Raw genomic sequence first — 72,089 nt, 5'->3', positions numbered from 1 at the left:
ACAGCCTTTATTATACTGAGGAATGTTCCATGGCTTCCTCCTGAAGCGTTCTCTCATATTTCCTAGATTTGGTTTGACTCATTTTCTGTTCTTTCTCTATAAACTTAATTACCTCAACCCCAGAAATTCTCTTCTGCATTGTCCTTACCTGCTATCAAAGCTTTCTATTTCATTCTTGATCTTCCTTGCTTCTAATTGCTCATTTTTGATGCCTTGCATCTCTTGTTTTAGATCATGTATGGATTTCTTTAACTCCTTGATTTCCATTTGAGTGGTTAGCTCAGCAGCTTTATTCTCTTTGGACATTTGTTGGAGTTCAGTCACCTTTTTGTTTGTGGATTCTATGAATTCATCCATTTTTCTTTGAAAAACCTTTATTATGGCCTCCTTTATGGCTTCCCATTTTTCACATATCACTTTGTTTATGGTTTCCTCCTGTTTAGCTATGGCTTCCTCCCTTATCTCTTTCTTTATGTTTTCACACTTTTCATTAATGATGTTTATCAACTGCATTTGTATAGCACTTGGAAGACACTCCTCTAGATTTACCACTGACATCTCCATTGCCTGTTTATCTTGGGTGGGAGATGCTATTCCTTGATTTTCCATTTTTCTTGAGTTTCTTGTTCGCACTTTTAGATTGGTAATATCACTCTCTCTTTTTGTGCACTTACATACAAATCTAATACAACCACAGATTACTGATTTATGACCAAAACAATAAGCCTCTCAATCCAATCTCTATTGTATTTAAGCCCCTCTGGACCTAAGTATAATTGAACACCTAGATAAACAGCAGTGCTCAACAACCATCAAATATAGATCCATGCATTATAAGAGTTGAAGGATGAACAGAGGTCCAAGATAGAAAAATAATATGAAAGACAATAAGGGAGGTAGGAAAAGAATAATGCAGAAGTGTAAGATTATAGTAATGAAGAAAAGGTATCATGTAAGGATAACTGACCTAAGGTGATAGACAGGTAGAATATTTGAGTAGAAAGTTTAGATGAACTATGAAAATAAGAAGTGTAACAAGAAGAATATACAGAGAAAAGAGGGACGTAGATATAGGAGATTTCAATGATACAAATTTTACAAAGAAAAAAGAAACAAAACAACAACAAAATAAAGGAAACAATACACACACACACACACACACACACACACACGCAAAGAAAAGGTTGGGGGAGATTTTTCACTATTGTGAGTTCTTACCCAAGAGATACTAGGGTTGAGAACCAGGAATTTAAAAAGCAGGTGACTGTATCAATATAGATATCATTGTTATTCAGACTGTACCCAGAGCTGTCACTGTGTTTCTAGGAACAACCACAGTGACAGAAGGAATGCGGGAAAAGAGATAGGAAAAAAAAAGGAATGACTCATAACGTTAGAAAAAAAGGTGTAGGTAAAATGGCAAAGAGAAAATAAGAACACCTAAAAATGCAAATGAAAAAGGGGTAGAAGAACAAAAAAAAGGGTATTCCTCAGTTTTTTTTTGAGGGGGGGGCAGGATAGGAAACTTGTATCTCTACTAAATTGGGGATCCAAACACTTCACAAAGTCTTTTTGTCTTGTGATTTGGCTTTGCAGTTTTTCAGATCAGATTGCTTGATTGGTAAAACAAAGCTGAAAGATCCGCGGGTGGCTTTGTTTACCAGGTCTGTGGCGGGCACAGGGGATGGACTTCATTAGAGCTGGGGCCAGATTTCCGGCTAAGGGATCTCTGGGAAATCCTTTGCCAGTTAGAAAGATGGCGTTTTCAGCATCACCTCTCAGGCTCCAATTGCTTTGGCCGGGTCTTTGCCAGCAGTCAAGATGGCGCTGCTCTCAGCTTGTGGGGTAGGGGGCTCCCTCCCAATGCCGTGCAGCGTGCAGAAGTGGAAACTTCTCCTCGGAGGTACTCACAAATTACTGGATTCTTGGGTTCCGTGAAGCTGGCAGGTCCTGTGCATGGCCGGGTGTCGACTCTGGGCTTGTGCATGCTCTGTGTGGCTTTGTCTGCAGCTGGCAGGTCTGTGCTGCCATTAAGTGCTGTCTGCTCTGTGGCTGGTGGTGCTCCAAGCTGTCTTCTTGTGGTGGTATTCTGCCTTTTTCCTCTCTGATTGAGATCTCTGTGGCACTAAAGCTTACTTAGGATCAATTTTTGGTAAAGAACTGTCCCCTACGCTGCCTGTCTGGCGTTTTTTTATGTAAATAATGCAAATTACATTTTAATACCTGAAAAATACTTCAGAGCAAAGACGATGATGTAATTATCCTTAGAAGGAAAATAAATGTAATAGTTTTGAAAAAATACTAAAAATATTACATTAGTTTATTATATGATAACTGTCCTTCCTTGTATGATCTCTTGTCTTCTTTTCATTTTTTTTGCTCTAATGCGATAGTTGTCATGACTCTTTGAACTTCCTAATAATGTAATTTACTGCAAGTCAGACAGAAATTCAGAGTATACAAGGTAGAATAAGCAAAGATTTTATTTGTTCATAAATGCATTTTGCTCATGTAATATAGAAATGCTTGCTAAATACAGATGAATCTTGGAGAGAGAAAGTTGACAGAGTGATAAAAACAAGTTTTTTTCCCAGCCAGCAAGGTGCTTTTCAGTGCCACAGAAGCATTCACCCACAGGCTGTGGGCTTCAGTGCCCACAAAAGCTAGTGCTTCTCTGCCCAGGGTTGGCTCAGAGACTTCAAATCCAGGCCTCAGCTTACATTTCTCATTTGGCAGTGTAGTCTTATGATTCATTGCCTGTAGACTGCCCCTGGAGGGGTGGTTAATGAGGTTTGAAGTTTCATTTAAAGTTTCTTTTCAAAATCCTTTCCATTCCATGAAGATGAAAGTCAAGAGTTTCCAGATAAGCTTAGCAGGAATTCATTCCATTTCTCTGAAGTCTAAGAATGGTAGAGGAAATGTGGGTGGAAGTATAGAGACTGTGTCTGATTTAACTGGGTGGGATTGCCCAAGTCATCCCTGCTGTGATGTTTCTTGGGCAGGTACCAATTTGCCTCAGGCATTTAGAGGGCTGATTTCTTCAGGTGGGTTAATCCATTATCTCCTCAGGGCACAAGTCTACTTTCCATTAGAGCTAAATGTGAAGGGCTGATTCACTGAATCCTGAGCACTGGGAAAATCAAGACTGGGGCTGTCGACAGCCACATGCTAGATAGGAATGTGCTCTCTTGCAATGGCGGAAGACAGTCTTGCAAGAGAGTATGCATTTTTTAGAATTTTTGTTGTTTTTAGCAGTTTTGAGATTTCTTTTTTGGGGAGTATAGAATGCCATGTTCAGAAAAGTAAGATTTCACCTGACCTCGAGCTAGCAGCAGGTTTAAGATAGAGGTTTTCAAACTAGCAGAAAAGCCAGAAGCAGTAAGCAAGAACAGGGAAGGAGTTATACAGCTGGCTTCTGCCAAGCCAAGGAGTGAGAAGGAAGGATAGGAGGCAGTGGGAGTGGAGGATGGATGCCTGCTGTGGGAAGCGTCTGACCTTCTGGGTATAGCAGTAACTGCTCACCAGCCCTGCAGAGCTTGGGAATTCCAAGTTAGTTGCTAAGTAATCATTTGTCCCAGTTGGAAGCACTGAGTGTACAGTTTTGATAGATGCTGTTCTTTTAAAAGTTAGAAAATTTGAAATGGGAAAAAGTAGGGAGCATCTGAAGCAAAAATGTTATGTTTCAACAAGGGCTTCATTCTGGCTTAGCTAATAGCTGTACTTCCCAGGGATTCCTGCTCAACTTTATTTCCCAGTATTCACCCAACATTGAGTGAGTTTGTTGATTTCTCCATAGTTGAAACACAGAATCTTAAGACTATGAGAATAATGACGTCCTAAATAGTCTAATTATATGAGCCTTAAATAGTAGGTGAAAGTTTTGAGAGCATCACCTGCCTTAGAATCAGATGTGTGTTTTTTTTTTTTTGCCAAAATGCAGTTCCTAGGTTTTCTCTCCACAACTACTATATTAGGATTGATCACACACACACACACACACACACACACACACTCACACACACACACACACACATTCAGAGGACCCTTATAAATCATAATGTTGTTCAACTTTCCACTCTGGCTGGACAATGTTTGTTCACCTTCATTAAGGTGAACTGACACACAGGGTCACAATGACTGAGGGCTCAGAAGAGAGTAGAACTGGAAATTATATACTTGCCCAGAAATTCAAGCAAAAAATGGTACATTCTTTCACTTTTTATAATGATGCTAATGCCGTGTCCTTCCAGAAGTACACTGCTCCAACATATATAATCACCTTAAACAATTGTTTATCTATCTTATCAGTATACATGTGCTGTCATGCATAGTTTCACTTGCCACTATGAGTGTGAACATGGGAGAGATATTCTTCAAATAATAATGCTATTCACTACTCTTCAAGTAATAATGCTGAAAGTTGTGATACCACAGTAAACTAGAAGTATATTCAGATGGAGGGAAGGGGGATCCTTTTAGAAATAAAAAAAATGTAAGGATTACATTACATATTTTAGTATTGCAATCCTTGGCCCTAATATTAATGAAAAGAGTAGAATCATCAGAAGTGGATGGGCCACTGCTGGACAGATGTTCTTGCAGAAAATACTTCTTGTATAAACTTGAGCTGGCTTCTGTGAAAGCTTGTAGCTCTGGTTGGATCTTCTGTGACAGTTACTATCGCACAAACACATAAGAACTCTTTCTTTCTAACCTCCCAGCTTTATTTACTTTTGTTGTTGTATGGTTGACAGAAGCAACTCTTATTTTTATTCTAACAACTTTCATATGTCTTTTTAAAAATATGGCCATATTCTTCCATTTTGATTGACTTACAAATGTAAATGGCCCCTCTGTCTTTCTTGGACCTATATTGCAGAAATGTGTGAAGCACACTGAAGTGTCTGATCATACTCTGATGATCAGAAAATGAGTCTAGGCTTCTCTTCTTTCATCTTTTTTTCCCATTAAATGGCTCCAGAAATGCATTTAAATTTAATGATAACCACCATTTGTTGTTTCATTTTATTTAAAAAATGCTGTACTGGGACTTAAACCCAGTCTTACACATGATAGGCAAGCTATACCCTCAGCCCACTTTGGATGCAATTAAGGTACCATTTCATTGTCAATCAAAAGCATTTGCTTTGTTTGATTTGGTATTTCAAGGATATTTGAGGAAGCCTGATTCCCTCTGAGTTCCTGCTCTCATCATGCCCTAGAGAAAGAAGATGGGTGGAAAGTCCCTATAAAGAAAGTGTACAGGCTCCATTTTTCGCCTCCCTTAGGAAACATGCTGAATGTATGCTTTGTTTTTTATGAGAAAATGAGTGAATTTATATTCTATCATCAGTGTAAAGCAATTTTGAATAAAATTTTTAACCCAACCTAAGGACATTTTCATTTATCTCTTTTGCTGACATCATTACTACCCTGGATTAAATGTTTCTGCATTTGAATCAATTGCTCAGAATCAAATTGAGCAGTTCTGATAACAAAGGTTGGAAGAGAGCATTATCCATTACACTTCACCTTCATGTATACAATTATATTGAATCACACTGGAGCCCCTCAAGAAGTACAGAGGGGCCATTTCTTTTTCTGTGCTAAGACAATCCATGCTTAGTTTAGCGATGGTATTACATTTCACTCTCTTACTGCTGTTATGCAAACCCTCTTGAAAGTTACCATTCACTTTTAGAGGTAAATTTGATGTGTTCCTGAAGTCTGATCTTAATGTAGAATAGAAATCATTGGCAGAAAGCTTTCTAAATTATCTAGATCTACATGACAAGAAATTTTAACCCTCTTCATTAAATCATCTTAATTTTCTGGAGCAGAGAGAGTTGCCCAGATCACAGAACTTTAAACACACCTATCATCACACATCATCTTGCCTTTGTCTAATTTGCCATTTCTAATTTATGTACTTGAAAATCCTATTGAACAGACTTGACAGGGACAACAATAGCAAATTGCCTTTTGTGTTGATTACAAATGTGGCTTCAAGTTAGTAGGAGTACCAGAAGCATCTTTTCTTTAGTTTGAGCTGTACTGGGATTTTAAGGATTTTTGTTTTAAGTCAGTCTATTTTCTAGTACTTTGTTTCTAAAGCCAAAAAAGAAGAAAAATGAAAAAAAGAAAAACAAAAAAGAAAAATATAAACAACCCAGGGAAATTGAGAATCAAAATCTTTATACCCTATTTAAATGAGAAGTTAGAGTACATGGTTGACATAGCTTTTAAAATTAATGCAAAATTCACATTAAGATGCTCCAGATCATAGAGTCGATTCTGATTGTGATGTCAGTTTTGTGGATCTAGATTTTTACCAGAAGTCACATGCTTGTACAATAAAATAAAATATCTTTTTTTTTTGAGATGAGTATGGGGGTAGAAAAAATGGATGCTGAAATTATGCCTAAATGGGAATGATTTCCAAAACATGGTGACTTCTAAGAGCTACTGCTCTCAGAATTCAGCAAGGAAGTGGCAGAAATGTGAACCGGCAATACCTTCTGGAGAACTAACTGTATTGGTCACTTCCAATTGGTGCTGCTATGAGAGCAATGCTTGAGTGGTATCAGTTTCAATGGCAGGATTCTTGGACGAGAGGAGGAGGGATTGAAAACAGGGCAGGCATGTCAATTGGAAGAGGAAGGAAGGAAAAGTAAAAGGAGGATGCAAATATGACTCAAGTAGAAATATGAAAATAATGATTATTCAGAAGTTACTTGAGTAAATATTAATGAATGTGCGCATCTATAATAGGCACTTCCCATTAATAAATTTGATTATTACTCCTTTTAATCACAATACTTCTGCTCCCAAGGCAATCACAGGAGAATTTCCTTAGGATAATTCTGGGTCTTCAAATAATCATATTCAAAAATCTTGGTTTCAGCCTGATCCAGTTTGCATTTCCTTCTCTCTACCTTCTTGGCTTCAACTCCATGGCATTTATTTGTTTACCAGATCTGAACCCCTCCAGCAACTACATCATTGAAGTTCAGTATTGTTTCACTGCTTGGTCTAGTGTGTGGCACACTGAGATGAGTTGTTAAAGTTCTTTCATTGTTTTAAATGAGTTTGATTCAAATACTGTCCATTCTTCTGCATACAGTGAGGATGTCTTGACCTCTCTCTTCAGTGAAGATTCTTGCTTTTACTATCTCCTATAGGGGGCATGGATACATGCTTCTGTCATGTGACTGTCTCCTCTATTGTTTACAACTTAGGACTGGTCCAAATTGTTAAATGAATGAAAGATAAAATAAATGGTGGAAGCAACATAAAGAACTCTTGAGCCATTCATTTGTGTAGTCTCAGTGCCTTCTCTTTGTGTTTTGTGCTTCTTTGCAAGAGGCCTGCCAGCCATCTTCCCAAGCCTCCAGTGTTTAATCCACATGGCTGTTCTCTAGAGTTACCCGTGTTGGGCCAGTTACACAGAATCCTGAGAAAAGAGATCACCTGGTAAAAATCAACCTTGTTACAAAAGAGAGCTTGGAGTTGAGTCCAGAGCATGTTGCCTCATTGCAGAACAAACTTTACCTAAAAAAGGGGAAATGTTGTACTGGGGGTAAAATAGCTTCTTAAGTCTTTTTACCTCTGGTGTGAAAGATGCGATTTTCCCGAATGACATGTCAACACCATTCCCTTCCTGAGATGTTAATGTCTTTATCATAGTGGAAATAAGACTGAGGATTAAAAAAATGCAACACAAATCACTGGAGCATGTTTTGAACCCTATAAAGTGTGTCTTCAGAATGTCTAGGAACAAGAGGTACCTGGCAGCAGATGGAGAGCTGTGGGGAGTCAGAAGAGCAGCAGGGGAGCCTAGGAAATGATACGACCATAGCTTGGTAGTTATGATACTGTGTTCTGCTACCAAGCTCAGGTTATTAGTTGTAAAAAAATCAATTTTCTTTGATAGTGTCTCTGTCCCCTGCCTCTTCTCTGAAATTTAGGTGATGATAAAAGAAACTTCAGACAGTATATTGTGTGGCATATTATGCGATTCTCGCATTTAGCTGCTTTGGACATTACAAAATCAATAGAATACAATGTTGAAACCAAATTTCAAAATGGATACTGTATTTTTGTCCTATATTCCTTGTAATTTTAATCAGATAAGGGTTTTCTTTTTTGCTGTTGTTGTTGTTTTGTTTTGTTTCTTGTCGAAAGCTGTTCAGTTTCTTGAAAGAGGAAAAATGTGATGTGGATATTCTTAAATCTAACCACCACATATTTAGTTTGCAAATGTCCAAAGTATATACAAGTCTCAGTCTCTGTGAAAGTAACAGTTTGTATTATATCAGCTCCTGTATCTTATCTTTGCAAGTGACTCTTGGGAGTTTGTGATGTTCTCGCTACTTTTTCAGTTTGTGAGATTCTTTCTTTTCTTTCTTTCTTTCTTTCTTTCTTTCTTTCTTTCTTTCTTTCTTTCTTTCTTTCTCTCTCTCTCTCTCCTTCCTTCCTTCCTTCCTTCCTTCCTTCCTTCCTTCCTTCCTTCCTTCCTTCCTTCCTTCCCCCCCTCTTTCTCTTTCTCTCCCTCTGTCTTTTTCTTTCTTTTTGATAAAATTACCAACAAATTGGAGACAAGAGAAAACATTGTTAATATCTTTTGGGGGGAGGTGGGGGGGTCATAGGGCTTGAACTCAGCCTGGGCACTGTCCCTAAACTCTTCAGCTCAAGGCTACCACTCTCCCTTGAGCCAAGCCCAACTTCCCATTTTCTAGAGGTTAATTGGAGATAAGAGTCTCAGGTCCTTTTGTGCCCAGGCTGGCTTTGAACCTTGATCCTCAGATCTCAGCCTCCAGAGTAGCTAAGATTCCAGGTGTGAGCCACTGCACCGGCTGAGGTTACTATCTGAATTACTAGAATGTTGCTATGTTCCCTTCTAGTCTTCTTTTTCTTTCCTTTTCTTTGTTTTTTTTTTTTTCTGGGTAGGTGGCTTTCCCTGTCTGATTATATTGTACGTGCATAGGCTTTATTTAGGTTTTATTTAATTATAACCATTGCTTATAATGTAATCTTCAGCATCTTAGTTGTGGGGAGTTATAACTCTTTGAGAAACAGATGAGAAGTAGTGGTGTAGGCTCTTGATTTTCTAGGTTTGTCAGCAGAAGACAAACTAGTGAAGAAAGCATGGGTTTTGTTAATAATTGTGTTAGAATGTAATCTCAACTTCTTTGCTCTTTCTTCTCTTGCAGTTTATCTTTTCATAGCTATTTAGTCTGTCAGGTATTTATTGAATATGTGATCTGGAATTGGTAGTTATTGTCATTTAGTATCTCTGTATTTTTATAATAAATTATATACTATAGAATATCTTTAACATCTCTGGGTTTTCTGTTATCTTCTTTGGCTGAATCTCCAATACTGAACTTCTGGATTGACCCAACTAAGAGATTTTGACTTGCTTTACAGTGTCACTTTTCGAAAAACTTTATTTTTTACTAAATTAAATCACTTTAATAAGATATGAGAGAGCCAAGTTCTCTTGTTTTACTCAGGTGAAATTTATAGTCATCTTTTTAAGTTCCTGAAAGTGAAATTCAAATTTTGATTATAATATTCAACCTTGGTCAATCAGGAACATCACGTTCATTTAGTTATTAAACTACTTTCTATGTTCAATAATGTTTTATATTTTTCATACAGTTCCTCTTCCTCATCTTGACTTAAGAAGTATTATATGTCTAGTTTTGCTATTGGGAAAATGTACATTTGCTAATAACTATGGACTGTATAATTGTAGAAAGTTGTATGATAATATGTAATGCACACACACATATTTCTGTGTCATTCTTCTTTTACCGGCCAGGAGTTTTAAACCAATATAAGTAGTTGTAGAGATAAGAGCATCTTATTTTATCTGAATATAAAAATAAAAAGAAGCCTTCGAGGCCAAGATTTCTCAAACTGTGTTCTAAGGGGACTAAGTCTTTGAACAACACCAACAAAAAGAGTTGCATTCTGTTGAGATTTGCAATTCACACTATCATATTAATGCCTCCAAGAAGTCCCGCTGTTAAAAATATGTTTAACTTTATTCAACTCAGCATTTCCTGTGCTTATGTAGATAAGGAATCCTCATATCATGTTCCCTGTCTCCACTTTTCTTTTCTGTACTTATTAACATTTTAGAGGACAGTATTCTGAGGAACTCTCATTTGGGAAAAACTAATATGTTCCCCTGAAATATAATGTTGGCATTCATTTGGAAAATATTCTATTAATAATGTCAAGAGAACAGCCATTTATTCCTCTTTTAAAAATGTTATTAGCAGAAATGACTATTAAGTGTCTTTTAATTATACAGCGAATAATTTAGTTTTGGTTATTTAGCCCTCTAATATGATATAATAAAAAGTCCCTCAATTTTAAACCCTTTAGAAAAAAAGTCTTTGGATAAAACCTACTTGGAATGAGTGGACTACTTTTTAGGGATGAGTGGATTAATTTTTAATGCACTATACATTGTCTTTGCAAATATTATACAGTACTTAGAATTCTGGCATTGGTATTCATAAGTGAAATTAGTATATGGTTTTCACTTTCACATTAACTCTGCTCGATTTTGGTGTCAACCATATGCTTTTCTCATCAAATTATGTGAGTACTTTCCTATTTTTTCTCAATATAGTAACTTTATATTCAACATGGGAATTCTTTGCTCTATGAATGTTTGAAATAATTCACTGGTTAATGGGCTGCAGCTTTTTATAGGGGGTAGCTTTAATAACCCTATCCATAATTTCTCAGCATTATTTGTTTCCCTTTTGTTGTGTCAATTTTGGTAATGAGCAGTTATTTTTTATTCAAAAATTGTCCATTTAGCTGAGATTACCTAATTTATTTTCCTATAGTTATCCATGATATACTTACTGATTTTTAAAATACTTTCTGCAACAGTCTTTTAGAGTGTCCTTTTTGATCTAATTAGCTGTTTCTGCCTATTTATTTTGTAAGAGCCTCTGCTTGACTCTATTGATAGAAGTATTTTTCCCTTCTTAATTTTGGCTTTTCTTTTTATGTCCTCTCAATTCTGAAAAGACAATGAGTTGCCTTGATTTCTTAAAATTTGAATCTGATTGTTCTTTCTTTTTGATTACTTCTAAATCATAAGAACATCTTGTCATAAAATTGCCTAGAATTAGATCCATGGATTCTTCAAAATTTTTAATTGTTTTATTTAATTTGTTTTGTTACCATTTATGGTATATCCAAGTAAGGTTTTCTTGCATTTGTAGCTAGCATATTGATGATCTCAGGGGAAAAAATCTTAATCTCTATGGTTTTGTCATGAATTGCCTTTGTTTCCCCTTCAGACTTCTAGGTTTAAAGTCTAATATAATTGGGTAGAGGAAAAATAGGGTAAATTCAGTGAGCCTCCTGAAAAAGCAAGCTTTTTATCTGCTTATAGAGTATCATTTAAAGCCACTATATGTGTATTCCATAAACAGTAATAAGAAATGACAGTTCCAAGCATCTTTTTGAGACTATTGCATATATTAATTCAAACCATATAATAGGCTTGTGTGGCAGCATTATTGTCCTTTTTCCAGGAAGGGAAACTGAGGCACTCAGAAGCATTGTGCCCTGTGGTTGTAGCTGAAGAGCCTGCCATTTGTGTCATCACACTATGCTGCTTGCTTGTTCTTGTAACATAGATATTTTATTTAAAAAGTGGGAATGTAATTTCTCACTTTGTAGCTAAATTAGAAACTTAAAGAAGATTGCAATGTGCATTGTAGTACCTGACCAAGGAAAGTAACAAAGGGATCCATACACACCTGTCTTACTCTACTTGGTTCTTTTCTTCTTTTTAAAACTTCCCCATACACTTTTTTGAATTGTGCAAATTTTCTCAATAATGTCCTTTATAGCATGAGAAAAATCCCAGATGATGCATTGTCTACTTTCTTCTTGAGTCACTTTTAATTATTTCACTATGAGTGCTGTTGTTAGGAAAAACTTATTTATGTCCATCGTTCATTGCCAAAGCAATCTCCATAATGTTAGAGTCCAGAATGCGCAGTTCACTGCCACACCTTTGACAAAGAGCTATAAGCAAGATGACTTTATCTTAGATACAGAACATTTTGGGGGAAAATGCTTATACAATCTGTTTCCTGGTGTTCTGTAACTTGTATTGCAAACTGATCACAAGAATCAAAGTGTGGTTGGCTCAGGGGAACAGATGTCCTCAAAAATGGACATCTGAGTTCCAAAAATACCTAAGTGGCTCGAGTGAGACATTGAAGTCACTGTTTCTTTGTAGTCCTGAAATACTTCAAATATGGCGACCCGGGGAGCAGTTACTCCCCTTGAGCCAACACTTGCCATTCAGAAAGTCTGCAGCCAAGCATGGTGATACCCATCTGCAATTTCTGCTACACAGGAGACAGAAGCAGGAGGATTATAAATTCCGGGGAAAAGAGAGCCAGATTTTATGTCAAAAATGAAATATGATAAAATTGCTGAGAAGTCTAAGGGATGTGGCTGGAGTGGTTCAACATGCTCAAAGCACTAGATTCAATCTTCTCTGTTAAAAAAATCAACAGGCGGCTAGGAGTTTGGCCTACTGGTAGAGTGTCTGCGTAGCATGCACAAAGACCTGGGTTCGATTCCCCCCCGGGGGCCCATACGTAGAAAAAGCTGGATATGGTGCTTTGGCTCAAGTGGTAAAGCTCTAGCCTGGAGAAAGCCCAAGGACAGTGATCAGGCCTTGAGATCTAGCCTCAACCCTGGCAAAAAAAAAAAAAAAAATCAACAGGCTTTTAAAAAAAATTGTTATTTGTTTTCTCTAATGGGAGAAACAAAGTCCTTAAACAACACCTCCCATAACTATGTTTACACTAGTCTTTAGTTTCAAATGCTCTGGAGGAGCTAATTTATTACAGTAAGTTGTTCCTTAACAACTTCCTAAAACAAATCTTATATACAGGGTGAACATTCCTAATCCAAAATATAAGCTATGAAATGATCCAAACTTTCTGAGCATCAATAAGACATCATAAATGCAAAATTCCACACCGAAGCTCAGATCATTATGGAAACACTGAACACTGCATTAAGTTACCTTGAGGCTACCTAGATGAAAGGCAAGCAAGCTTTAGGTTTAGACTTAGGCCCCACCCATAAGATATTTCCATATATTTTAAAATATGTTTCTAGTTCAGACATTTTGGATAAAAAATATTAAAACTTGTACCTCCTTAATGTGCTTTTAGCTTCAAAACATCAAAATAGATTTTATAATAAAATTATTTTTTTCTGTAAAGATTAATGTCCTCATTAACCTAGTTGTTCCAGTAAATGGGTTTTATCTTGCACTTATGATTGTTGTTAGTTTTGTTGTGTTCAAAGTTATGTTCTTTTGTTCTTTGTGGCTACATTATTTTTTGTCAATTGTGGGACTTGAACTCTGGGCCTGGGTGTTGTTCCTGAGCTCTCAGCTCAAGGCTACCATCCTACTCCTTGAGTCACAGTGCCAGTTCGGTTTTCTGGTGATTAATTGGAGATAAGAGTCTCATGGACTTTTTAGTGCCCAGTCTAGTTTTGAATTGTGATCTTCTGATTTCAGCCTCCTGAGTAGCCTGGTTACATTTTTATATACATATCTCTTCCTGTTTAGTGTTAGTATTAGACTTATGAGCTTCTCATATCTTTTGATTATGAATGGGACATTGGTGGCAACAAGTAACAGAAATGGAATTTGAGCTATATAAAATAGCTGATAAATTTGCATCAATTGCTAAGTTGATATGAGCATAGAGCTACGAATTGAAAGTTTGGTCTTTCTTCAAATCAGGATCCATTTTAGTAGGTCATATGTTAAGTTTCATCTATCATCTATGATACCTACTTTCATATCAGCTGTAGTATATTAGAAGCTCACATTTCATATATAAGCCTTGTAGTCATATGTGTACTAACTATAAGTTGTATAACAGTTCTTGATGAGTATTTTGTGTCTTCTTAATTATCTTCCTTCAGAGAGCCATTCAGTCACTTTGCTCATTTCACTTGTATCCTTATCCTTAAGGATACCCAAGTTCTGAATTAGGGGCATTTTATTGGACTATAATAGATCGACAGCATTTCCCTGTAAGAGAGGTTTTTTAATCAGTAGCAAGCATTAGAATTACTTGTTACTGTCTACATTCAGAATTTCTGAATCTGTGGGTCAGGACAGGACCTAGAAATTTGCATTTTCACCAAGTTTCCGTGTTTCTACTACTGCAAGTCCCAGAACATCCTTTGGGTATGACAGCTCTAAAATCTTATAAGAAACCAGCAGAATCTTTGCTCCCATAGAAAGTGAGGGGTCATTGTTAAGCTTGACAAATCTCAACTGGTTTCTTTCAATCCATTGATCTTAAGTATATGTCTAAACTATTTTTTATTCTCTAATAACAAGTGCCATTCAGAATCCATCCTTCTGGCTTCCTGGCTGGCTTAGTCTTCATGTGGAGAAGGTTATCATTCTAAGAGATTTGGGAGTATGATCAAGTATAGCTTGTGCTTTGGGATATTATATTCCTTGTGGCAGGCAACATTTAAAATACATAGCACCTCAAAAGAACTTTTCTATACTTTGATCTGGCCTCTTGCTTTAAAAGTGTGACAGACAGGAGGAATTCAGAAATGTCAAGCAAAGGTGAATGTTTCTAGAAGCCACGGAGAACAAGGAAACACAATTAGGATGGTCCTGGCTTTTGTAGAGTTCCCTTGAATCTCTATTTTTTTATTTTTCTGGCTGGGCACTTTTTGAAGCACGGTTTATATGATTTTATTTTGTTTTGTTTTGCTGTTCTAGAAAAAAATACTCTCTTGGAATTGTAAGAGAATTTTTGAATTTCAGGGAAAAATTCCCTTTTGGGATCAATTATGTGTTAGCAATAAATAAGTATGATGGGGAAATTTCAGGTTAATCAACTAACAACTTATTTGAGCATATTTTAAAGCAAATCTTCTAATGAACCTGTGTCAGTGTCCATTTATCTGTATGTTAGTGAATTTCATTATTTTGTATAACTCCTTACAATTTAAGTTTTTTATTTTTCTTGTGCCATTTGTGTAAAAAGACAGAAACTAATTTAGGTGTCTTTTTGTGGCAATACAAGTAGCAATTACATCGTAGAATTTAAGGGGAAACAATTTGAGTTTTTTAAAAAACGATGTCTAATTTCTCATCTTATTAATGTATTTTTTCTTTTTTGTCTTTGTGATCTCTTTAAATACTTGCAAGCTTTAAAGATTGTTTCTTAATAACATGTTTGACTGCTTACTTGCTATATGCCCATCAGTGTTCTAAGCGCTTTCCATGTCATTATATGCTTTACCAAATTAGCAGATACACATTACCAAAACCTCTCAGGTTCCCCCTAAAATTAATCATTTTGCATAAGGATTCAGACATTTCTCTGAAGCGAACAGAAATAATTTTTCCTGGTCATTATTTCTTGTTTTCCTATCTTGTAAAGGTTCTCTGGAAATTGATTTTTGATTTGCACCAGTTGTTTTAATATTCTAGTGTTTTCCAATTCTGTCAGTATTAGTAGCTTCAGTGAATACTGCAATTTACCCTGACATTCAGGGGAGCTCAGTATGCTAATTAAAAGATCCTGATCAGGAGATGGTAAATTTCATTTAGGATCCTAGTTAAATAGTAACATAAAGATTTTTGACAGAAAAGAAATAGATGATCACAAACATAGAAGCACATTGCAGAAATGATTTCAAAGATCACTAGATATCATTTGCAAAGATAATACAACATAATGCTCTCCTAAACAGAAAAATGTTCACCTTTTATAGTTATCAGAAAAACCTGTGCCAAATACAGAAGTTTGTTCATTCATTACGCTATTCATACAATAGACTCCACTGTGCCTGCAGTCCTGAACTGAGCCTGGGAAGCAGTGATGAAGATGTGTCTCTTCTTAGCTTCCGTGGATGATTTCCTAAAGGGCAGACAGATGTAGACAATGCTCACCTTACCCCTGCATTATATAAATTATGATAAAAATGTAAAGGTTGGACACTTAAAACACTAGTGAAGGGGGCCGGGAGTGTGGCCTAGTGGTAGAATGCTTGCCTAGCATGCATAAAGCCCTGAGTTCGATTCCTCAGTACCACACACAGAGAAAAAGCTGGAAGTGCTGCTGTGGCTCAAGTGGTAGACCACTAGTCTTGAGAAATCCCAAGGACAGTGCCCAAGCCCTGAGTTCAACCACCAGGACTGGCAAACTCCCCAACCCCCCCCCCAAAAAACCCCAAACAACAGACAAACAAACCCAAAACTAGTGAAGGGCACCTCTATTTAGGATGCTGTAAGTGAGGAAACAGAAAGCAGGAGAGCTATTGTCATGAATCGCAGTGATTGAGGAGAAGAGTGAAGGATCTCGGGACTCAGGACACTCTCACAATCTGCCAGGGCTGTAAGAGACTAAGAAAAGCCCCTCTTCCAGTCTGGAGTTGGAGCAGACCTGAGAGCCAGAAGATAACCCAATCCCAGGGAAGGAACAGAAACCAGGTCAGCGAGCCACAGAATGTCTGATGTCTGAAGTAGATAAAGCAGTTGCTCACCTGAGGCTGAGGCTGCAGTGATCAACTCGGGTACAAACAAGGTGAAGATTCTTTGCTACTTTCATTTAGTACAACTTCCTTCGACAATCTTGATTTGTTTGGTGGAGCTATACTAAAGAGGAGAATTTCTATGATTGAGCGACAAAATAAAGCATTTTAGTTGTTCTGTTCCAGGCAATTTTGGCAAGAAGAATTATGAAAACACTCAGGAGTGATACTGTCAAACTTGGAGAAGAAATTCTCATAAATGAAACTTCATTGCTCTATCTCACATGACATGACATGGGACAATGTAACCTAACATCTTTGTTAAAGTCTTAACAATAAATGACGGGAACATGATTAAGAGAAACTAGTGTCTACTTTCTAGGATGCCTCAGAGTATAAGTGTGTAATTTAGTCTCAGACATAATACTTTTGGGACTCTTCTTATCCTTTAGTCTGCATTTTCTTTTGTGATTATATTTGATCAGATGCCATTTATAATATTAGCACTTTGTATGTGCTTCTGATGTGTAGGAGATCGTTATGCTACTGCTAATACTCACAAACACTTTGCCAAGGTAGAAATTCTTTCTTTTACATGCTCACAGTTGAGATCTCATCTAAGGAGATCCCCCCCGCCCCACACCCGCTCCGGGGATAAAGTGAAGATTCAAATCAAGCCTATAAGTACCAGAGTTTGGGCCTTCTCTCTAGAGCCCAGTGTCTAGCTAAGTGTTTTCTATATGCTTTTTCAGCTGATCAAGGTCATTATATGCTGTCTTTGACAACAGGAGTTTCAGTTATAGAAACAAAGGAATTTTATCAGCAAAGATAGCTTAGGGAAGAAATGATAACATTAAAAAAAAACCCTGATTATGTTTTCCAAGTATTGTGACTTAAATATACCCATTATTCCAATCGGGTCATATTTAAGATAGCACTAGAAGGATCTGAAATGCTAGGAATTAGATCTGACATAAACTTTGGAATCAGAGTATTCATAGTTTCAGTTTTCTCACCCAAACACATGAGAATGATAAGAATTCATATCCTGTCTAAGGACAGCTGATCTGCTATTACTATAATTTGTCTGGAGTGGTGTCAGGTTCCTAGATCTGTGGGCTCTGAAGTTCCTTGTGTCTCAAACTTCCAAACGCTCTTCAGCTTTCAGCTGTTTGATTCCAACTGCCCTGGGATGAGGATAATGTGAACATGGTAGCATGTGCCCATGTCTTTACAAGCCTGTCTTTTTCCATTATGTCTTTCTTTGGACCAGCCCCTGTGCCCTGGCACATGAGATTAGTACTTTTATGGAAAAAAAAATTCTAGAAGTCAAATAATTTCCTTTCAGCTGCACAAATGATTTTGGTGGAATAACCTTTGAAGTAGTATTTCTGTGTATGTGTGTGTGTGTGTGTGTGTGTGAAAGAGAGAGAGAGAGAGAGAGAGAGAGAGAGAGAGAGAGAGAGAGAGAGAGAGAGAGAGAGAGAGGTCAGAAGCTGCTTTGTCTTGTAATATATGTGTTTCACACAAGGTGGCAGAATAAGCATGAGAGGGCCCTGTGAGTGTGAGACTGGAAGAGGCCGCATTGTTAGCAACGCAGGAGTTTTTCCTGGTTCTTACCTTTGGGGCTGCAGCTGCTACTGCTCTCTGTGTGTGCTCGCACATTTGTGTTTGAGTGAAATATGCCACATAGTTAATAGCTACCAGCACCCCATTCCTTTGCTTTCGTACAAATCCATGTGAAATGAATGGTTTCATGAAAATAGGCACAGGCTTCTGGCTCCAGTTTATTTGCCTTTTTTTCTGATTGAAAACATGAGATTTTTTTTCTCTATTAGTATTCTTGCTCAAGTCAAGTAAAAACTCAGCCCCACATAGTTTTATAACATATCACAACAAGTATCAACGTTTTTCTTTTCCAGATAGAATGGGGATATAAAGTTAAATATTTATTAAATTTGTCAAGCTTATTAACACTGTTTTTCTACATGAAGAGATCAAAAACCTATGGAGTTATTTTTAAATTTAACTGAATGGCTAATACTTAATTTTAATCATTATAAATTCAATTTTAATGTAGTTATTTTTATAGCCAAATTAGATTTCTTACCAGAATTCTAGTTGTGAAAAAGTCTGTTGGCAATGGACTACATAGGATTGTCACACCATACATCAGATATAATTCAGTATAAATTTATTTGTACTATTAACCTATTCAGTTCAAAGAAGTGGGACATCATTCAAAGTCATACGGAAAACATATGGACTCTGAAATTAAAAAATGGAAGCTATGCATATGCCTCATTTCTCATATAAAATTCACATGTCTGAGCTTCAAAAGGTTTAACTGATACAATTTATTTTTCAAGAGCTATATAGAATATGAGGATTAACTCTGCAAGGGTAAAATGCTCATCCTCCATAAAAAGTAGGTCAGGTAATTTACAAAGCCAGACAACCAAGTTGATGGCTGCTTATGGAACATCATTTTTGGTCATTTCTGTCCTTTTCTCTTCCCCTATAATTGTGTTTTTCCAAGGGCTTTCAATACTTCTGAACAAAGTTCCGTTGCTTTCTGCATCTCGTGCTTCTCCACTCACTTAGCTTAAATTATAATTCTTACTTCCAGGTTCTTTGCACTTCACTGCATCTCATCATTCCCTCCTCCACCTAACACCTGCCAGCACTGTGCTGGAACCAACTCATACCGGCTTAGGAAATCCAATTTTTCACATCTATTCCTAAGCCTTGACCTGAGATTGATAGCTTGCAATTGACAGTGGTTGGAGTATTTACACCCCAGGAAAGAGCCAATGCTACAAAATGATGAGGGATCTCTCCTTCCAAAGTCCAGGCCCGTATATCTGAGCACCACTGAGTAGTAACATGGATTCTAACCAATAGCCCCAGTCCAGTGGATTTTGTCATCTCACCTTTCCAAACGTATAGTCATTGGCACATGATAGGAAGGCATTTTTTCAACATGTTTACTCCATAATAGCTGGGAAAATATTTTTATTTCTGGGTTTGGCAGTAATCCTCTCCAGGTTTAGGAATAACAGGTGACTGTGTTACACAGCTGGTGTGTCACTTAAGCCATGATAGTACCCAGAGAAGCTGGGCAGAACTGTACATGGAAAGAGTTTCCACCTATAGACCATGCCAAAAATAAAACTCCAAGCTGTCTAAAGTCACACTGGGTTTAGAGGACTGTGTGATCCGGTAGTTTCCATTTACTGGCTGCTCTTCAAGAGCTTGGCAATGTGTAGCACTCGCACTTGAGGGGATTCTGAGGGTTTGTTCCCTGAAGAGAGATATCCCACTTTTCTGCACTAAATTTGGATATTTTTGCCTTGAATTCAATCTGCAAAGGTCAAATATTGAAAGTGTTAAAAAATCCACAAAAACTAAAATAAAAACTTTTGATGTGAAATGCAATGTCCTCTACAATATTTTTATAATCTGTGGTTTTTCTGTAATTTTTGCCCATGCTTTTTATTGCCCACATTGTATCTTCTGCTTGAAGTTTTCTTTGTTCTCTCTCATTTTATTCAAATTTCAAGTAGAATGTGGGAATCCATTCCTCTATAAAGCCGTTTCTAATCTCCCCATTTGGAATAGTGTTATACATGGTACACAATACTTTCTATTCAACTGACAGGTAACTTATTAATTCTACCTTTATTTTTGCACATTTATTTTATACCTCTTAGTACATCTGAAAACAGGGACCACATGTGCCAATTAGTAATGTTAACTTTATCCTAAGGACTTGCTCCTTCCTGTTAGCTTCATGTTTCTAAAATGTTCCATTCTAGGCATAATAGCAGTTTGTTCTAGGCTATAGTTTTTCTTAACTCAAGGACACATTTGGAGGTGACTATCAGTAACAACAGCAGGGCTGGACTCCTTTTCTTTCTCAGGCGTTTAAACCTCAGTTTTGTGGAGTTTTTTTTCATCACACCAGATCATTTTTATTTAAAATTCTTTGATTGTTATTTGTGATGGAATAGAGGCCATTTCATTAAGTAAAAGTCTCTGAATTTTTATTTCCAATGGCACATAGAGGCATTAAGCAAAATTCATCCACTGCTCTGTTTGGCTGCCAGTCTCCCTCTCTTCAGCAATGGTGAGGCAGATTCCCTTTCCTCGGGGAAGAAAAAATCTAAGTTTATTGCCTTTGCCAATAACAAAGATTTTGGAAAGTTGGGTGGCAAAGTTTGTTGCGATTGGCATCTTTCACATGAACCACATCGAAAGAAGCTGGGTATTTCTCTCTGTTGGTGATCACACCAATTCTTCCCAAGTTAGCACCTCCGGTCACCATACACAAGTTACCAGTGTCAAACTTGGTGAAATCTGTTATCTGACCTGTCTCCAAATCAATTTGAATGACTTCATTGAGCTAGATGAGTGGATCTAGGTAGTGAATGGTTAGAGCATCATGAATCACCAGATGAGGGATTCCTTTTGTGCCCATAAAGACCTTTCTCACTTTACACAACTTGTTTTTCGCCTCCTCAGGTGTAATACAGTAAACAGCAAAGTGAGCCTTAGTGTCATAGAGCAGATGGAAATTCTCCCCAGTCTTGTCGATGCTGATGACATCCATAAAACCAGCAGGGCTGGTGATATCAGTTCTGACTTCTCCATCAATCTTAATGAAACGCTGCATGCACATTTTCTTGACTTCATCTCCTGTCAAGGCATACTTAAGCCTGTTCCTTAGGAAAATGATGAGAGGCAGACATTCTCTCAGCTTGTGGGGCCCAGTGGATGGATGCGGTGCAAACACCGGTCAGTTTGTCCTCAATCTAATGCTTGGGAGTGGCTACCCACTTCAGATGCTTCTTTGGACCACGAGCCCTGGTTGCGCTAGGAAAGGAAAGAGGCCTGCCTTCTTCCGGGAGCTCAAATAAATTCTAGACCTCAGTTCTTGAAACTTTGCTGAATGGCGCCATTCTGACATACAGCTCAAATCGTAGAGGCTCCACCTCTCATTTCTAGGTCTTCCCTTTCTGTTTCCCTAGGTCGAGGAATCACAGCTTCCAATAATTATGTCTGTGTGCGCTGCCTCAATCTTCCTTTAACAAGGCTTTTCAGCTTTCCAATACTGTGTCATTAATCCTTTGTGCTAAAAATCCTGTTGAAATATCTTGTGAGAATTTTGTATTCCTGACTACCAGAGATCTATGTTTCCTCCTTTGCCCAGTTCATCATTCCAACACCAAATAGTGCAGTCAGTCCTTAATAAATATTTGTGGAACGGAGGAACGAATATTAAGAAATAAGACGCTGCCATAATTTATACGTCAGTCATTTTCATTCATTTTATGATTATTGTGCATAAACAAGAAGCTTCAGTTATCACTCATAGGCAATTTTGATGAGTTAAGAAGCATTTTCTTGGGTTTATGGTGTGGCTTAAAATGCATGACTCGTCATCATATTTCATTGGCAGTGGAAGACAACATATACATTATGCAGTACACCTTTGTGTTCATGCCTCACCTGTGTGTCCTAGTGACAGAAGTGAACATGATTTATAATATGCACATCAGAAAGGCAAATCCATTAGGTACTCTACTCCCTCCTGAAACTTACATGGATACTTTTGAGTCCTGATTTAAGGCTAGATTGTGATAAAAAACAGATGCTCTACAAACAGGCAGCTAACTGCTGCTTTAACCACAGTAAACTTTGCAGAAGTCTAAGGCATGAGAAAATCTAAAAAATGACAGGAGAAGACAATATAAGATGACTGAAAAAAATTGTGCTCAGAGGAATGTAGGCGTTCACCAACTTGGTAACCACTGAGGATATGATTGTAGATTGGGATATTAGGTATAATCAACTGTGAATATGTGTTGTAAAAGCAGAAATCTATTAAAACGTATGTAGACATGCATCCTGTCTTTTCTTCTTCACAATGCTTAAAAACTACTCTCATCAATGTGCCTTTGAAGAAACTCTTTACACGCAGGAGATAATCAACTAAAAAAAGAGGAAAAATTAATTTTCTTATCATTTCAGATATTCCAGCTCATCATTAGTCAGCCCCGTTGCTTTGGGAATGTGCCAAGTAAGCTTATCCTGGTATAAGAATGATGATCTTCTCATGGTGACCAGGAAGCAAAGGCAGGGCTGGAGGAAGGCATTGGGGGGAGTGGCATGTGGCAGAAGTGGCCAGTAACAATGTCCCTTTTAAAAGGCCAGTGACCTCAGTGACCACAATGACTAAAAGTTCCACCAGTACCATGGATTGGGCACCTTTGGAAGACATTCCAGATGTGAATGATACCAATTCCTCACTCAAAGTATGATTTTGCTTGATATATTGATATATGCTTTGCTAATCATAAATAGCTTAGCGACAAGAAAATTGCATTATAGCAGTATTAAGTAACTTTTCCTACATATTTGTGATCAGATCTATATGGATATGCAACCAACCCAGATACCCCTCAGTAGATGAATGGATCATGAAGATGTGGTATCTATACACAATGGAATTCTATGCTGCCATCAGAAAGAATTGCATTGCCTCATTTGTAAGGAAATGGAAAGATGTGGAAAAAATCATATTAAGTGAAGTAAGCGAGACCCAAAGGAACATATGCTCAATGGTTTTTTTCATTTGTAATACTTAGTACACATCTAGTACTCTCCTAGCAGAGGATTACAATAGCTCACAATCTAGGTATATAAGGTCATATAGGATGAGAGTAAATGAAAGGATCTCTGGGATATGGAAACCAGAGGCTTATCTTATGTGATTTTTTTTTCTTTTTCTTTCTTCTTCTTCTTTTTTTTTTTTTTTTTGCCAGTACTGGGCTTGCGTTCAGGGCCTGAGCACTGTCCTTGGAATTTCTCAAGGCTAGAGCTCTACCACTTGAGCCTCAACACCACTTCTAGATTTTTTTTTCTATGTATGTGGTACCAAGGAATTGAACCCGGATCTTCATGCATGCTAGGCAAGCACTCTACCACTAGGCCAAACGTCGGTCATGTGATTGTTTTTCTTAATACACTATGATATTTCTTTTCTCTTTTTTTCCCCTTACAGTTAATCTCATGTGGTTATTGTATCTGACTTTGTTACCTGGTATATTGTATATATGTTTATTTGAAATAGGAAAGGGAAGGGGAGAAAACAAGATGATTGGGAGGGGGTGAGGGAGGAGAAACAGTGACAAAAACATGAGAAGGGTTATCAATGTGTGAAAAAGTAATGCACCTACTTTAACCACTCCATTGCTCTGAAAATAAAATAAAAAACATTTTTGGACACACTTGGTCAAAATCACATGTAATAAATCTGAGAATAACTCCCCCAAAAAAGAGGAAAATTGCATGATGCAGTATTAAATAGCTTTCCCCTTTTCCTACATCTTGTACTTGGACTATTTTAGTGTGTGTGTGTGTGTGTGTGTGTGTGTGTGTGTGTGTGTGTGTGTTCAGGACCCTATGCTTGCTAGGTAGGTGTTCCCTTGCTAAGCCCCTTTTCACTATTACTTTATTTTCATTTTGTGGTAGTCTAGAGCCTTGTATTCAGGGCCTAGGCACTAAACTTGAGCTTGTATATTTAACATTAGTGCTCTACCAATTGAGCCACAGATTCACTTCTGGCTTTTTTGATAGTTAATTAGAAATAAGAGTCTTCTGGACTTTCCTGCCTGTGCTGGTTTGAAAACTTCCTCCTCAGATCTCAGCCTCCTGTGTAGGTAGGATTATAGGCATGAGCCACTGGTGTCTAGTCTCGCACGATCATTTTTGAGATAGCAATTACTTCCTGCCTGGTATGTATATGGCTCATGATCTGACTGCACAGAATGATGCTACTATGCCTAGATTTTTGCCATTGAGATAGAGTCTTATGAGCTTTTCTACCCAAGGTGACCTAGAATGTGATTATTCCAACATCAGTTCTCATGTAGCTGAGATAATAAGCACACATCACTGTACCCATGGTGCCTGGTTGTTGGTTCAGAATAGATCTCAGCAAGTTTTCCTTCTAGGCTGGCCTCATATTGCAATCATCCCGTTCTCAGTCTTCCCAGTCTTCCAGAGTCAGAAGACTTGAGAACTTTCAAAAGTGTATTATTTTGGCTCTGTTTTTTTTTTTAAGATAAAGAAAAAAACACCCTGAATTACAGCAATGAAGTGATTTGGGGTATGTGTGGAAATCCTTGAAATGCTTGGGATTGTGTTCAGCTGTACTTTGGGAATAGTATAATACAGTGGAACACACACAGGCTTGTATTAGTAGAAGTTAATGTCAGCCTTAGCTCTTCTGTTAGTTCCTCCTTATATAAAATGGATCAGCAGTATCCTCTGCAGCTTCTGTGAAGCATCAACACCTATCAGCTTTGTGAATGCTTCAGGGAATAGTGCTCAGCTTGTAGGAAAGTCCAGTTACTACTGGCTAAATGGGAAGAGATGAGTGTCAGCACTGATGGTAGGAATTATAACATACCACACCAAGTTCAGCATTAGAACTCAAATTCTTGGTTGGCCCAAGAGGATAAATGACTTACTGTGCACATCACAAGGGATTGACTGTTATGAAATTCAGTGATTCCAAAGTAGAGTTCAGAGAGGGAAGTTCTGGAATGTGGTTTCAGGCCCAGTAAAACACAGAGAGATGGTAAGTCATTATGTCATCTCTCATCCCTCATTTAGGACCTCGGATCCCTTGTAGTATGACCACTCCTGCTCTTTCTCTTCTTGCTCTTAGTTCTATATTTTCTCAACATTGGATGTCATACCTGAGCCATGCTTCCCTATGACGGATCTCTATGACTCATAAACCTATACTCCTGTGTAGCTAAAGTTGTAGGTTTTATAGATTTGTTTCATTTCTGGGCTGTGTACTATGTCTTCTCTCTGTGTACATTTTTCTTCCCTAAAGCACTCTGTTTCTTAGAAATTCACTTTATTGCCTAGTGCCAGTGACTCACATCTGGAACCCTAGCTACTCAGGAGGTGAGATCTGAGGATTACAGTTCAAAGTCAGACCAGCAAAAAAATTTGTGAGACTCTGATCTCCAATAAATTACCATAAAAAAGTAGTCAGAAATGGAGCTGTGGCTCAAGTAGTAGAGTGCTAGCCTTGAGAAAAATAACCTAAGGGACAGCACCTAGCCCATGAGTTCAAGCCTGAGTAGCATCAACAATAATAACAACAAAAGTTTAAGTAGAGCTGTGGTTCAAGTAGTATAGTGCTAACATTGAGTAAAAGAAGCTCAGTGACAATGCCTAGGATCTTGAATTCAAGCCCTGGAACTGGCATACATACAAAATATAAGAAAGTCCCAGTATCTAATTAGCTATGGAATATGTAGAAAATAGGTATAAAAAGTTTATGATAGAACCTGAGGTGGCTTTTCTATCAGTCAAATGCCTCAGCTTCACTGCCTGGGGTTTGTATGCTTTTTTTTTTCTTTTTTTTTTCTGCTTGGAGACCTCTTTATTTTGTCCCTAGCTCAAAAGTGAATTCTAGAAAGGTGACATTGTGTATTGTAAAACTCTAGATGAAATATTATTGTATTGTCCTTAATCCTCTTCTGGGAATAGAGGGATGATATTACTGATTCACGGAGCACCTGCCATTAAGTGGAGAGAGGCAGCTTTCTGTGCTTCCTCATTTCTAAGGGCTCCTGGTATTGATAAGAGCCATTCAGAGCTCCCTGGATGCAGACACTAACTTATCAGCCTCCTTGGCGATTGCTTGCCGATGAATAGGCAAGGCAAGTCCTTGTAAAGAAAGGTCAGAATGAAGGTTAACAAATATATTTTTCAGGTTGGAGAAATGAATAAGCAGAAACTGACAGAGGTTGAAAGGGAAAAGAAAGGCAGAAAAAGGAATTCAAGGACCATTTTCAGACAAGAAAGGAGAAAGAAGGCAGACAAAGAAACAAACGGGAAAGGAAGTAGAGAAAGAATTAATAAATGCTGGCATCCTGACCCTGCACTGCCTCAAGATCAGTAGGTCTAGGCAGTGTCCCCTGACTAAGACTGATCGCTGAGCACAGACACAGAATATAAGGTCCAGCTCCAGGAGAGAGTCCATGGAGAGAAGCACACTGTGATTAAGATGCAGTCCCTGCTAAGCTCAGACCTGAGAAAACGAAGAGAAAGTGAAAGGTGAGCCAATATGAAGCACTTTTCTCTCTCAGTGCAGTGAGAGAAAAGAGTTAGGGAGTCAGAAGGTGGAAGAGTCTTTGGGAATAAACCGTGCAGCTGAGCTTCGCATGCTGGGGGCAGAGGTAAGCAGTGGCAAAGAGAAATGGAAAGTGAGGGTCCTCAGTGTCACCTTGGGAAGTCCCAAAAGCCAGGCACCCGGAGTCTCAAAAAGAGCGACTCCAGACAACTCTGTGATCCCCAGAGAGACATTAAAATATGCAGCTAATGTGTATGGAAATCTGGCACAGTGATATTTCCCAGTTGCATTGCAAATTGACTTTGCTCCTTTGCCAAGCACTGTCCTAAATCTTGGGGCCAACACCACTCCAGTCTGAGCAGCCATCATTCCTAGGCCCTGGATTGCTTAATAGCTTCTTAATTGGATTTCTTGCTTCTACCCTTTTCCTCTAAAGTCTATTTTTTTAATAGAGCAAGCCAAAATGATATGTTTTAAACTATATGTCAGATTTTATTTTTCTTCTGCATAAAGCCTAGCAATGGCTTTTCATTTCACTGAGTAAAAGCCAAATTTCTGACATGGATTTACAAAGCTTTTCATGATCTGCCCCTCTCCCGGCTCTCTTCCAGTGATGCTTCGTTCTGCTCACTCAGCTCCCAGTTAAATGCCTTTCTCACTACTCTTCAAATGTACCGGGCGTATACACTGCCTCCTGAGTTTCTTTGCACTGGCTCTTCTTTTGGCCTGAATGTTCTTTCTACCTGACCACCCTCCCCTTTGGGCATCGTATGATCAGTGTCTGCAGGATATTTCTCTTTAGACTTGGTTTCTCTCTCTTGGTGAACATTGATTGTGATGCTAGTTATGTAATGAAGAGGCCTGAGGCTCTGTCATTGGGCAGCTTCTGACTAGCTATATCACAGCACACTTCCTGCTTGACATCTGCTGTGTGATGACCAAGTCTGTCTGCAGAAATAGCAAGGTTCACTGCAGAACCTGGTTTTGCATTTGTAGGGGCCATTTAACCTACTTTGCCCCAATCGTCTATGACTTACTGATAGGAAGAGCAAGATTCCACAGCATTTTATCATGCTAACCCTGGACTAAAATTCAAGAAGTATACACAGACCACAGCACTTCCAGCTCAGAGCAGAAGAAATACATGTTTTGATTATCCCAATGCCTTTCTGATTATCATCTCTTTTAATTATGGCCTAGAATATAATGGACTTTGTATACCTTTTCTTTGCAATGGTCCATCTCATAGGCTCTTTAATATTCCTCTTCAAAAACATCTGTCCATCCCTTCCTCCTTCCAATTTCCACTCATTTCATGGGTGGAACTTTCAACAAGCCTGAAAGGCTGACTGGAAAACTCTGACATCTCGTTACTCTGTGCTTCAGTGGCTGTTAAATTGATAGTTTCAGAGTGGATATCAAACTATCCACTCTATCAGTGTTGTTTTTTTTTTTTTCAAAAAAGGGAAAAGATTACAGTCTGTCTGAATCAATGTGACACCTCTGTGACATGTGTGTCTTGATCGCTTTTTCTCCCAACATATCCATTCCTTTTGACTATCTCCATTTCCCAATGGCTATCTAAGTCAAATGGGGCTTGTCATTTCATAAAAATTGCTTCCCATTTTGCTTAGATTTCTCTTAATTTTCTGTACTGTGTGTATATCACTAACCAACATGGGCTGAGATTTTACAAGGCAGACAAGAGTTTTGGTTTGTCTCCTCTGGAGAATTTCTATTTGTGGCACTTGCATTTCCTCCTCTGTCAAATTCCCAGCCACAGTTCTCAGTGAGGGCAGCTGCTGCTCTGAGCCTCTTTGGATTTTCCTTTCATTCTCTCTTCACAGATCGAACTCATTCTGTCTTAAAAGGTCCTCGTCTTCACTGGTCAGGGGAAGGTGGTGAACATATCACAAGTTGGCAGAGTTGCACTGCGCTATGCTTTGAACTTGTAAAAATTCTTTTCAAAAGTCTAAATCTTTAAAGAAAAGAAAAGAAGCTCCTGGTACATTTAGACAATGTGAGAACAGGAATGACCTGAGTTTAAAGATAAGGGTTAATGCTGTGATGTCAGTTCTTCGGCATAACTTCCCAGGAACCTTTAGCTTTGCCAAATTCTCTGATTTTAAATGTCTTTCAAGGTAATCTTTTTGTGTCTGAAAAACTCGTTAAGAAAATAGAAAGCACAAGATTTACAACTCTCTTCGTAATTTATCCTAAAGCACATAAACATGATATTTCATTGCCCTTCCAGAAGCTTCTCTTCAGAGATAAAACTGAATATTCTGCATGCCTCCTATTACCATCGTCCTTCCAATCTAACAACTAGTCGGGAAAAAAAGAGGTAAAGGTGGTAGCTATCTTTCCTTTCAATTAATCCATTCTTTTTAAGACAGATGGATTGTAGCGCACACAGCAATTACAGCCATGATGATAAGATCATGTTCTGACTACTTACAATGTAACTCAATAACTAGGGAATAAGAACCTACAGCTTTTCCAGAGATTCATTGTGGCTGAGTAGAAACCACTTCTCCAGCTTAACATTGTCATGTGAAAGACATAAAGAAATGTCCGAATCATAGACAACTACAGAACTATTTACAAAGCAAATGGCATGTTTGCTGAGTTGCATCTAAACATTATGTGAAGCAGTTTTTTCTTCTCCCACATCTTCTCTGTAGCACCATCTTTTGTTCCTTGAGTGTTTACCAACTTCTTTCCTTCACCACTCCACATCTACCTCTGTCTTTTTTTCTCTATCACTGTGTTTAGTGTGGTTATACATTTGGTGAAAACATCTGATTCAAGCAGATGACACTGGAATTGCTTTTCTTAGACATTTCCCCTAAAATTGTTGGCAATGATGCTCTCTAATCTGATTCTCAGAATCATTCTAGGATCCCAAAGAGTTAAGAACCATCCCTAGTCTTCCATTTGAAGGCCTTGATGATTTTAAGCTAAACATTGTTTACTGGTGGTATTTCAGAACACTACAGGAAGACAACATGAGGCACAAGAAGGGAAACAGGCAAGGAAATTGCAGGAGTTGTTAATCTACCTTAGTTCTGGACATCCCTTGTCCTTTAGAACTCTCATTTTGCTCGAATTAAAACCCTTCCCTTTTATGGCTTAAGTTAGCCATGGAGACTGAGCTCAGGCCCTTGCTTATTCTGAACAAGTCCTTCACTACACAGCCATACCTCCAGCTCTGCTATTAGTAATTTTGTTCGATTTAGGCTTGAGAAATTATATCTAGTTATTGTCTGCTGAGTCCTTGGTGGATTCAGTGTTTGGTAGCGCTGAGGCCCACTATTCTATCAATTTCACCTTATTTAAGAAGTGGAGGATTGAGAAAAGACATAAAATGAATTCTTATTGCACTTGTTTGATAATTTCCATGAAAGATGTTTTTTTTTCTGAATGACTCAAGTGACTAAAGATCAATAGGTAGCATTAAAATAAATAAAAAATTAGCAATGCTAATATTTCATGGATCTTAATGTCAGCAAGATAAAATTTACTGAGAGAGCCAACGTTTAAAATTGTTTTCCCTTCAGGAATCTGGTATGAAGAGTGGGCACTAATGAAGGGCTGGAGGCCGGGATACTTCTTGGCAGTTACACAAATGCTGGTATGGAAAGGATGTCCTACCAAAAGGGTCACATTCACAATGGCTTCTAGTATGGTGTCATTGAGACAGAATGCTTTGCTTGAAAAACAGATTGTATAGTATAGCTTGGTTCCATACCTCACCAAGCAAAGAAGAACCCTCTGTGGGATATTTTTGAAGCTGGGAAGAATTACCAGTGCTTTAGGAAAACTCATCAGGTCTGACTTTCAAAGGAGAAAGGCTGCTTGGCAGTACCTAATTCCTCTTGTTTCATAGTTCCAAGGATAGTTGTTGATTTGTTCTTAGGCAAATCCTGAAGCAGAATGAATTGGGGGAGGATTGAATATGAGTGCAAGATATGAAATAAGTTATTCCTTAAGTTACTTAGTATACTTACTCTGACAAAGTAAACTGTACGAACAATATTGCTCCTTAGTCATCAGTATAGAATTCCTGTGTGGTGACATGAATGCTCTTCCAAATAATGACTGCTTATCACAGAGCCAGTCTGCTCCATGTAACTTTCCCACTTATTCTGCACTTTATAGCCAGTTCTCATAAAAGCTTTTGCTGTTTGATGTATTTTATTTCTTTAAAAAAAATGTTTGTCTTCTCATAACTGACCATGAACAAAGACAGGATTGAGGGAAGATGGAAAATCCTGTCATATGTTTTATAGATATCCCAGACAAGCCTGGAAAAAAAAGTCCACTTTTAAATAACCACCCTATGGATCCATCAAACAGCTAAGACATGCCTCAGCAACCTTTCTCGGTTTCAAAAGCACACTTTCGAATAAAGAGCAGGAAAAGGCAGGGTCTGCAGTCAGCCCATACCTGAGAACTCGTCTGAAATGAGGATGCAGGGAAGAGAGCTGAACAGAGCGGGCTGTGACAGAGGAGTTGAATTTTATCTCTGCCATTACACAGAAGCATATGGTTTCCGCCCACAGGAAAAATCTGCTTCTCTTCTGGCTGCCACACTAATGCATGCATGAAGAGAAAGGCTTTGCTATCAAATGCATCTCCAGGGTTGGCATCTGTGATTAAGATGCTTGCCCCGTGTCTCTCTGCCAGGAGGTTGAAAGAAATCGTGCAAGTTGTGCCTGTTTTCCTTAGCTAGTGGGAAGATGGGTACTTTTTGGCAGTAGTTTATCACATATCTCTTGATTGGGTCAGTGGCCCAAATTCACTCATCCTTTAATTCTGCTTTTATGCTACTGAACTATTAGGGAGATATTCTTTGATCTCAGAGCTTAATGGAACAGCCTCCTGTGGCAGTTCCATTGACAAACATCTGCTTAGGTTGAACTCAGATAAGGAGACTCATGGTTTGCAGTGTGGTAGATATCTTGACACTAAGGGGCTGTATATAAATACTGCTTTGGCCATTTTGCAGACAGACATTGCAGAATCCGTGTTACTGGGGCACACATGTACAAGGATACAGAATGGCTTAGTGGTTTTAGTTGGTGGTAGATGTTGGTGGCATTCTAGGAGCAGATTATATATATGAGGGCTGAAATTTCTAGTGAGTGCCTGTAGAAGTCTTACTCTTTCCTTACCAAAAGCCAGAAAGACCCGTTCAAGACCCTTGCATGGACACAAGAAGGAAGTTGTCTGTGTGGCAGGTACGTTTTCTGTGGAACTTTTAGGTTGAGCATCATGTGTTCTAACCTCTTACCATTTATATGAATCCCTTTATCAAGGTAACATGACTACTTTAGGTTTTAGAAATGCAGTTGATTAAGTGGTGCTGTGGCTCAAGGGGTAGGGCGGTAACCTTGAGGTGAAGAGCTCATGGACAATGCCCAGGCCCAGAGTTCAAGTCCCACAACTGACAAAAAATGCAGTTGATTGAAACCTTGTATCATGATGCATGGATTGTGGATGCAATCATCCAGAGAAAGGCTAAGTATTCTTTGCTTTCATGTGTACCGAGGACCTCTGACAGAAGAGCATGAAGCTATGGTGTAAGAGGGTTTGCAGAATGGAATGTGTGAAATTCTTATTTGGGATGTTGTTCTAGAGCTACCATATAGTATAGTTAAGATTGGAAAGACACTTGCAATATATTTAGTAAATGTAGTAATAAATTTTACAGGGTTCCATCCAAAGTTTTCTCATTGACTTCTTTGACTGCCTTAAAGCATCCCAAGGTAATAAATGGGTTGTTAAAGAGAAGTGTACATACTAGTCAGATCCCACATTGCCCTTCTAGTAAAAAACTGTGAAAAAGAGGAACAGGTAAGTCATATTCCTACATAGATAGAAGCCAGAATGAGGTCTGAAATTATGGTCATGAAATGCAGAATCAGCCCTTGTTCTATTTTCTAGAAGAGTACAGTCAAATCCTAAATGTGTCTCCTGTCATGGAGAGCAACGGCTTCTACTACTTCTGTCTGTCTCACATCTTACCCCACTGAGGCTGTGGCAATCTCACTAATTTCCCTCTCTGATCCTGCTGTCATTTCCAGGCACATCTCCCTCTGGTCTCTAACCCTGGCACTCAATGGTCCATCAATCTTGAAGTACTTGGAGTTTTCCCAACATGCCCTGCTGTGCCTTGTCCCTCTGCAGCTGCTTGTCTTTGTGTCTGGAATCTTCCTTCCTTTCCATGGTGGCACCTGACAAGTGCCTATTTGATCTTAAAGCCACAGCTCAAACATCTTTTCTCTCTGTGGACCTTCTAGGCACATGCAGCTGCTTGATGTATGTTTGCTGAATGGGTAAGTAAATGAACAAGTAAATGAATGAGAGTAAACAAATGACTGGTCTGGCTATTGCTGCTCTTTACTTGCAAAGATTCTATAGAATTCCCAGAGACAGTGCTGCGTGCGTAAACATTATGATAAACTTGTAATTTTAGAGTCTGATGCTTTAAGGATTAGAGGAAATGGGACACTTACCAGGTCAACTTGGACAAACTGCTTTTCTCAATTTTGCTTCAGAATGACTTTAAGATTGATTTCCTTATCCTCTGTAATATTCCTATCAGCATCTCACATCTAACCTTTACAAAATCAAAAATGATGAAAACTAAATAATTCAACATGGAGAGAGCTTAGCAGAAGACAAATGGACTGCGTGCAGTATGTTTGGTTGTGGAGCTACAATCTGTCTTGGTAATTAAGTATCTGTGCACATTAATAGGCTCTAAAATCACTGAAGACTAGGACTTCCTTGGGAAAATCAAAGGTACTGGGTTGTCTTTCCTATGCAAAGGATATACATCCCCTGGCTATTTCTTTTTTCCTTCCTTTAAGATAGTCAGTGACACTTAGCCATTTTGACCATGGAAGTAAATGTAACATAGAGCATTGAAGCACCAAAGCTAAACTGTAGGAGATGTCCTAAATGTAGTAGTAGAAGGAGAGAGGGAGATGAGACCATTTATGACAAGGGACAATGCATGAGGGCATGCTGGGGTTGGTACGGTGAATCTTAGACACAGTTCTCTTCCTCAGTCCTTGACATTATAAGGGTATCTCTAGAACAGGACATGGCAACTTATTTACAAGGATCTCTCACAAGGTTGCTTAGTTTTTCTCTATTCCTCATAATGAGTTTCTCCATGAGGGATTTGATATGTGCATCTGGAAATTTAAGTCTTCAATCACCATTCTTCTTCTTCTTTGTTCACCATTATTTCTTAATGCCTTTGCTTCCTAGATGAAAGTAGGGAGCAAGTTGTGATTTTGATGATGCCTACTTATTGACTAATGATTTAGTATCTACTGACAGACAGTACCTAATAACTGATAATATGAACTCATTTTGATGGGGCTGGAAAGGAAACAAATGTGTGCACAGCCATGGTTTCTATTGTGGGTTCCCAGAATATGCGCGTTCTACTTGTGAGAAAGACGTTTGGACTCTAGGCTCTTCTCTACAGAATGAAGGATGTTCGGACCTGGGAGCCCATGGCTCAGGCTTGTAATCCCAGCTACTCAGGAGGCTGAGATATGAAAATGGTTGTGCAAAGTAAGGCAAGACAAGAATGTCCATGAGATTTATATCTCCAGTTAACTGTCAGAAACCCAGAAGTGGAGCCAAGGGACAAGTGATAGAGCACCAGCTTTCAGTGAAACAACTAAGAAACAATGTCTATATTCTAAAGCTCCACCTACCATACCAGCAGGACACACACACACACACACACACACACACACACACACACACACACACACACACTGAAGCCAGCAGGCCTATGCTGAGTGTGGTGAAACAAGGAATGAGCCAAATCTGAAATACTCAGAGATATCTCATGTGAAACATCACCAGGCCATACTGCCTCTGAGAGCCCACCTTAGGACCTGGAGACAAGGCCCAACACAGCCTTGGCCTTTTGGCCTAGGTCAGGGTTGGCATTCTCTCCAGGGAATGATGGACTTTCTCTGGGTGACTGTTTTTCTCCTGTTTGGCTCTGGGTCACTCAAACTACTCTCTCAATCTCTCTCTCAATCTCTCTCTCTCTCTCTCTCTCTCTCTCTCTCTCTCTCTCTCTCTCTCTCTCTCTCTCTCTCATATATATATATATATGTATATATGAACTAAAATGGCTCTTATTTTTATCTATAAGTCTTCTCAGATCTGGGCTATTTCCCTGAAACATCAAACCTTTATTTATTCTCTACTTTCTTCCATCCAACTCAGATTATGCTAGTTTATATATCTGGCTCAATTTTTTAATTGGGTTGATACTTCAGGAAACCAAATATGTAAGACTTACCACCATATCTTCTTCTTCTTTTTTTTTTTAAACAGAAAACACCAAATTGAAGGACAGTTTGAAAAGGAAAATGGTTGGGAAAGAAAATAATCTCCAAATATTCTGCACTATGATTCCATCTTACATTTGAGTGTAATGTGTGTGTGGGTATGGATATGTGTGCACACCAGAATATGTCAGTAACTAGATACCATGTCATGGAGTCCAAGATATCTGGTTTGGGCTGAAACTTAATTTTTGGAGCTTTTTGTAACTATGTCTTTAATTCATTAAGGTGTCTCCTGTGTTTCTTTAGATATAATAAAGGCATATTTTTCCTTTATATAGTTCTGCCATGTATCAATATTACTTTGCAGGGTGGGCAAAGCAAGGAGAGAGATAGATTCCCAGTCTTCAGTATTACCTCCTATAATATACTAAACTGCACATACAATGTCTAAGCAATTTTAATTGGTAGACTAAACAGACCCAGTTTTAAGGAAGTCAGACATTTGAGTCCCAGAAATTTATGTGTTTGAGAGTATCTGGCATCCTTTAGTCACCCTGAAGGTGCGTGGTGAATAGGAGAGGCTTTTTTCTGTGATGAGATTTTTTTTTGTGTATTTTCTGCAGGTGGAAGAAAATATATAGTTGCTTAGAAGAAAAAAAAAAGAATCCATGAATACATTTAACAAAACCACATTCTCTACCTGTGATAAATCATGCCATTTAGCCAACTATTACCAATTACATCTCAATATGTTAAAATATGAAAACTAATGACTTTTCATAAAAATTGAAAGGAAAATATTTTGAGCAAAAGATCTATAATGAAGAGATTTCACTTAACTTTAATAAATGGGAGTTGGAAGATGAGTTATGTTCTCCTGTACTTCCTTGCATTTATAAAAGAATAGGCTTATGAATCTTCTTTTGCTTGACAGGGTCAAGTAAAGCCTATGGATCTCCTCTCTTCTTTATTTTAACTATTCTGCTATCCCTGAGCTCTTCAGCTCAAGGCTACCACCCTACCCTTGAGCCACAGCCCCACTTCCCATTTCCTAGTGATTAATTGGAGATAATAGTCTCTCTGCTTTATATTGTCAGGGCTGGCTTTGAACTTCGATCCTCAGATCTCAGCCTCCTGAATAGTTAGGATTACAGGCATGGCCACCATGTCGGGCTTCATGCCTGTAATTCTATCAACTCTGGAGGCTGAGATCTGAGGGTCTAGGCTCAAACTCCTGGCAACAAAGTCTGAGACTCTCTGTCTAATCAGCAAAAGGCTGAAATAAGAGATGTGGTGCAAGTATACTATGGTGCTAGCCTTAAGCAAAAAAGAAAAAGAGAAGACCCAAGCACAGAGGCCAGGCCCTGAGTTCAAGCCCTAAGACCAGCATAAAACTGGACAAACACCAAAAACCAAAGAAAAAACACCATCTTTAGTATTGGTTGACTAAACCATTGTCAAGAAAAAGTTGCTCCTTTAGAAGGCGACTTGAGTTGAAAATAATATAGGAATGACAGACAATACTTCAGAAGATTGTCAGGACTGTGTATTGAGAAACCCAACCATATCATTAATTGCTATACTGAACTGCTAAAAAAAGGAGAGGAAGAGCTTCATGATTATTTTTGATGAAATACCTTTTTAATTATTAAGACTGTCTTTCCTGGCTTTCTCTCATTCCATACTCACAAAGTAGACAGAACATCAAAAGCAATTCTCCTGGTTCTTTAGGGAATACAGAATGCCGCAATACTATAATATTGATTTTTTTAAAGATCCTATGCATAACTTTGTAGTGGTTTTATTTTAGATAGAAAAAGTACAACTATTTAGTTCTCCTTTGGCACATAAACTAACCCTCCCTGCATCTCTGCAGAGGCTCTTGCTCCGTTGGTCAGCTCAAGTCCATCCCTGTAACTTTGAAATACTTTGTGGCATTCATCATTTTATTTTCTCCTTAACTATTCAGTAGTCTCAGTCTGTTTTTACCAGCCACAAAGGTTTTCCCCCACTGCAATCATCATTTGCTTACCTTCTAGAAAACAACTAGCCCTCTCCATTTTCCTAGAAAGAAATCAGTGTCATCAGTATATAGAACTCACATTTTGGGGCCATTTGGTAGGTGTGTTTTGTTTGTTTGTTTTTTCCGAGTTGTGTCCCTCAACGCTAACTACTAGTATAATTTGTGTAAATGGAGAGTAGAAAGTAGTTGTTTACTAAGCCTATCTGCAGCTCTTTATCTCACACTTGATTCTCAATAGGGTGTTATTTGGATTTTTGTGCAGGAAAGACTTAGACTCAGAGATTGTGTTTCTCTTTAAATTTCATGGGGGTTTTCTGTTTTAATGATTTTAAAATTGCCTCAGAGAATAGTTTGACGGTAGGGAGTAGAAAAATATAATGACTATAAATTAAAATTATATTTAAAGCCACCTTTGGTCAAAAAATCATAAATGGTCTGATGTCATTTTTAAATTGAAAAGAACTTTCCAAATGTATTTGTATGATATGACTCTTTTGTAAGTATAATGCAGGTGGGCCCTAACTTCTGATGGTTGGATTTAAGACTTTGCAGTTTTACAATAGTGCAAAAATAATAAGCATTCAGTAGACATTAATGCTTAAAATGTCGAAGTTTGATCTTTTGCTAGGCTAGTGATATGTAGTAAAAGAACTCCTTTGAGATGCTAGCGGCAGCAAGCTGCAGATCCCAGTCAGCCGTACAATCTCAGCCATGCTCTGCGGCCAACAGTGCTGCTAAGAATTTGGTAGCTTTAGGTATATTAAATGTGTTTTCAATTTCTTATGGGTTTATTGGGAATCCTAATACTCAGTACTCAGCATCCTGCTATTGTTCTGAATCTTAACTATATAGAACTATGCATATAAATATATATACTATCATATATACTCATAAGTATCTTTTTACACTTATTGTCTAATGTGCTTAAGTGTTAGATATGAGACATTAGATATAAGAAATTTTAGATACATAAGATATAAAAACAGTAGATATAGTTCAATATACTGAATTTGATAACTATTTCCCTCCCTCCCTCCTCCTGTCCTTCCTTCCTTCCTTCCTTCCTCTCTCTCTGTTTTCTTCTTTCTTTTCTTTCATATGTCAGTATCAATGTTTGAACACAGGGCCTCACAACTGAAGCTCTGTTTTCTTGCTCACAGTTGAAACTCTACTGCTTGAGCCATGCTTCCAGCTCAGCTTTTTTTACAAGTTAATTGAAAATGGAGTCTCCTGGACTTTTTTTTTTTCTGAAGCTGGCTTCAAAGTAAGATCCGTAGGATCTTAGCTTCTGAGGTAACTACAAGTAGTAGTGAAGCCAAAGTGGCTTAACTTATTTCTTTCCCTTTTTCTTTGTTGGTCATGGGACTTGAACTCTGGGCCTGAAGATTATCTTTGAGCTTTTTTCACTCGAGGTTAGTGCTCTACCACTTTGAGCCACAGCTCCACTTCCAGTTTTCTAGTAGAAAATTGGAGATAACATCTTTTGAATTTTCCTGTTGGGACTGGCTTCAAACCACAATCCTCAGATCTCAGCCTCCTGAGTAGCTGGGATTATAGGTATGAACCACAGGCACCTGGCCTAACTTAATTTTTAATACATAATCTTCCTAGGCTGTTTTAGCATAGAATTTGTAGAATTCTCTTTTAATTCTAGTCTCACAGAAGAGTAGGAAACTCTACCTAATTAATCATTCCAAACCATCTCTCTTATTGGAAAATGAGCATGATAAATGATCATAATTGGCAATGGTCTTATAATAATTTTTAGCTTTAGGCAGATCTAGCAAGTGTGAAAAATGTATCTGCCTATTCAGACATGCTTTCCTTGTTTTCGTCTTTGGGAGGGAGTAACCCCCGGTAATGTTTTTTTAGAAAGCTGATAAATATGGCCACCTACTCACAAGTGTCAAATAATGAGTTCTTGGTACCACACAATTCATGTTAAAGCCCCATTATACTAAAAGTAAGAACTAGTACAGTAAAGATTAAATTCCTCAATACCTACTTAAAGTAAATTAGTTATAGAATTAGTTTTAAAATAGATTATTTGGTGCCTCGGGCTTTAATTAAATGAAGTAGGGCCCTATTCAACAGCAGTGAAATAAAATGTGAATATTGGTGTGGGAGCTTATAGGAAAGGAAATCTTCCCTCCCTCACAGCTGGGCCTCTGACTAGCCAAATGGTGTTTCACGGTGGTCACATTGTCAGGAGTGAGTAATACTCTTTAAAAAGACTGCAAGTTTCAAAACACTTGCTATGACTACTTTTAACTTCTGATATCTTCCAACTGAGTTTTTAGAAGGAAATGGAAAACCAAAGGTTAAAAGTGTGTATGTGCCACAAGCTTCTTACAGAGAGAGTTCTGGAGATACTTTTGAGTGTTATGAATTTGGGAATGCAGATGTCTTGATTTTCTCTTGCTTCTGTTCTGTCCAACTATTCATCTGTGCCATCATTGAAGGACTGTTCTCTCCTCCTTTTCACTTGCTAATGTTCTTTTTAACTTATTTATTATCAGGCTGGAAAAGTAGTCCATCTACATGAAAAGTAATCAGTAACCTTTGCTCAGAATGTTAAGCCCAGGGCTTTCAAACTTCTTGCTTTTGCCACAAAGAACCCGTCAAGGAAAATGACATCATGAACTAGCTTGTGCTGTAAAACTAATCTATTTGATTTTAAGCTTCTTTGGGTCGGGATCACTTCTTAGTTTGAGTAGTTGTTTGATAATGTACATGAAGCTTGATGTGAGGTTATCATGGTGATGACAATAACAGGGTTTGTTCCAGGACATATTTCTTTTTGCTTGGTGCCCTCCTGCAATAGGTCATGAATGAGTCCACAACTGATATAACAAAGTTCAGGTGTTTAAAGCCTGATATTTGGCTCTCACATCTCTACTGGGTAAGTGGTATCCAATTAAACATATTTAAACAACTCTGATAAATAGCACCTTGAAAATTTTCAACTATCTAGTTATTAAAACAGACCCTTGGGCCTGGCACAGTGTCTCATGCCCGTAATCCTAGTTACTCAGGAGGCTGAGATCTGAGGATCAAGGTTCAAAGCCAGCCCGGGCACAAAAGGACCTGAGACTCTTTTCTCCAATTAACCTCTAGAAAATGGGAAGTGGGGCTTGGCTCTAGGGTAGGGCCGTAGCCTTCAGCTGAAGAGCTCAGGGACAGCGCCCAGGCCAAGTTCAAGCCCCACGACCTTCCCCCAACTCACACAAAAAACAAAACAAAACAAAAAAACCCCAAAACCCCATACCCTTATTTTTTTTCTGGTTTACTCTTAAATCTCTAAGAGAGAAATGAGCAGAAACCTGTACTGAATTTAAGACAAAAAGAGTCTGGTTTGCTCAACACATTTCTCCAAATACAGTCTTACTTCTTTAGACTTTTTAGACTCTTTTGGAGACTGTATGGTCTTGAAGCAATTTTTTTAAGAGTCCCCAATTGTGCCTATGTAATCCAATATCATAAAAGTCTAAATGTCCATCTTACATAAAGCTGTGGGGAACAAAACACTATGAGGCTATTCGGGTGATGGATAAGGCACAGACTTAGATGTAGTACCTGAAAAATGAGTCTATTGATGTGGTAGTCACTTCTCATTTCATCCACAAATTAATCCATTTTCCCACTATATTTTTCACTATTGATACTGGTCATCATTTTTTATGCAGCTCCACTTTAGAGTATACCCAAACACTGCTTATTCCTCAGGGTAGTACACTATAAGTTGGGTAGTTCTTTTTTAATTTAAATAATTTTAGCTGATACATAAAAACAAAAAAATAGTACATGGTTGTGGGATAATGGATGATTTCCAATATCTATGCACATCTCATGCGTCTTAAATCAGGTTACCCATTTTATCTCTTCAGATATTTTTCATTTCTTTATGATGAAAACACTCAAAGTTCTTTCTGAAATGTATAGGACATTATTGCAACCTTTAGACACTAAACTACACACAGACAGTGCACCATACTGCTCCTATCCAAGTATAATTTTATGACCAACATCTCTTCTCTTACCTCCAATGCTGCAGGTAAGCTCTATTCTACTCTCAACTTACATGACATCAACTCTTCATAGTCCAAATTTGAGTGAGATCATGCTGTCCTTATCTTGCTGTGTAAAGCTAGTGTTCAAAGAGCTAGCCATTAACAGCTTGGCAAAAAGGAGATAAATTGCAATCCCTAATAGAAAAATTTTGGATTACATTTCAAATACTGCTGTACCAGACTTTCACGGATCATTTATTCCATTACTCACTTTCGTGTCTGTCTTCTTTTTCTCCCTGGCCCCCTCCCTTTCTCCCTCCCTCCTTGTTTCTCCAATCCTTTTTCCTTGTCTCCTCCCTCAGAGTTTCAACAGATATTTATTTTCTTAGTAAAAAGAACATTTTTGTCACATTCATATATGTGTGTGTGTGTTTGTGTGTATATATAAGTTTGTGCCTTTTTGTTTAACCTCTCTCCAATGAGTAACACATCTTTCCCTTTATAATTAATTCTTGGTTAATGAACTTATTTAGTTATAGACTATAACTTAATTCTAATAAATAATGCAACTTAATTTAGTGAAAAGAGCATGGAATTGGGACTGGTGCCTATAGAAATGTGTTCTTTTTTTTTTTTTTTTTTTTTTTTTTTTTTTTTTTTTTTTTGGTAGGTCATGGAGCTTGAACTCAGCCTGGGTGCTGTTCCTGAGCTCTTCAGCTCAAGGCTACCACACTACCCTTGGGCCTGGATGTTGTCCCTGAGCTCCTCAGCCCAAGGTTACTAGCTTATCCTTGAGCCAAGTCCCACTTCCCGTTCTCTAGAGGTTAATTGGAGATAAGAGTCTCAGGTCTTTTTGTGCCAGGCTGGCTTTGAACCTTGATCCTCAGATCTCAGCCTCCTGAATGCTTAGGATTATAGGTGTGAGCCATCACAGCAGAATGAAGGCTGAAATGTGTTATCTTGATACCATGTTTCCTGGAGATTAGACTTGGGGAAAGATATATCTTTCAATTCCAAATTTCTGCTTCTTTAAAACAGGGATAGAGTTACTTTATAATGCTATTATAGGATTAGATTTGATAATGCATATTGATTGCCTAACATATAGAAACCATTAGAGACATGGTTCTTTACAGCTTCTCAAAATTCAAACATCAGACTCTCCTCTTTCATGTGGGTAGGTTTTGTCTTCTCTCTGAAACATGTGTATTTATTTATTTTTTTTTGAATTTACTTTCTTCTTTTTAATTTTTTTATTGTAATTAGTAAAAGGGTTACATGATATTTGCCAGATAGAAGGTGCATTAATTCACATACATTAATACCCTTTCACAACATGTGTATTTATTTGTGTGTCCATGCCTGCATGTGTGTTGTATGTACACAGGATAAGTTCTGGTCCAGGTAGGAAATAGCAGAGCTCATTTTAAGTTGTTTGATTCATAGACAGTTGCTGTTCAGAAGAACTTGACTATATATTGTTTTGTGATGGCTTTTTTTTTGTCTAGCAGTCTCTTCTCCCAGTGGATTCCCCAAGAGCAACACCATGTCAAAGCTTCGTAATCTATCCCTAGATGCTTAGCATTTTTTTTAACTTAGCCTGAAGTTGCTCATGGGAACACTGATAAACATTAAAGAATTTCTTTTCCTGGACAAGACATGAAGGCTTGAAGTGTCTTCCCATTTCATAGTCCTCTTCTGAGGATAACAGTTCTGAGATTCTTTTGTGCAAAGTGGCTGCATGCCGATAGTTTCAGCAGTCTTAGTCCTGCAATGTCAATCATAGATGATTGCCATGTGGTTCTGCTAGTAGCTGAAAGTGGTGATTTAGGTCTGGTTATCTTAGATGCCTCCTTCTGGCATGAACTGTTTTAAGAGACATTCTACATAAGATGGTGGGAAGCTATGATTTTCACCAAACCTCGTTAAGCCTCAGTCCTAAATTGGCATTATTATTGCCTATTTTGTGGCACACTGTAAGAATTAAAACAAATGAGGTGGTATACCAAAAGTGGTGATTCCTGGTAGCGCTTGTATATCAACAGAGAAGTGAGTGGAATTATTTATCCTAATTCTTCACTTTGCCTTGCAGCTCTACTACATTCTGTTTTGCTTTCAATTTAAAGGTAAAACATAACTCACCTATTAAATTTAGGATCACTCATATTGACCAATGGCTTCTGTGTGAAACTGACAATGTGTCAGTTCTGGACCTACATATATCCTTGCATCTAAAGCCAGACCCCTTTCTGCTTTTCTCTGTTGCTTAGCATCATGAAAAGAATCTGGTCCATCTAGCCCCCTTACTCACAGAGGGTGGGAGACATAGGGAGTTCAGTGGGGCCAAGATTCACTGCACACCAGTGGGTGCACGGATATGTGCAGGTGTCTGCCTCATAGTAAAAGATCATTGCTGAAGATTACTGAGTTTTCAGTGCTTTGTTATGGATCAGTAGCTGACCAGTGGAGTTAGATCTTCTTATTACTATTCTGTTTTAGAAAAGCCAGGAACAAAAAGCTCTTTAATAGGCCCCTGGAGCCAAGTTATTGTTGTGAATGATGTTGAGTCCCCACCTCCAGTTTCCCTCACAGTGACAAGCTGTGGGACTTCCCAGGCTCTGACAGCTGACAATGCAGTTCCCAAGCTCTCCCCCTCTTGCCTACATTCTTACAATCAACTCTCATCCCTGTGGGTGCCACTTTCTTTTGATTCTAAAGATCTTGACTAATATAGCCATGAAAATAGCAAAGGGAAGGAAACATACTTATAGGCAAATGTGCATCTACTTTTTTCTTTTCTTTTTTCTGCACACTTGTGTGTGTGTGTGTGTGTGTGTGTGTGTGTGTGTGTGTGTGTGTGTATTTCAGCTAAATTACAGTCCTGCTCTGGTGGATGTTTTTGGTCTGAGAGTGGAAGCATTACATTCTTGAAACCTTTTCAACACATAGTTGAGTTTCTCTGTGCTGTTTCTTCTCTAATCTAGTTATAGTGGCCTAATAATACTTGCTATTGCCAACTCCTTCTCTGGGTGTTGGAGGGGATTAATGAGACAGTGCTTGCAAAGAGCTCGTGGAGTCTCACTGGAAGGCACTGGCAGTCAGAGAAATGTGGCTATCTGGAGTTGGCACTCATTTGTTCCTGTGTATCAATTTCAGATAGTTTGGTACCTTTGAGGCAATAATTTGGAAGGCATTACCTCGTGCCCTTCTTTCAGTAAAGGAGACCATTTTGCATGGGGCTGAGATATTTTTTTTCCACTCTTTTGGCCTTGCTGAGCTTTTTAACGATCACTTCCATGCTGCTTGTCTCTAATCTGCCGAGAGATGCTGTCGGTACAAACTGTACTGTGAGAATGTGAGAAAATTACACCACAGCCCACATGGAAGGCCTGCTTTTGGTTCCTGGATGTCTATTGGGGCTGCTGTTAAGAATATGTTTCTAAAGAAGGAGCTCATTCTAATTCTTGGTGCACAGGTGAGTTAATAAGTGTGTGCATTGAGACCAGAAGCTGATGTATCAAAGCTGTGACTCTCTATCACCTCAGGGGTGTTCTTAATAGTGGTGCCAGAATTTTTTTCTCCTCTCTTTCATTTTCGTCAAAATGTATCAAGGGCTGTCATTGCTTCTCAAAGAAAGCACTTATTAATATGTATAAGGTAAGACTGTTCCTTCCTAAGAATTAACTTTACTCACAATCATTATATCCAACCATACTGAATATGGAGAATGAATGCGACAGACAGACAGACAGACACACACACACACACGCACACACACATACACACACAGAGGAAACAAGCAGTAAATGAGCACTATACCTCTGAACCTTCCCAGGGCAAAACATATCATACATTAATGCAAAATTCAATGTGTTATTTTGCTTATTTTCCTCTTGGAGGTGGTAACATTTGTTAGATGATGATATTTTCTTATTTCTGAATCCAGACATGTTTTATTTATTTATTTTTTTTTGCCAGTCCTGGGCTTGAGCTCAGGGCCTGAGCACTGTCCTTGGACTTTCTCAAGGCTAGAGCTCTACCACTGGAGCCTCAGCACCATTTTCTGACTTTTTTCTATGTATGTGGTACCGAGGAATCGAACCCGGGTCTTCGTGCATGCTAGGCAAGCACGTTAACCACTAGGCCAAACTCCCGGCCCCAGACATGTTTTATTTTATGTGATACTTTCAGTACCTATCAGTTAGTACATATTGATACATGAACATCGTTTGAATCTTATTTCAATTTATTTTAAGAGAGTGATTTGTATTTTATTTGTATTTGTTTTAACAGTGAGATGGTCAGTCAGTGCTTACAAACATTTGCTTTACAGGAGGCTTTATAGTCTAATTTTTTAATGACCATTATATCTATATTTCCCATTTATTAAAGCTGCTAGTCCTTGGAACACTTAAGCAGCCATTTGTTGGGAATTTACTGAATGTGGGTAACTGGAGGAATCACAAAAAGGTTGAAGGCTCAGGTTTTATTCAAACTCATAATTATGACAGGCAATCCTTAGGTGCTTTCTATATAATTTGTTCTTTAGAGTTATTATCTTGAACATTAATTATTATCTGTATTTTATGGATGAAGGAATACACTCATAGAAAAGCTAAATCACTTGTCTAAGAGTCTCTTTTACTGGGTTTCCAACCTGCATGGTAGAAAGACTACATTTTTCCTTTCTTAGAGGATTATACTAATTGTTGGGAGCTGCCATGACAAAGTGGCTTAATCAAGAGAAACATGCTTTCTTATGAAACATGTTTATTTGTTTTTTGACAAAACACGACATGTTTTGTAAGGAACACTGAGAAGTCTAAGATCAGGTTTTGACTGGGTTGGTTCTTCCTAGGCTTATAAATTTCTGCCTTCTTCCTGTATCTCCCTGAGCTCTTCTGTCACTATGTGTTTCCATGTTTCCTCTCCTTATAAGAAGTAGACATGTTGGATTAGGGCTTACCCTAATGACTGGATTACTGTATATCCAATATAGTCATATTCTGAGGCCCTGGGGGGTTAGGACTTCAGTATATAATTTGAGAGGTGAGCATACAATTCAATCCACAGCAGGGCTTCTCATAGATAGGATTTTATAGATGCTTTCTTTGTCTGCTCTTCTGTAATTTCAGCTCAGTCATCAAGAACTCCTAGAGTGTGTTGAGAATATCTGAGACTATCTGGAGACTCTAAACTTTGAAAACTCAATGACTTGGAAGAGACTGGAAGGCTACTTTTTTTGTACCCTGATACCTTTGTTTGTTCCCTGATACCGGTCTAGTGAAGACTAGTGGAAAGTATGAGGAAAAGGACAGGAGGGGGGAATGATACAAAGTAGCTGATTTTTTTTTCCTGTACAAAAGGTGGAGGGGGCAAGATAGAAAGGGAATTTACAGACATGTGACTAAGTGAAATCAACAAATTAGCAAACAGATTAGCAAAAAAAAAAAAAGTCTGTTACTGGGCACTGATGGCTCATGCTTGTAATCCTAGCTATTCAGAAGGCTGAGATTTAAGGATCAAGGTTCAAAGCCAGCCTGATCAGGAAAGTCTGTGAGATTATTATCTCCAAATAAATGCTGGAAAGGAAGTGAAATTGTGCTCTAAGTGATAGAGTGCTAAATTTAGCAAAAAGAGTTCAGGGACAGCTCCCAGATCTCAAGTTCAAGCCTCAGTACCAACCGGGAGGCCGGGGAATAGGACAGAAAAGAAAAATAGAAAATCCCTATATAGATTAATGCCATCATCTGAGGTCTTTTCCTATGGCATCTTCCTTCTGCCTCCGAGGAAGTATTCCTTGGTCAGCTCTGCTTTTTCAAGTCTATCTGAGGTAAAGGCCCACTTCTAATGACATTTATAATATTGAAATCTTATATCCATCTGGTATCCTTTACTATTCCTACATTGGTTTGTAGGTAAAATAGAGGAAATCCTTATGAAAATCAGATCAATGAAGGTCCCGGTATTTTCCTTGTGCATTTGTTTACATTGTGTGAAAATGATCTTGAGGATTTCTCAGCTAAGTGGAGGTGGCTGAGATGGGGCTGAGACCAGGCACTGGTGGTGTGAGCTTTGATGCCTCATGTGTATTAAGCATCTGGGTATGCTTAGCCTGGGCATACATATGTTCTTCGCTTGATTATTCAAGAAATGAGACTCACCCCATACACATGAGGTGTGCCTTTGAGTATTGGTGGAGAGTAAATGAGATGACAGATGTCTATACTTCAATAGCAGAATGCAGTTCAAATATAAGTAGTCTTGCCACAAGTAGACCAGGCCCACAGAAGCTACACACACACACACACACACACACACACACACACACACACACACACACACACACACACATTTTCCATGACTGAGGACTCAGGGTTAAGGTCAAAGCCCAGAAGCCAAGTTAGCATAAATCCAGGTGAATTGCTGGGATTGAGAGGAAGATAAATATCTGTGCTAGCAGACTGCTGGGATTTCCTGTGCTAGGGTTATCTGTATGGCCTGTAAGGACTGTTGCTGTAGCAATTACATTGCTTTCTGCATGTCTCAACATTTGAGACCCATTTTGGGGCTGTATGTTTGAGTGATACATTTCTATCATTTCTGTCTGGACATGCAAATTGAATTCCTTTGCTGGTATTTCAGAGAACAAATTCATACAGCAATTTCTTTCTGTTCACATTCAAGGTTGGTGGGATAGGGGTGGGTAGCAGGCGTTTCTCATTTTTCAATCTCTCTTCCTTCTCTCCGGCTAGCGAGCAGAGCATCTCCACCTTTGATCTGCTTTTCTGTGTCTACAGCTCTCAGGTCCATCCTTCCCCAGGAGGTGTTAATATCCCCTTGTCAATTTCATCAGGTTACTAAATGGTTATTCACTAAAAGCCTTGGCAGGCCTCTTGGCAGGGAAGCCTTCACTGACACTGAGTGGAATTCAGAATTGAGTTCCTGATTGGTGATGCCAAGTACCCATGTGTGTGAGGAGACCCCTCTGATCTCTTCCTTTTTTGCTTTACAAGAGTTTTTGGGCCCATCCCAGAAAAATGTGGTAGAGAAAGCCAGTTCCTTCTGGAGCAGTTAGTGTAAGGTTAGGCCATGGCCTGTGGGGATTTTTCTTGTTTCTAGGAGTTAACAGGATGGCAGGGAAGCTCCAGGACCCTGGTAGCCTCTGAGGTGATCTCAACATTTCTGTGATCAGATTGTCCTCAATGATTGTATCTCTCTTCTTTTGGGGTGAAATGTAAAGATACTCATCTGATGTTTTCTGAACTCTAAGTCATGATGTCAAATGATTAATTACTTGGACTAGAGTTTCCTCCCTCCCTCCCTCCGTCCCTCCCTTCCTTCTTTCCTTCCCCAGAATGTATACTTTGTAATTTTATGCTAGTTATTTATTTTCTAAAATGACACTATTCCTCTAACACCTCATTCTGATGCATTTTCACAATGCAAGTTTCTTTAGTATAAAATCAGAAAATTGGATTGCTGGTGTATTTTACATTCATTTTGACGGAGCAAGTAGCTCCTGGTACATAAAACTTGATTCATGGTCTATGTCAACAACGTTGGGAAAGTCCTTTTTTGCGTTTCTTAGTGCCAAAAGAGTCATGAGCTCACTCATTGGTGGATCTGAGCCCACCTGAGAGAATGTCTGGTAATCATAAATTCAACATTCCTAAGATAGTTGTTAATTCTTTCATGATCCTTGCCCCCAGATACATGGCAGTGGAGAAATGATGACTCCATGGGTGAGATATTTATTATTCTCTACCCTCAAGTATCTGCAGCATAGCATTGTCTGTGGTCTCCTATCCAGAACCACTTCACTGAGTTCAAAGGAAAAGCTACCTACCTACTACGAGGTGTACAAGGCAGGATAGCTCCCCAAATGTATATCAGTTGGAGATAACTATTTCCTCTGATAGAAAAGGCTTTGAAATCAATAGTGAAAGAACCCAGAGAGTAAGATTTTTTTTCTCATGCTTTCCAGAAACTTTTAATTTTTTTGATATTTATTTCAAAGACTTAAGTGTACTTTGGGGTGGGCGCTAATCATCCTAAGCTCTGGGAATTTACTTCTCTACAGCTGCTTCCCCTCCCTGAGCAGCCCTGCACGGAGCAAAATAATTGTCTGTTTCTGCAAGCAGCCTCCTGTGCAGATGGAGCCTGATTAGCATGTGTGCTTGTAGCAGGCCACTGCTCCAGCCACATTTGGAAATCCAGCCACTGAGAGGAATGTGGGCTTGACATTCATTAACATTCTCAGGCTCCCTGGGAAATACACATAATAGGGTAAAATTGCCATTAAGAAGAGCAACACTTGAGGGAAATATCCACTCAATAAAGACAGAGATTCTCTTCATCAACAACTGAGGAAAAATCCAGTTGCCATAAAGGGTAAACGAGACACCCTCTTAATCCAAGTGGAGATGACCGGAGTTCAGCAGGTTTGCTGCTCTAATGAGTCCCCTCGTCCTAAGCTGGACCACAACTAGCTGATTGGTATGCAGATGTTTCTCTGGCATAGTTTGGTCTCAGCAGATCCTAGAAACAGCTTAATGATTTCTTTCCCCAGGGTTGTCTGTATTAACCTTAAGAAAAAGGCAAACAGGAAAGGAACAGCTCTTATGTTGACATGGAGCCCTTAAGTTAAACTCGCCTCCCCTCCTCCTCTGGTTTGGAATAGGAATATTCTTGGGTATTCTAGGTATTTTTGCTTGAGATGGGAGTTCTTACTGGGACACCATGTAACCTGTGTCTCTGGTGATTCTAACTCTAAGTGTGGAATTTGCTAGCAAATCTCTGGGGAAATTGATTGGAGTCTCTGTTCTCTATAGTTACTGGAAGTTGTATAACAATAAACTGTAGGAATGTTGTATATGCTAAACTTAAAAAATGGGTTCTGATTTACCATTTGGGAAATACATTCACAGCACAGTGCTGAAGGTGTGGCCTAGTGGTAAAGTGCTTGCCTAGCTCAATTCCTTGGTACCAAATTCACAAAAAAAGCTGGAAGTGGTGCTATGGCTCAAGTGGTCGAGCGCTAGCCTTGAGAAAGCCCAAGGACAGTGCCCAGGACCTGAATTCAAGTCCTAGGACTGGCAAAAGAAAAGAAAAGAGCAGTGCTGAAGACTATTTAAACAAATCTAGATTCTGAGCCATTTTAAAACTTGAAATAATACCTGAGTTAAGGTGCTTCGGGACTGTCACAAGCCTTTCCCCCCCCCCCTCAAGGTTGGCTCTCCACCACTTGGGCCACAGCTCCATTGCCAGTTTTTTGGTGATTAATTGGAGATAAAAGTCTCACAGACTTTCCTACCTGGGCTGGATTTGAATTACACTTTTCATATCTCAGTAGCTAGGGTTTCAAGTGTGAGCCTTTGATGCCTGGCCAGATTACTTTCTTATTATCTGTTGTGCTCAGGTGTTGGCTTATAACACAGAACTTAAGAATCCTTTATTTTGTCCTTCTATAACCAGTGAAATGCTCCATTCCATCCTTCTTGCAACTACTGTCCTTGACAATTGGCAGGGAGGAGTGAAGCGCTTGCTGAGTCTGTGTCTTGCATAAAATTATTGATGTATTGAGTAAGTTATCTAAAGCAGCAGGTTTCTTAATGTCTGATGGCGCAGTTTTAAATTCCTTCCTGGGATGTAACACCAATTTGTGCACATACTATTTTGATTCTTTTATCTCTAAATGGACTTAATTTGATGTTAGGCACCTGTACTGCATTTCAATTTTGTCGTAGCAGCACCCTGTGCTCCTTATTAATAATGGCAATACCTTGTGTCTGCATAGCAGTTTATAATTTACAGTAACTTTTCACATATATTTCTAACTTAATCCTCCCAATGTGCCTATGTGATAAGTAGTTTTACCACCACTCTTTTCCCGTTTTATTCAGACGAAGAAACTGAGGCTCATAAGTATATTTCTCATAACTCCCCAGCAATTTAATTTATAAAATCAGAACTTGGACTTGAAGGTAGACGATCTTTTATAATATGATCCACTTCTCTTCCTTGAGCTTCTTTTGGTATACACATTAAGTTGTTGACAAAAGAAAATCCAAGACCTTGTTTGAAATAGCTGCCAGTAAGTTTTGTTTCAGTGAGTAGAACTTGTGTGTTTGCTGCAAATGTCGATAATGTATTGGTGTGGTAAATGTTTTTACATAGCTAATTATCGGAAGGAAGCTGTTAAAGGGGGATGTGATGTTAATGTCTTGTAAATTTGTGTGGCTTAAACATATAATGTTCATATTTATGTTGTTGAAATTTAGTAAGGGAGAGATGTGTTTCTTTCTTTTTGATTACAGTAGCATGATTGTTTTTCTCTTTCTTCCTTTCTTCCTTCCTATCTTCCTTCCTTCCTTCCTTCTTTCCTTCCTTTTTCTTTCTTTTTTTTGTGGGGGGAGGTGTTGTAATGGAGAGTTTGAACACTTCACATTCCTGCTTGGCTTTGTAACTCAAAACTGGTACTCTACCACTTAAGCTATACCTCCACATCTAGTTTTGTGCTGGTACAGTGGAGATCATATTCTGATGGACTTTCATGCCCTGCTTAGCTTTGAATCATGATTTTCAGCTAGGATGACAGGCATGAGTCACTAGTGCCTGTCATGATGTGGTTTTGTAGCCAAAAAAAATCTTCTTTATAGTGTTACAATGCAGTTTTAAAAATCTGATATCAATTTTTAGGATTGATTTATGGTCAAAACATTCGACATTAATTGTTATAGATGTCCAGAAGAATATAAATCTTACAAACTTTGCAATGTGAAAGTAATAGCCAAGTTGATAGGAGAGCTGAGGACAGGTGCTTCTAGGAAGATGTAAGAGGTGAGCAGGACACTAATTTCTTCATGTGACATAAGAGAGCTCAAAAGATGTAATTAAAATGATAAAAATGTATGTGGATTGTTATATTATTTGAAGTCCTAAGATTAATCAATATAGGGACTAAATATTACCAATAAAATCCAAGGTAAGGGGCATTAGTAGCTAACACCTTTAATTCTAGCTTCCTGGAAAGCTGAGATCTGAGAACTGAGAATCATAGCCCATTCCAGAAAGCCCATGAGATTGTTATCTAATTGATCACCAGAAAACCGGGTGTGGAGCTGTGGCTGGTAGAGCATAAGTCTTGAGGAAAAGAACTCAGAAACAGTACTCAGGCCCTGTGTTCAATCCCTATAACTTAACTAAAACAAAACAAAACAAAAAAATATTGAGAGAGTTGTGGGTTCAAGCACCAGAACAGGTACACACACACACACACACACACACACACACACACACACACACACACACACTTTGAAGAAACCTCATAAGTTCACGCATATAATTGTTAACTAGTGAAAGTAGCATTGAATATATTTATGATTGCCATTGACTTAAAAACTATGAAAGCAAAGGGTAGAATAGAGTAGAACAGAATTCTCCTTTTCATTATAGTCCATACAATTTGGTTTGTAAATGGAGTACATGAAATGTTTCTGAAGTTTATTCAATGGGAAACTTCTGTACCATGCTTCTGCCTGCCTTAGAAATATTGGGGGTATCTATGTGGAAGCTGCAGAGACTGTTCATGCTGACAGATGGACAAGGCAGAATAAACTGTGACTAGAGTCAGTTAAGACTACATAACTGAGTGGGGCTGTACTGCCTTAGCCATCAGGCCCAGCGAGGCTCCCACCACCAGATGCTGGCCTGAGCCAGGCCAGAGCAGCAGTGTGATACAGACATGTTCCTGGAGATCACCTGGTCACTGTTATCTCACCAGTAATTGCATGTGCTCCTAGGTAAGTCTCAGGCCTCAGTCTCCACCTCTGTCATATGAAGGAGTTAAATTTAGACTTGGTCATACCATAGACTTTCTTCCTGTAGATTTTATTTTATTTATCTTCATTATTTTCCTATAATTCAGTCTTCTTATTGATAAGGTATGTGCAATTGTAAGCCTTTTTTATCTGTCATCACAACATTGGCTAGATTATCTAAGGGACGACTTTAGAATAATATGTTTTTCTCTAGAAATAATCTTTGGGCTACCCAACAACTATCAATCATGATTTTGTCCTGAACATAATCTGACTTAAAAAATTTGTTAGTTGGGGCTAGGAGTTTGGCTTAGTGGTAGAGTGCTTGCCTAGCATGCACGAAGACCCGGGTTCAATTTCTCGGTACCACATGCATAGAAAAAGCTGGAAGTTGTGCTGTGGCTCAAGTCGTAGAGTTCTAGTCTTGAGAAAGCCTAAGGACAGTGCTCAGACCTTGAGTTAAAGCTCCATGACTGGCAAAAGAAAAGTTTAAAAAATGTGTTAGTTTATCATTAATAGATTCCATAATTAAGTTACTGAAATGGTTCAAAAGGGTTTAGGATTTAGGGAATTGTCTTGAAAGCACGTTCTCATCCATTAAGTTTTATAATTTGAACTTGTTACTGATTTTACTGCTAAACTAAGTCTACCAAAACAGATTTGCTCTACTTCATGCTGACATTGACACAAATGCTCTTCAACTTTTTAATTTGTCACATTTTTCTACTTTCTGATATGAGATTTTCAGGAGTAAATATAATATACAAACACATAGGCGCAGGGTGCCAATGCCTCATGCCTGCAATCCTAGTTGCTCAGGAGGCTGAGATCTGAGGATCACTGCTCAAAACCAGCCCTGGCAGATAATTACCTGTGAGACTTGTATCTCCAATTAACCTTCAGAAAATCAAAGTGGAACTATGGTTCAAAGCAGTAGAGCACTATGCTTGAGCAAAAGACTTCCGGGATAGCACTTAGGGCTCTGAGTTCAAGCCCCATGAATAGAAAAAAAAAAGAAAGGAAAAGAACAAAAAAGACATGGAAAACCACCCTCCCCACCAAAACCTGAGATAGCATTTCCCCCATTTTTCCCATGTTCTTTTTGTGCATCTAGATGATAAAATCTTAGCTCAGTTCTTTGAGATTTCTGAATGAAGATGAGGAAACACATAGTCAAATGAGAATTACTTATATCAGGAGGTGTCCCTGCTCCCTTCGTTTTGAGACTTTGGTAGTTGTTTACTGAATGACTTGGGAGATAGAAACGAGCCAGAATAGTTTTCAGATAATAAAAGACTACATTGCTTGACTTTCTGACTGTTTCTCAGGTGTCTGAAAATTACTATGCTCCTCACTGAGTGGTGTTGATTTCATCTGGGCAATTTAGTGGTTCTTTTTAGGGTGTCTTGTTTCAGCTGGGCTTTAGCTTCCCCAGGAAGCTAATGTCAGTAGATGTTTTTAGGCTGAAATGTTGGGAAGTTATCAGAATATGGGAAGCTGAGAGCCCCATACTACCCTGTGCACAGCTGAAGAGAGAGATCTAGTTAAACGTACAAAAAGTGGACAGACAGAGGACAGGCAAGAGGAGCACATAGACAGAAGGGATTGTGGCAAAGAGCACAGATGGAAACTAGAAAGAATACTCGTAGATGTGGAGCCATCTGCAGGCACAGTCATGCTCTTAGGTAGATCTTTAAAAGGTGATAAAACTAGATTTGGGGAAGTTAAGTAAGTTAAGTAGCCCAAGGTCATCCAGTAAATATGTAAGCTAATAGTTTAACTCAGTTCAGTGTGAATGTAATGTTCTTACCCAATTCTATCATTCTGCTTCCCTTTAGTAACAAGAAACTGGATGATGGAGATCTGTAAAACACCCCTGTGTACCGAGATGGAGTTTGAAATTGTGGGCTGCTTTCTTCCCCCTGAGGCACAAGATCTCACTTATGCACACCCAGCTCTGCTTGCATGGGCTGCAGCAGCAAATCTCCATTTGTAGAAAATTTGGTCAGTACTGGAAGGCCTGGGTAGCAATGGGAACTGGGACAAGGCAGGGACAATTCCAATTCCCTTCTACCACAACTCAGTGCTTATCTTTGCAGCACAAGGAATAGCTGCTTCTTTGGAGACCAAGTATGTTAAAGATCTGGTGTTTTTATTTTGTTCTTTAAAAATAAAATAAAATAAAAATATCCTAATTAAAAGGAAATTCTTCATCTCAGAAAGCTGAATGCTGTGCTACTTAATTTTAGCTTATTAAATACAGGGTCTTGAAACAAAATCCCACTTATAAATGTTCTCTGGGCCCATGACATTTCTATTTGATTGTGAATTGGATTAATTTCCATTTATCTTAAGCTCTTGCCTTTCATTCCTTTTTGTTTTGAGGTACTTAAGCAAATGTTGACAGTTATGGTTGGCTTAATAAGCGCCTCAGTTATGTAAATGATTTCTGTTCGTTATGTTATTGCTAGTTGAAGATAGACTAAACTTTTCTAGCATACTTTTTAGGACTTACTAGTAAAGCATTCCTGATACCATTTAACATTTTTTTTTGTTTCTTCAGGCATCAAGTTGACCTTTTTTTCTAGCTCCCTTTAGCCCTACAGTTCCTCTTTGAATCTACTGTTTGCTTGACATGAAAAATGAACTTATACAATTATAGACCCAGTGGCCTTTTCTCAGTCCTCATTCTTCTTGGCTGCTCTGCTGAAATTGACATGACTACCTCCCTCCTCTTTTTTAAATGTCCTTCTCCTTTGGCTTCCATCACATGACTTTTTTCCCCTCCTTCAGGGTTGTTCCCTCTGACTGCTTTTTTCTGCTCTTCTTCCCCTTTGCAATCTTTGCTATACACTGGTGATTTCCATTTTTTTTCAAGTTATGGCACTTGTAGGAGGTGATAGTAATTGTGTGGCACACAGGGGTTTCTTAAATGAGGCTGCTCAAGTCTGAAGGTGACTGGGAAGTGTTTTGAGAGCATCAGTCTCTTGGCACATATGTAACCCAACTGGGCACATCAGAGTGCTTCAGAACTCATTTGGGACTTTTGTTACATGCATTTCAGAGAGGCTCTCTCTCAAAGTAAATACAGCATCACAGAAAAAAGGTAGAGTGAATGAATAGGGCAAAACTGGATTCCAAGTGATGTCGTATCAGAGATAAGTAAGAATGGGAATGAAGTTGAAGGAGAAGTTAAAGAGAAGGCATTGAACAGATGTGAGAGGACAGTGAGTATTCAAGCAGTGAGAGTTTTAGCAAGGCTCCAGGGAATATCTATGACAGTTGTCAGATATCTGAAACAGAAAATAGACATGCAGATTCTCAGTTGAAGTTGGCTAGCTCCCAGAGAGCTACAGAGACCTCATTGAGAAGCAGAAATCAGAACACAAATGTCTGTCCCTGAAGAACTAGCGTCTCCACAGATCAGTCATCGTATTAAGCTGTGGAGAACAGTGATTTTGGCAATGGAATCATGAGGTATGAATGTAAGATGCATTATGGGTAAAACAAATGTGAGGTCAAGAAGCTTCCCTGTTATCAGGTGACCTCCCATCTAATGCTGAGGCCGTGGTATCTTGTGTAGGCACAGTTGATTCATTGATTCATCCTCATTTAAAAAAAAAATTCTTTCTTTGAGGGTTTTTCCAGTTTATTTATTGTTATTGTAAAAATGATGTACAGAGGGGTTAGTTATATAAGTTAGATAAGTGCATTTCTTTTTTATTATTATTATTTTTTCCATATATTTTTATTGCAGTTAATAGAAGGATTACATTATAGTCACCAGATAGAAGGTGCATAACTTCACAAACATTGATACCCTTTCTCATGTCATAGTCCCCATTTCCTTCCCCCCACCCCCCTGCTCATCTTGATTTCCCCCCTTCCCTATCCAATTTCAAATAACCAATTAAGCATATATAAAATAGATAACAAGGTGAAATATTGTAACAATATGAGATAACCAAGGGACAGCAAAAGAGATGAGAGATAGCATAGTATATTAAGGACAGCAATCACTCATTATATGGCTTTTGTTTCTATATCCTGGGGGTCCTTACATTTAGCATCATCCTATATGGCCTTATGTATCTAGATTTTGTTCTATTGTAAATCTCTGCTAGGAGAGCCCATAGCAAAGATATGGTACCAACCCAGATGTCCCTCAGTTGATGAGTGGATCAACAAGATGTGGTATTTATACACAATGTAATTCTATGCTACTGTCAGAAAGAACAACATCATCCCATTTGTAAGAAAATGGAAAGACTTAGAAAAAATCATATTAAGTGAAGTAAGCCAGACTCAAAGGAACATAGGCTCAATGGTTTCCCTCATTTGTCATAATCAGTAGAAAGTGCATTTCTTTTTTAACAATGTCACCCTTCCTCCTTTCTCTCTCCCAGTTTTTCCCTCCTGTACAACTGACAAGTTGTATAGTTCATTTTCAACATAGTATCTAGTGAATGTCACTACTGCATGTGTGTGTGAGTGTGTGAATTTCCATTTTCTTAACTTATTCATCCATTGAGGAGTATCTGGGTTGATTTCATATCTTGTGTGGTAAACAATGCTGCAATGAATATGCTTGTGCTGGTAGATTTAGTGTGCCCAGGATAAATGCCCAGGAGTGAAATTGCTGGGAAGCCTCTATATTTCGTCTCTTGAGAAACTTACATTCTACTTTCCAGAGTAGCTAAACAGGTTTACATTTCTATCAACTTCATAGTAGTGTTCTCTTCTCTTTTGACCATATCCGTGCCAGCATTTGCAATTATTTGTTTTCTTGATAAGGGCCAGTCTAACTGGGGTGAGGTGGAATCTCAATGTTTTGGTTTACATTTCTTTCACGGCCAGTGATGTTGAATACCTGTCTATTGCCCATTCTTCTTCTTCTGAGAAGACTAAGTTTTTAGCCCATTTATTGACTGAGTTGTTTTTGTTTTGAGGGCTTATTTCAGGGGGGTAGTATTTTGAACTCTAAACATGTTTTAGATATAAGGCCCTTGTCTGATGTATAGCTAGTAAAGATCTTCTCACACTTTGTGTTTTTTCTATATGTCTTGCTGGCTATGTCCGCTATGTCCTTTGCCATGCAGAAACCCTTAATTTTGATGCAATCTCATTTACCTAGTCCTTTGATTTGTTGTGATTCTGGATTTTCACTTGGGAAGTTTTGACCCTTGCCTAAGAACCCCAATGTTTCGCCTATGACTTCCTATAATGTGTTCATGGTGTCTAGCCTTACATTGAGGTCTTTGATCCATTTTAAATTGAAGGGTTCAGGATGTGAGATCTAAGGTTCTAGCTTCAGTTTTCTGTATGTGGATAGCCTATTTGCTAGCACCATTAGTTGAAGAGGTTGTCTTTCTTCTATCCTGTGGTTTTGGCACCCTCATCAAATATTACACGGTTGTATGTCAGTGGGTTCATTTCTGGATTTTCTGTTCTCTTGGTCCTCAGGTCTATTCTTGTGTCAGTACCAAATGGTTTTTATTACTATATCTCTGAAATAGAAGATTGAAGTTTGGTATTGATATTCTTTCAACACTGTTCTTCCTGCTAGGCATTATTTTTCCAGTCAGGGTCTTTTATTATTCCATATGAATTTTTGGATTGCTTTTGCTATTTCATTGAAAAATGTTGCTGGGATTTTAATGAATTTGTAAATAATGTTGGGCTGTGTTGTTCTTTCATTATGTTAATCCTTCCAGTCCAGGAGCGTGGAATATTTTTCCATTTCCTTACATCTGTCTCAATTTCTTTTTTCAGATTTTTGTTTTCACAGTAGAAGTTCTTTACATCTTTGGTTAATTCCTAATTATTTTTTAAAATAATTCTGAAGGATATCACACAGTCATCCATTCTTTCTCTAGTTCAGAATCAAGCCTAGACACTTTTCTCCAAATCTCCCCACACTGCCTTCCTCTGTGCTCCTACTGCCTCAGGCTCCTCTTTCTCTAAAGCATCTTGCATCTCATTTTCTGTCTTCAGTCCAAACTTCATCATCAAATCTTTTGATAGATAGTAAGTATAACGTTCGCCCTTCTCCTTCCTCTTGAAGACACACATTTTCACTATTTTAGAAGGCCTGCTAACCTTTCATAACCTAGTCAGCCACTCTGCCACTCAGATAAGATGTCTTTAGAAAGAGGGAAAGTCAAGAGCGTTTCCCTCAGCCACCACAGAGTCTGCTCAGTGCCTATAGAAGAGACTGACATCCTGCCAACACCTTGACTTAATCTGTGTCAAACTTCTGGATGATAAAATGATCACATTTTTTTCTTGTGTTAATCTACTGGGTTTATGGTAATTTGTTATAGCAGCACCAGGAACTGAAAACATCCTTCACCCTCAAAATAGTTACTACTTTTGGGGGCCAGATTCCACCATTGTCCTTAGCAATAGAAGCAATTTATATTGTTACAAAAAGTTTGGACTGCTGATGATCTGATTCTTTTTCAACTTGATTTATTAATTTACAAATTAACAAATATTTAGAAAGTGCTTATTGTGGCAGGCACAGATCAAGGAACCACAAAATGGTGACAGAATTCTCACCATACTAGAGCTTACAAATGACATGGAACATACCAAATAAGCATGCAAAGTTCAGAAGTATCAGTAGTAAGTGCTGAGATTCTATATTAGAGCCACAGTTCTGAATTCAACACCCAGCTTCACAAAAGTAAATAAGTAAATGTTTGAAAAATAAATAATAAACTCTGGGATGTGAATCTAGAGTTCATGAATCTACAGAGTTTCACAAATGTCAGTAGGAGGCAAGTGGTAGGGAGAAAAATCAAACAGGACTGAACAGAATGTCTAGTTTGGGTTAGGGTGTCAAAGATCTCTTTTAAAAGGTGATTGTTTTTTAGATGCAGAAGAATAGATCTGGTTATAAAGAATTAAAATTCAGACACAAATATGTACTTCCTGACTGCACCCTTTGTGACCTTCATTATTTTATGAGCTAATAATGCTGGTTTTGTGCATGTCAGAGTGAATGATCCTCATACTTTTCTATCTCCTTCTATAACCTAAGTTCTATTTAGTTTGGTGTAACTTAGTCTTACTACTTCTAGCCAAAAAGTCTTCTGATGTAGCTATCTGTTCAACACTGTTTCCAGTGTCTTTCTAGACTGAAAAGGCTACTCTCTTTCATGCATTCACCAGGGTGGATAAGTGTCAAAGAAATTATCCAACAGAATTCAATTCTGGTTCTTGTTTTGACCCTATTTGAGGAGTTATGAATGCAGGATTTTCTTGTGTGCAGTCCATAGCTAATAATGACATTAATATACTGTGAATTTCTTCAAGTTGGTCTCTGGGCCAAAAATTTTATGTTATGATGAAGTGTATTATATAATGGCAGATCTTGAGTACAGATGCCTTTTATTAAAATTGGTTTTTATAGTTAAAGGACTTTTTAAGGGGGGGAGAAAGGTTGGTTTCAGAATTATCTACGCTGTATTTACTTTACGGCACCCTGAGGTACTCTTGAAATGCAAATGCGGGTGTTCATTAAGCAGAACTGTTTCAAAACTATTATGCTCTGCCATGTTAATGCAGGTAGAAATTTGAAAGCTTTCTGCCTTTATTATTTTTTTCCATTACTCTTTGTGGGAGAAGCTGGTATCAGTGGGAGAATATGGTCAAGCTAACACCTAGAAAATCTCCTCAAGGAAACACAATTATATCTACATTTATATCTGATAAGGGAGAGTATTCCATAACATTCCCTTGTGCCCCTAAGCACCCAAGGCTTAGCCATGTATTTTACACCTATGTGTTTATTTCAGTAACTGTTAAGATATTGTGTCATAAGTAAGTCAACCATCAGCCAACCACAGGTACCATCTTCCATTTCTTCCCAATGTACATAGCAAATGTTTATAGAACTAGTGAAATTTCAATTCTGTCTCTCCCTGCTTTTCATTTTTATTCTTGCTGCTTTATCTAGATACAATATCCATTTACTAGATCTAGGCAAATTTCTTGGCCAATGGTTTAATATTTACTTTTAACACATCTCAGACTCCACACAATTAAATAGATATGATCCCAGACAATTTCCATCTTACCATTAGAGCAATGTTAAGTTAAGCAGAAAGTTTTAGGGCTCTACATGAATGAACTCTTACTTAGCACTTAGATTTACACTTTAATAGAAACAAAATGCCCATTTACTTACAGGGATATGAATGAGGAGCTATCCATTGATACTCAGTCCTTCATGACCCAGAGTGTATGGTGGGTAATCTAGCAACCTCACAGCTAACTTGGTTATGTCATATTTGTGTGTGTGGGGGGGGGGCAGATTGTTATGCCTTGGCCTCCCTGATCTTATGGCCATCATGAGTGATGATTAGGGAACACTGAAGAAGTAATTTGAACTGTTGCTTTTTTCTGTGTGTACTGTCTTGGGTACTGTTCCTGAACTTTTTGGCTCAAGGCTGGCACTCTACCACTTTAGGCACAGCTCTACTGCCAGCTTTCTGGTGGTTAACTGAAGATAATAATTTCAAAGTTTTTCCTGTTCTGTTGCCTTCAAACCACAACCCTATGAACTCAGCCACCTGAGTTGCTAGGATTATAGGCACTCGCTACTGGAGCCCAGTTGGGCTGTTGCTTTTGATGATGGATTAAAAAAAATATTTTATCATCCCCTTGCTTAAATAACTCCATGATAAGAGATATTATGTCTTTTTATTTTTTAAAAAGGCATTTTACTATATGGTACATATATAGTAAAAGTATGCATTGTACTTACAGAGCAATGGCTATGTACAAAATTTCTTGCAAATTTTATTTTATTTTTTGCCAGTCCTTGGCTTGAGCTCAGGTCCTAAGCACTGTCCTTGGACTTTCTCAAGGCTAGAGCTCTACCACTTGAGCCTCAGCACCACTTCCGGCTTTTTTTTTATGTATGTGGTACCGAGGAATTGAACCTGGGTCTTTGTGCATGTTAGGCAAGCACTCTACCACTAGGCCTTACTCCCGGCCCCTTCCAAAAAAAATTTTTTTTGAAATAAATATTACAAAGCGTATGTTACTTTGGGTCTGGCTTACTTGGCTTAATATAATTTTTTCCAAGTCTTTCCATTTCCTTACAAATAGTGCAATATTATTCAAATTATACTAAGCAAAGTAAGCCAGACTCAAAAAAAATAGGTTGCATGGTTGCTCTCATTTGTAGTAATTAGAATTTACCTGTAAATCTACAAGTAATCACAAGTATGGTAAGTGACAAAAACTTTCACCTGATCATGATAAATTATATAGGAATTCAAATATTCACATAGTGAGACCAAAGGTGAATATTTTTAGGATGGGGGTCACAAAGCTCAATAGCTGTGGACATATGATGTTTATCAAAATTTACTCCAAGAAATGGAATCGAGGTTCTTTGGTGTTTTACTCTTTGTTTTTGTTTTAGTTTTGTTCCCCCTTCTTTGTTGCTGTTTTTGATTTCTGAACCTTTTTTCTTGTGTCTAAGTTTATCCATTTTGGGGAGGACAAAGTAGAGCACAGAAATGGTGGGACAAAGGATGAACAAATGCAGCAGAAATATTCACTAAAAGAAACAATTTGTGTGTTGGGGGGAGTTCTGAAGGGAAAATTTGGGAGATAAGGAAGAGGGGACACTTTAAAAGAAATGTACTTTTTACCTGACTTATGTACTATAATTATAACTCCTCTGTACATCACCTTTACAAGAAAAATTAATTAATTTAAAAATATACCTGTTAACAAGGCTGGGAGCATGGCCTAATGGAAGAGTGCTGGTTTACCATGTACAAAACCCTGGGTTCAATTCCTCAGTACAACATACATAGAAAAAGCCAGAAATGGTGCTGTGGCTCAAGTGGTAGAGCACTAGCCTTGAGAAAGCTCAAGGACAGTGCCCAGACCCTGAGTTCAAGCCCCGGAACTGGCCAAAAAAAGTTTCCAAAATTTGTTAGTCAACAATTGCCAAGAAAACATGTTTAGCCTGGCATACTATATAGTGTTGTTAACATACTTTTCAGGAAATGGCCTCACTTGGAATTTTCCTTATCTTCTTCTTTGTATCCTTATTCCACATTTTAATCATCACATCAGTGTCTCATGTGTAAAATATGTATATTATAAAGTAGATTTTTGTACTCAGGAGTCTGAAACTTGAGGATTTGTTCAAAGCCATCCTGGGCAAGCACATACACTCAAAAGGATTTTCAATGAGGAAATAAGAGAAAAAGGAAACCGAGATGAAGAAAATTAAGGTGAAACCAGAAATGAGGTATGTGTGTGGGGAACCCAGAAGTCCTCTTTATATTTTAACTAAAAGAGGCTGAGAAGTTAGCTTTGAACATCATAGCACAGAGGGAAGGTCTTTCCACTTGTTCTTGGGCTATGTTAGGTTTTGAATTCCCTTCCTAGGTTTCCTCTTGAAATCATCAATGCTCAGCAATCATATAATCTTCTAAAGCTTCATCTGCTTCAGGAGCCAGTGATTTGCTGGGTTTTTGCACTGCTGTCCACGGTGTGCTGACTCTCCAGGTCACACTTCAGTTGGTTTCTAGGATTTTCTATGACAACCATTTCATACTTCAGTTGCATGAAACTGTTTACCTTTCATGTTTTCCTTTATGGTCTGTCCCCTGCCTTTTTACACACTGTCTTGGCAAGAGTTATCTGTGTTCTCATGCTCCAAGAGTATGCCAAAATGCAGCTTCTTCTGTGAAGCCCTCCAGCATTCTTAGAGCCAGATGCATTAGTTCTAATTTCTTATTCCTGTCTCCCCTGTGTCTTCTAGATTTTTACCCTATTATAACTTCTGTTGTTGACATTGACATATGTAAGGACTTATGGCAACAGTCTGCTTATAAAATCTCTCTCTCCATCTTACTCTTTCTCCTTCCCACTCTGTGTGTGTGTGTGTGTGTGTGTGTGTGTGTGTGTGTGTGTGTGTGTGTGTTGGGATATAGTGGAGTGGTCACCACCACCTAATTCAAAACATTTTATTGGTGCTCAATATATTCTTTGAGTTTTATCTGGTAAGATTTTGAGATCCTGTATAGATCGCCCTGGTTTGGCTTTCTTCCCAACACAGAGTGAGCTATTCTTTTAGAGTTGCATTTGATTTTAAAAACAGAATTAGGGACTATAAAAATAGCCTGCAATGAGTTATTCCAGCAGTCTCACTGTTTCTTAAGAGTGGTAACGTTTCTTTTATGATGCTTTTCATTTACAGCATGGCCTTGTAGCCAGCTCTTTTTTGAAACACAATCCCATTATTACAGCTGTCTTTTGCCTCAAACAACTTCCCATAACATTAGAGGTATAATATTGCGAGAATAGCTTCTGACAGAGAGGTTTCTAGTTTGCAGTTGGGGGGATGCAGGATGTCAAATTGCTGATCATTTCTGGATCTGAAGGGAAGTAGTTTGAAGATTTTATTTTACCTATGTGGTCCAGCCAACCATGTCACGAAAAACATATTTCCCTATATAGGACAAGGAAATGGAGCAAATAATTCTCACATTTTTGCTGAAATCCAAACATGAAATAGAATTTGATTTCTTTGTTTGGATGATCTCCAAAGAAAGAGTGCATATAAGGAAGTACCAAATGTGTCATATTCGTTTTCAGAATTTGTTGTTGGGGGGGAGTCTCAATGATATAAGGCAAAGGGGAAATTTTAAGACTTTAGTAGCTTTAGAGGCTGACACAAAGACGAAGGCTACATTGATTCCCCCCACCTTGGTTCTAGCTGTTGGAGCACCTCTGCCCTCTGAACCCTTTAATCATCCTCTTTGCTAAAACTGATTTATTCTCTAACTGGTCCCTTTGAGACCAGCATCTCTGTCTTTAGGGGCAGAGCTAACTGTCTGATACACCAAATTATAATAATTGGATATTGTGAGAAGGTTAAATGAATATCCACAAGCTCTTTGTTTCCTGGGCATGTATAAACAAAGAGCTTCAATGAGCAATTCTTTATAATTAGCTTTGCATTTGTTACATGTCTCCTTATTACAATATTATTGGAATGTTGCAGGCATCCAAGAAAAAAAATAGAGACATGGAAAATGAGGGCATATATGGACAAATGAGCCTTATCTCTCAACTCAGCAAGGGTAGTGATTGAAGCAGCACTTAGCTTTCGGCCTCTGCTGTTCATTCACACAGATGAAGTCAGGAAACCTTATCTGCTATGCATATAAAGAGGATTAAAATGATACAATTGAGTGACAGCCTCAGCCATTTCCTACCTTGGAAGGTGGACCAGGTACTTCATTCCTATGGTTTCTATACTTCTTTTTTATTCAAATTCTTTCAGTTGCTGGGTTCAGATAGAAAAATGATTGAATTCGTGCCATGTGAGGTGGCTCACACCTGTAATCTTAGCTATTCAGGAGGCTGAGATGTGAGGATCATGGTTCAAAGCCAGCCTGAGCACTAAAGTCCCTGAGACTCTTATCTCCAATTAACCACCAGAAAACCAGAAGTGGCACTGTGGCTCAAAGGTTAGGGAAGGTGGTAGCCTTGAGCTGAAGAGCTCAGGGACAATGCCCAAGCCCAGAGTTCAAGTCCTGGGACCACAAAACTAAAACAAAAACAAAAGAAAAATTACTGAATTCAAAGAAAAGCCACCCTAATAAAACTGATGCAAACTACTGTGTAATACAATTTAATTATAGATAACATGTTTGTAATTAATCCCTAGACCTCTCTCATTGGGAATACTTCACTTTGAGTCATCCATACAGTCCATTCTGCCTCCATTCTTTGACTTTACAGCCGCAATGTACTGTGGGCACCAGACTTGGCTCACATGTGGTTAGCTTTTGAGAGGAGTGTGAATCTAGCCCCTCTTTTCCTTTTGAATGGGACCTAGGCTATTCCTTCTGGCTTGCAAGAGTGAAAAGGCATATATTCCAAACACCGAGGATGGGTTTCCCAAAGTTTACTTCCACACATCCTTAGGTAGTCACCGTACCTGGGGTGATCTGAGAAAACCTTATCTTTCTCATACTAGGAAAGCAATGAATGAAAAGAACATTCTTTAGGGAACTATTCAGATGGTTGATACTTCAGTACAGACATCAAATATGAAATATTAATTTATACCTGCAATTCTGTTTTTAGAGATTCAGTGCATTTAGAAGCTTGGGTATTTGTTCTTTCAAATAAAATAGCAGAGGAACACATTCTTCTAACCTTGTCACACACACATACACATGCACATACATGCATGTGTGAGCTTGTACACACACATATAGAGAGACATATACGCTTTCAAGCATGCTAAAATAATTTTGCTTTTGTAATTAATCATGAAAAATATAAGAGGATGGCCACAGGTTGCAGATCCCAAAGGGAATATGAAGTTAGAACAGCTATCAAAAATTTCAACATTTCACACCCTGTTAGATCTTTGTAAATCCTGGAGCCAATGGCTGTGTAGAGAGGGGAATCTGGATCATGATCCTTACACGAATGGTAATTTCTCTTCTTATCAACATGAATGTGTTGATGGTACATCCAAGGCAATGATTCTAGTTAGCTGTGGTATCCACTGTGATTGATGAGAACGTCTACACTATTTCCCATAGGAAATGCTAGAGAAAATGAAGGCAGTTGAAGACATAGTCAGAGTCTTTTCTTGGTTTGGATAAAGTTATGAGTCTTTACAACTATTACTGGAACAGATCTAAGTCCTAAAGAAGATTTTAGCCACAACAATAATATTCACTCGTACATGCCATGAACTGGAGATCACTAAAGCAAATACAGGACCAAAAAGTGAAAAGAATGGTGACCAAAGACAAACTACTAGGCTGACAGTCAATGTCTCTTCAGCACAATAGTGCTACAAGTAAGTTATTGATAAACAAGGAATTGTGAAGGCAATGAAGAGATAATGAGATCCAATAAGCATTGATGTTCTAAAAAATGATACAGACATAATAAAACAAAAAAGGTAATGTAAAAAACAAATCCAGAACAACCCAAAATACTAGAAAATAGTGACATATAAGAAGGGCTTGAAAGATTAGAGATAAATGTTCTGAAGTTCTGGAACTGTTCAGAACGAAGTCAATTATTAAATATTTTTCTAGGTTGAGAAAGTACAATTTTGAATCTGTTAAAATAGTAGAACTAAAGTTGGGTGCAGTGGCTCACGTCTGTAATCCTAGCTACTCTGAGGATCACAGTTCAAAACCAGCCTCGGCATGAAAGTGGGACTCTTATATCCAACTAGAAAACAGGAAGTAGGGTTTGGCTCAAGGGATAGAGTGGTAGCCTGGAGCTGAAGAGTTCAGGGCCAGCACCCAGGCCCAGAGTTCAAGCCCCATGACAGACAGGAAAAAAAACAAAAGTAAAACTAGAAAGCGTGTGTTTTGAGTTAGACAAAAACTGATGTAAAGAAAGCTCCATTAATAGTATACAAGGAGATAGGAAGGTAAAGTCAATTTTTTTGCTGTTATAATCAGACCTTCAATAACTGTCCTTGTTCATGTATGCCAAAAGTTTAATAGTAAAAATGCCTACAAGTAGAATTTATGGGTCATAGAATATTGTTAGTTTTATTAGAAAGCATCAAGTTGAGGTCCATTTTATGGTCTTATAGCCCAAACAATAAAATTCCTAGCTACTCACAATGTTGTCTACATATTATTTAATCAGACTTTGGTATGAAATTTGCATCACACCATTGTTGGGGTTTATATTCCTTAATTGGCAATGAAACTGGGCAGAATTTTTATTTGAAAACATGGGTTTCTCTTCTTTTTGAAAAAAAATTTGTTTTATTATCAGAGTGATATATAGAGGGGTTCCAGTTACATTTGTAAGGTAGTGGGAACATTACTATTTGAACATTGTTAACCTCTCCCATGTTTTTCTCACTTTCCCTCCTCCCAAACCCCTCTTAAGTTGTAGAGTTCATTTCCAACATATTATCCTGTAAATACTGTTGTTACACTGGTTCATCCTTTGTCCCTTGTCTCATCTCCCTCTTCCACTTCCCTTCCCTGATTCAAATAAACAAATAAGTGTATATATAATATACCAGATACCAAAGGTACATATAGCAACAACACAGTATAAACCAAAAGGAAATTTAAAAAAAGAGAGAGAGTAAAAGAGAAAAAAGTAAAGAAATAGCTTCAGGTAATACATTAAAAACAACCATAAGGATAAATCTTTTGTTTCCCTATATGGAGTTCATTTTGCTTAGCCTCTTCCTCTATGGCCATTGCACATAGCTTTTGAGCTATTGCTCTCCTCTGCTAGGAAAATCCTAGACCATACTAATTATTAAACCACGCTAATTATTAAACCATACTAATTATAATATAACATTTTGAGATATAATCTGCGTTCTGTTTGTCCTTGTCCAGAAATTAGATGCCTTCAGTATTTGAGACCAGCAGGTCACCTTGCTCAGGACAATTTCCTTTCTGGGGTCCTTCAGTTCAACTGGGGTGCAAGCAGAGCACACACACTTGAGACTCTCACCATTTGGGGAAGGCTTCTTGAATCTTGAGAGATCTGCCTGCAGTGGGTCCTGGGCTGTTGTATTTCACTGCTGTTCATTTGTCAGTTGCTGCCCTTAAGAAGTAGCCTGGGAACCAACCCAGATGTCCCTCAGTTGATGAGTGGATCAACAAGATGTGGTATTTGTACACAATGGAATTCTATGCGGCTGTCAGAAAGAATGACATCGCCCCATTTGTTAGGAAATGGAAAGACTTAGAAAAAATCATATTAAGTGAAGTAAGCCAGACTCAAGGGAACATAGGCTAAATGGTTTCCCTCATGTGTCATAATCAGTAGAAACCTTGGGCTCTCCTAGCAGAGATTTTCAATAGAGCAAAACCTAGATACATAAGGCTATATAGTATGACGCTAAATGAAAGGACCTCTAGGATATAGAAACAAAAGCCATATAGTGAGTGATTGCTGTCCTTAATGTACTACGTTATCTCTCATCTCTTTTGCTGTCCCTTGATTATCTCATATTGTTACAATATCTCACTTTGTTGTCTGATATATTGGATATATTTGTATTTGGTTATTTGAAATTTGATAGGGAAGGGGGGAAAATAAGATGAGGGATGGGGGGGGTGAAATGGGGACCAAGACATGAGAAAGGGTATCAATGCATGTGAATTAATGCACCTTCTGTTCCGTCCGGTGGGACGTCAACTAGGGCCAAGAACCTAGAGGGAGGAATGAAAGGGACAGGAGACACGAAGAAGGCAGCAAGACAAGCATTCTTATCAAGCTGCAAATTTTATTTTTTACACAGGGGTTTATATGCCTCTTCAGGAGAGGCAGGAGGGGATTGGGGTATAGGAACCGCTAGGGGTAGGGGGTCCAGTAGTAGGATGTTTGCTCCTCCTTGGGTAGAGACCAGGTGGTAGGATGTTTGCATATCAACGCAAGCAGGCATGTGTTGCTTAGTGACCTAATTACAAGATGCAGGCACATTCCTACACTAAGAATTCAGGGAGGGGGAGAATGTCTCCGACAACCTTCTATCTGGCAAATATAATGTAACCCTTCTATTAAGTACAATAAAAAATATATGAAAAAAAAGAAGTAGCCTGGTTGTGGGGCAGGGGGCGGGGGAGCCAGAATCAACACATGGAGTTACCAGTCAGAACTGTGTCTACCTCCAAGTATTCTACACCAGTATCCTTCTGTCTGAGAAGAGTGCAGGACCAGAGCAAAACAGTTCTAAGGGAAAAGTTCACAACAGCACGTAACCAGGAACAAGCTTTCCTCCCACCCGGTCCCTGCTCTTTGAGTAAGAGACCCCAAATCTTCATTTTGTATGCCACTCTATGTTTATGTACCCTGTACTTTGCTAGTGCTTGGAAACCTCAGGATTCATATATATTAATCTTCTGTGAGTCTCTTTCCGATCACAACTGTATGCAGTAATAGTAGATGTTTGGCATTTCTCTACCATATTTTAAGATAACATTTTGGTAGCCATATGAGAGAGCACCTCCTAAGGCCCGGAGACATTGCAATGATTTAGTTCTTCTGAACACATCAAAGTCTGATGAAATTTGGACATTTTAAAAGAAAACCCTCTATTCCAGAGATGTGCGTAGCTCAGACACAGGGATGAAAGTAACCGGTTCAAAGCTAGCAGTAAAGGGGTCTGTTCTTGTTCCCACTCTTCGTTCAAGTAGGACTCTCACACTGTTTTATGTTCCAGGACAAAAGTGAAATCGGCACTAAGAAACTCTACCACCCACTGGGGCATGTTTATCACATGTCCTCCACACTCCTTCCTCTCTTTTCACTAGTGCCCCCCCTGAGGAATTCAAGAATTACTGAATTACTGCTGAGAAAGTTAGTACATTTTTTTTTGCACAAAAGTATCATAAAGCACGTTGTATATAGTAACTGTTTTGTGTCAGAAGATGAAGGCTTCAGGAATGTAAAACATATTTAATGCATAGTTTCTACTTCTTAAGGGAGCTTTGCGGAAGAATTAATTTACTGAGCCTAAGTATTTTTTGGTTGTATTTTCTATGCTTGTTTTATATCCCGAAGTACCATATCAAAATATAGCTTCTGTCACCTCAGACCTCTGTGGGAAGAGGTGTATGTGAATATATAGCACAATTCACAGCCAGAAATTGGGAACAGTGCATGTGGCCTCATTCTTGACCTCATCTCAAGGCCCATTATAGACATTTCTTGAGACTGTTCATTCTAGACATAAAAAGGGTCAGGCTGAACTTTGATTCCAGAGAACAAGTATATTCCTTAAGTATCTTTCTTTTTTCTTTCATTTTTTGGTTGCTTTTTCCCCCCAGGTTCAAAGCTGAAAACTAAAGAGAACATTTTGTTGTTGGTAGTATTTACTTGATTTTTTTCGCACGCTAATACTTCTCTAGTGCCATTGTTAATTTAGCATCTTACAGTTATATTCTGAGTCACTAAGAAACTCTCCACATTTCCCCAAGAAATATAGATCTATAGTATGCAATTTCACAGTAAGATCTTTAGTCTTATAATTACAGTTTTAAAAATTTGTGTTTTTTTTTCTTCTGTAAAATATTCATCCGCTTTATGGAGGCTGGCATACTAAACCTTGTCTGTCTGTTACACTTCAGAGTAAACAGTTCCTATGACTCCCCTCAAAGAATATGCTGGTTGGAGGGGACATTATCTGGGGCGATACTAAATATTTAAGGCAGAGAAAATAAGGAGAATAGGAAAAATAAGACCAAGAAAACCCAGATCACAGACACTTGAGGAGGGGTCACCCTTTTTACAGTGTTGTCTCAGTTTCTAAGATCAATGAAAGTTTCTCTGGCTTTTATGTTCTTTATAAAACTTATTTCAAAGTGATTGCAAGGGAAAGATTGAAGGCACAAATGGTTACCTTATGGACATCTATCTACGAAGTTCAAAGAATCTCTTGGTGAGTTAACGGTAGAAGTGATGATTATAGTTTCTTCCTACACTACTCTGAAAGTCCCCCAATGTATATTTCTCCTATCATAGTGTAGATATGGTCTGCTCAATGTAACTTCTGTAATTCATCAAACAACTTCAACTTTGAGCAAAAACATGGGAAATAAGTTGCTAAGGGCCTGCCAGCAAGAGTGTTCCTGTCATCTGAAAGAATGATGCCTTACTAATGATGCTGAGAACCTATTAGAAGAAGAGATCCAGGAATCAAGTACAAAGTTCTTCTTTTAAAAGATTATTTTTGAGTTAACAGCCATGGCATGATTTATTTGAGAATGTTTTCTTTTAAACTTTGAGTCTCCATCAACTTGAAGATAATGTCTTAGATACAACCTTCTAGAAATACGGAAAACATATGTTGTCTATGTCTATCATAGTTTAAGGAATTAAAATTGGGATCCGATTTCTGATTTATTCTTTTACTCTTACAAATTCTGTTGATTCATAATAGAGAACTAGGTGTCTAAATCCTTATTCACACACTAATAATAAAGTGTCTTATACTTTCTATAGATATAAAATCACATACTTTTGCTATTACTTATGTAGATGAAGTTTATGATATAAAGGATCAGTCTAAATGGCATCCAAAGATGCTCTTAGGTCTCACTTTTTTTAAGTACTCCATGATTATACAGGATTGTTAACCTGAAGCTCTGT

General features: G+C 38.3%; 1 pseudogene; it reads right to left on the bottom strand.

Annotated features, from left to right (window-relative positions):
* Positions 1 to 20,669: 20,669 nt before the first annotated feature.
* On the bottom strand, positions 20,670 to 32,980 carry LOC150059931 (small ribosomal subunit protein eS4, X isoform-like; annotated as a pseudogene).
* Between the last annotated feature and the right edge of the window lie 39,109 nt (positions 32,981 to 72,089).

Source organism: Megascapheus bottae, chromosome 8 (assembly GCF_031878675.1).
Source record: "Megascapheus bottae isolate mThoBot1 chromosome 8, mThoBot2.hap1, whole genome shotgun sequence".
Taxonomy (NCBI): domain Eukaryota; kingdom Metazoa; phylum Chordata; class Mammalia; order Rodentia; family Geomyidae; genus Megascapheus; species Megascapheus bottae.
The sequence above is the reverse complement of the archived record's forward strand: the minus strand, read 5'-3'. Positions and strand labels throughout refer to the sequence as shown.